The sequence below is a fragment of the Astatotilapia calliptera genome, chromosome 15, assembly GCF_900246225.1.
Source record: "Astatotilapia calliptera chromosome 15, fAstCal1.2, whole genome shotgun sequence".
Taxonomy (NCBI): Eukaryota; Metazoa; Chordata; class Actinopteri; order Cichliformes; family Cichlidae; genus Astatotilapia; species Astatotilapia calliptera.
The window spans coordinates 40,096,784-40,168,077 of NC_039316.1; the positions used below are offsets into that span (position 1 = coordinate 40,096,784).

Consider the following 71,294-nt stretch of genomic DNA (forward strand, 5'->3'; position numbering starts at 1 on the left):
GGAGTCAGTTATTGAGGAAATATGTAATCAGATTACAGTAACTTTAGTATTTATCATCAGAGCTCGTGTGAGCTCCAGAGACAGGAGTTAGAATCAGGCCATTTTATCGGGGTGGCTGTAGCTCAAGAGGTAGCACCGGTCATCTATTACTCGACAGGTTGGTGGTTCAATCCCTGGCTGTTTAAGCACTCTGAGATAAGATGTAAGAACCAGTGTATTTAATATTTACTTTATTAATCCCAGAGTAAACAATGTGCTGACAGATGCTCAGAGACAGTAAAAACAGTAAGGGGTTACGGTTAGACCCAGTGCAGGACGCTCTGAGGCCGTCCTAGTAAGGAAATCAAACATCTGAACTTCACCTGTGTAAATGTTACAGCAGAGATTCTTAAAGTCAGGGCTGTGGCCCTCTGGTGGGTGGTAAAAGTACGGCCCGAGACATCATTTATAATAAATCTACAGATCCTATTTAAATTATTCTAGGAGTGGCTCCAAAATCAAACAGATTTCTCTGTTCAAACTTTCTTTGACTACATTTTTGTCATTCATTTAAATAATTAATGATAACATGTGCATTTCAAAAAGAGTATGAACTGAAAACACAACAAGGCCGAGTGTCATGGGCCTGGGTCTGAAGGACCCAGGGTTTTTGAATAAGTATTGACTGTGTATTTTTGGTGCTGCTGTCCTTTGTTTCCACGTGTTTGTGTATAGGTGGGTGTGTGTGGGTGTGACAGAGCACCGGTTCTTCTGGCCTGGTGGGTGTGTTAGCCAGGAGCCTGGCCACACTTGCAGAGGAGAATCACACACACCTGGAGCTGATCAAGCCTCGTCGGGGAGCTATTTAACAGTGTGGCTGAGTGCTCCTTGATGGGGGATTGTTGTGTAAGACTCCACGGCAGTGTCTTAGCGTAAGTTAAAATCAGCTAGCGTATAACGGCGAGAGCGTGTGTCTTGATGGCTGCCTCTGGTATTTTTCCAGTCAAGAGAAACAAGGGAGTCAAGGAAACACACAGGGATTTGTCATTTTCTGCACTGTAAATAAACGCTCTGTTCACTACACAGAGTCCAGCGTTTGGGTCCTCCTTCCCCACGGTCTGCCACTCAGACCGTGACACGGACGGCTTTAAAAACTACTGACTCTGTCAGATGATCTCATCGCTGTTTAAAAATGAATTAAAAAAAAAACCAAGTGCTGAATCATTCATTAATACAGACTATTAGAGTAACAGGTGTGTAGCATCGCTAACTAGCTAGCAACAAACCTCCAACATAGTGCGTATGCAAGCGGTTAATCTAGCGAACAAATTCACAACAGAGTGATTTTAGAACTATAAGCTATTAACTATTAACTATAAGCACTTTGCACTTTGCAATAAACTAGAGATCTCAGACCTACCATTTATCAGCTCAAACATCCAACGACATGAATGCTTTAAAAGCATCAACATCAGCGCTTCTCTGACAGCATGGTGGGAGTTTCTAAAATTGACAGCGTCTTCATTAATCCCATGCAAACGTACACCTATCTGGAACAACCCTGACATATTACAAAACAATAATATGATAAACTTTTCAGATTGGAGTGGTAAAGGAATCAAATATTTAGAACATGTACTAGAAGGAACAGAATTTATTTCATTTGACAGACTAGTTACACAATATGGGATCAACAAGAAAAGATTTTTAGAATATCAACAAATTAAATCTATAGTAAAAAAGAAATTTAAACCGGGTCAAGTTGAACTACAAACACCACCAAGTGTGGTTCAATTTCTTACTCTTAAACCCCCCAAATTACTATCCAAAATATACAGAATGCTTTCTAAAACAGATGAATCAATATCACTTCCTATTGCAAAATGGGAAGCGGATTTATCAGTTAACTTAGACCTAAACTTCTGGTCTCAGATTTGCTTAAAAACCTTTCATCTAATTAGAAATCCCAGTCTTCAATTAATTCAATACAAAATATTACATAGAGTGCACTATACAGGTCATCGGATGTTCAAGATGGGCTTTACGTCTACCAACAACTGCTCACACTGCCAAACCAATTCACCGGACAATTATATCCATGCTCTTTGGTTCTGTCCACCAGTTCAGAAGTTTTGGCGCGAGATATGTGAAGACTTATCGAAGTGTCTGAAATGTAACATTCCAACTTCCCCCTTAGTGTGTTTGTTGGGCAGCTTAGATAATGTTACTTCAGAAAAGAATATAGCCCATATGGTTTTCACTGCCCTATGCATAGCCAAGAAAACAGTCCTCATGAACTGGAAAAATAAAAATAATCTTAATTCTAACCAATATAGAAATTATCTATTAGATTACATTAGTCTTGATACAGCCTCTGCCACCACATCAGATCAATTGCTCTGGGCTCCTTTGATCAGCTCCATCACCTAGTGGGGGTGGGGGGTCATAGTTTGGTCCCACCTTCACTGTTGTGATTGGTGTGGGGGTAGGGACAGGCTTAGGGCGTCGGGGGGTTCCCCGGAGGCATTCTCCTTGGGGGGCTCAACCCGGGGTAGCGGTCATGTCCGGTTAGGGGCTCTGTTGGCTCTCAGGTGACTTGTTTCCTCGCGGCTGCGTGCAGCGGGACTAGGGGAGGGTCTGTGCTGACGGGCGTGGGTTACTGACCTGGTAGCCTGGCTGTCCCTGGGTGGGTCCAGGGTATGCGTGAGGTTCTGGGGGCGCTCCGTCTCTGGGCTGGGGCCCGGGCCGGGCCTCGGGGGCTTGGGTCCTGGTTGGTGTGTTGCTGGGGTTGTGGGCGGGTGGGTGCATGGGGGCCCAGCCCTGGAGCAGGGTGCCGCCGGTGCATCGAGCCACCTGGGGGGCTCTTCAACTGGTGGGGAAGATTGTCACATCTTGCAGGAGCTTTCCTCTCCTCAGGGGCTCTCTCTACAGGAGGGGGAGATACAGGAGAGGTGGAGGAAGATCTCAGCCTGGGTGTTTATTGTCTTATGTAGTCTGGAAGAAGAGTGGATGGTGGGGTGGGTGCAGTTTTCTCTGTGGTGGGGTTGGGTGGACTGTCCTGGGCTCTGTGGGGCCGGGAGGCGCTGCTGCGCTGAGCCCCGGTCTGAATGGGCCTGGGCCCCCTTTCCCTGGTGGGTCGCGGAGTATGGGGGTGCCTACTGGGGTCAGCGGGGGAGCTGGCCCCAGGGAGGGGTCACTTGCCCCTCCCTTCCTTCCCTCCCCATCTCCAGCTGCCTCCCTCTTCCCGCTCCATCACAACCACCCACACATGCAGGACCTTGGAGTAGGGGTATGTCACTGCAACTCCCCCTGGCTTCTGCTCCGCGGCTGCTGAGTGAGCCCTCATCTGGGACTCTCCTCAGCTCTTTCTGGGACAGTGGCGCGGCTGCCCCTCTGTTGGTCTTCCTTGGTCTCTTGTGTTCTGGGGGCCTCTGGATGTCTGGAGTTTTGATCTCCTCCATACCTGCTTCATGCCCTGGAGGACGGGGCTGTGGCCCCCCCACACCCTCTAGCAGATCATTACATGAAGGAACCTTTTAAAAAACAAAAAACAAGCGCGTCCATGCTCACAGGTGTTCACACCCACAAACTACACCCTTTTTGGCTCCTACCTCAAAGCACACTGTGTTCTGTTGATCTTATGTGCTGCACAATAATGTTTAACATTTAGTATTTACTGTCATATTCCCATATATCATTGTGATGTTGTTTATTCTATTACTCTTGTTCTCTTCTGCTTGTGTTCTTTTTTCTTTCTCAGCAGGTGACCCAGGTGATTGATAGATGCATTTTTTTTTCTTTTTTTCTTCTTTTTTTTTCTTTTTCTGCTCATTCTGTTGGTTTTTGGTTTTTGCCCTTCTCCCCCGTCCCTCTTCTCAGCTGTTTCTCTTTCCCTCTTTCTTTCTCCCCTTCTTTCCCCCAGTCAAGTCTGTCCCATGTTCAGTAAGTGAAAATAAAATAAACAATAAAAGGTGAATCAAATGGACCATTATGGCAAGGCTGGGATGGTCAATTTGGTAAAGTAAATCCGTTGGGCATCTTTCTTTGCCTTTAGACAACAATTCTGATGGCAAAAGAGCCAAACGGGACAGACAAAAAAAAAAAAAAAAACTATAAGCTGATAAGCTGTGTTTTGTTTTTTTTATAACAGTGACATGGTTGTATTTACCTTAATTAAACGAGTCGTCAGTTGCAGTAAACCAGCAAAAAACTCGGGCTACGTAAAAAGTGTAGAGGGGCGTGTTTGCGGTCACGTCCAGCAGGTGTGTGGGCGGGAGCGTTACACAGTCGCTCCACCTCAACTCACTACGCAGACTCTGGCTCCTAATTTGCAAGATGGCAGCCTCCACAAGCGGGATATTTTGGCTTCATTTTTGCACAATGGGAGGAGGCGGTGTCGTGTCGTCCATCTTTTATACAGTCATTGGTCGAAAGCATCGGAGCGGCTACAACCATCATCATCTGCAAATTATGCCGGGCGACAGTCGTAGCAAGGAGATGAAGCACTGTTGAAATATGGGGAAAGCCAAAAACTGCGCTTCCTCCACTTCTGTAACATTGATTCCTTAATGTTGAATTCTCTCGCAGCTGTTCTGTTCCCATGTTGTTGCAGTATATTAATAACTAACCTCGTATTGTGGATGAATAATCTCAGTTGTTCTCCTGACTGAAGTTTGCCCCGTGTATAGCATCCTGCTATGCAATTGCATTTGTCCCTGACCACCAGAATCCCTCACGTTAACTTTTATAAAGTGGAAAAAAAGTTGGTGTTCATCCTCCAGCTTCACTGTGCTAATGTTATGCTAACATAGCTGTGTTGCTAGCAATAACGTAGCACAACATTATATAGCCCAACTTCAGTAACCCTGCAAACGTCACTGCTGTTTAGTTTTCTGTCTTCATTTACGTTGGAAGTGATAGCAGAGCTGTACGTTTTAAATTGTTTCCAAAACCCCGCAGTCAGGACATGCTATATTGTATTTAGATAGAAGATAGTGAGCTAACTTCCTGCTAACTTCTAACTCCGTTAAATGTCATAAATTCCGTTTTCATGGATGCCTGGATGTTAAACTCAATTGTTACACCTGGTAGAGCAGAACACTGATCATTTATTAAAGATGAAAGACTTTAGACAGTTTTTCAACTCTCAGTAATGCCATAGTGATCATTTGATATATGGATCTGCAGCGGAGTTAAGTCCCAGACATGGCTAGTGACGTCAGACTTAAGAACCGGATACCTTTCTAATGTGACGTTGTTGTCCCTGGCTCTCTTTCTCTGTCTCTCCCTCCCGCTCTGTTCCTGTGCTACTGAGAGTGTAACTACCAGGGTTGCCAACTCCTCAGTAAGGAAAATCGCTATTGGCTATTGACGTCATCGCCTAATTTGCATACTTGGTCATGCTAATATAATTGTAACCTACGTTGTTGGAGAGAGAAATAACATCGTGGAAGAAACATAAAGTGAGTAAAAAACGTCCTAAATGCATTTAGAATTTATTTAGAACTACGAATTAAATTTATTTTAGCAATTATTGTTTTTTGTAATGTCACAATTGCAACCCTGCTCCTTTATCTGGGCTTGGACCGGCAAAAGTGACCTGAAATAGGCACTCTGGTGGAGTTACTTTGTGTGTGTGTGTGTTTATAAGTAGTTTTAAACCTGATCCACAAAACAGCATAACAGTAAAAGAAGAACTGACTGCGTTACAGTCAGTGCGGGAGCAGCGGCTTCGCTCATGTGCGATTCGTTTGCAGTTCGGATGCACAGGTGTGAACATCTCCTGCCCTGATAGCAGCTGGGGGAGGACTATCCTCCGCCTGTGAGCGCTTTGGCACGGGCGAGGTGCCCACGGCAGCACCCGCTGCTTGTTGAGAGTAAGAGCGATACGTGCTTTCACGTCAAAAAGATGTCATAAATAAGTCTCCAATAACACCAGAAAAAGTCGCCAGATTTGTCGCTAGTCGCTTATTAGAAAAAAAGTCGCTAAGGGGGTCTGAAAAGTCGCTAAATATAGCGACAAAGTCTCTAAGCTGGCAACACTGGTAACTACTGTCCCTCCCCCCTCTTCCCAGCGCAAAGCACAAGGCTAGCATGTGGAGTGAAGCGGAAAAAAAGTGGAGAGAGGGTGAGAGAAAGGAAAAAAAACAAAACATGGCTTGCGATAAGGAGCCGGCTTGTGTCGTTCACGAGCCATTTCGTTTGCGATCGACACATCACTACTAGTGATGGTAAATTTGATTCTTGTTACTGAATCGGATTTAATGAGTCACTCACCAAAGTGAATCGGGTTTTTGAGTCCATTGATTCACTGAGTCAGTTGACCAGAGAGTGCAAAAAATTTACATTTTCACTCAAACTTAATTTCTTTCTCTTTTCATGTAAATCCTACTGCTAAGATGAATGATTCTAAAAAAAAAAAAAACAACTATTTTATAGAGCAAAAAAGAGCAAAAACATTTCTAAAATTAAGCAATTTCCTATTAAAATTGCTTAATAAACATTTCTTTTGTTAATGGTAAATGGTAAATGGCCTGTATTTATATAGCGCTTTACTAGTCCCTAAGGACCCCAAAGCACTTTACATATCCAGTCATCCACCCATTCACACACACATTCACACACTGGTGATGGCAGCTACATTGTAGCCACAGCCACCCTGGGGCGCACTGACAGAGGCGACAGAGGTTTATTTTTATTTTATTAGCATTTTCCTTAAATGTGTTAAATATATATTTTCTCATCTAAATGTCCACTGAGCTGTGAGCCAGAGGGCGGTAATGCGCCTTAACATTGGTTGCCAACCAAGAAGAAGAAGAAGCTGTGAGCCAGGAGGGAGGGGGTTAGTGAGTCCTGAGTGATTCGCTTACGCTTATGATTCAGCACAGGAAGGGAGGGGGTAAGTAGCTCAAATGTGCTGTTAGCATGTTAGCAGAGCGATGCTACTGTGAACCGAGAAGCTATTTTCTTGATGTGAGCTTCTACTCAGGGTTTTTTCTTCCAGTTCAGAGCAGATTTTTTTTTGTTAAGATACTGGATGTTGTGTTTTTCTCCACAATTTTAATTATAAGCTAGATACATTGCTGCTAACAGCAACAGGGATGAGTCAGTGAGTCAGTTGGGCCTGTGAATCATGATTCATGAGTCAGTAAAGTGATTCTCGAGTATTGAACGATTTGTTCATGATTCGCGCATCACTAATCACTACTGTCCAGTCTCTGAGGTGACAGCACTGCTGTGGCTCCTACAGCTTCATGCACAGCCTGCAGAGCTGATGGAGTCTGCTCTCAGCTGCACAGCAGTGAACACCAGCAGCACCACCCGTTAGCTCACAGTGCTCCCTCTGCTAACAAAGGACTGTGGGCTTCCTGTACCAACTGACAGGATCCAGCTCTGCAGACAGATGGTAACACATCACCGCAGCACAAATAGCACAGGTCTAATATATGCACGCACGACTCGGTGTGAATGTGACCTTTAACCCTGATGACCGCAGTGTGCGGGTTGGTGTATTTCACAGTCAGTGGCTAACGTTTGGTCCTGCATGCTAACTGATAACCTTCCTGGAAGCTGAACAGCGTTTGTTTAATTCACCCTCAGCGTGACTGAAGGCTCCCACTGAACATGCTCTTTGTTCCCAGTGACCACATGTTCACCCACGTGGCGCACACACTCTTCTTTTACATGACCTCAGTCACATGTTTGTGTTTGCCTCTTACTTTGTAAAACACACAGGTTGCAGCTGTCTCACTGTCGACTTACTTTGTACTGATTCATTAAAGATTCATCCAAGCTCTGTGGTTTCTAATAATTCTGGAAAGGTTATTGTTTGATCTGTGTTTCTGTCCTGATTATTACGAGGTTCAGTAAGTTCTCAACCAGTGTCGGTGTTGATGTTGGTGCTGTTCTCCTGAGGCGCTGTAACACTGAGTCATTGGTCCAAGCTGTTAGAGCTGAGGGTGTGTAATGTTGGTGAAACATGGAGTTTTATTGTGGTGATCTTGCTGTTTGCATGCTTGTTGTTCAATGTCTGTCCAGGGCTGAGTTTGCTCTGTGGGGCCGATAGGTTGGTCAGGAAGTAGCTCTAAGGTCCTTTAAGACTTTGTGGGATTTTGTAGTGTTTTCAATTTCATTTGTGGCAGGAAAACATAATTTTTATTAATCAACCCAGAGAATTAAACCATGTTGATGTTGGACGAGCTGGGATATTTGAAATAGGCAATTATAACTCATAATTATATTTTAATAATAGGCATTTGTTACGTAATGTGATTTATCTGATTATGTTTGTGTGTCTGAGGATGTTGGGATGACTTATAGTTTCCATTTTGTTTTTAGATTTGCTACAGAGCTGATTTTTTTTTCTATTTATGTCAGTGCGCCTCAGGGTGGCTGTGGCTACAATGTAGCTTGCCATCACCAGTGTGTGAATATGTGTGTGAATGGGTGGATGACTGGATATGTAAAGCGCTTTGGGGTCCTTAGGGACTAGTAAAGCGCTATATAAATACAGGCCATTTACCAGTTTACCATAAATAGAACCTGTTTACAAGGTTCACGATTCCTGGCATTCCCTCTTCAAGTGTGGAAACAATATAATTGCACATAAGATAAAGTGTCAGGAGTGAGCAGCAGTACAGATTTGAGCAGTACAAGATTAAAAGTGGCAGTTAGTACAGTACAGTACGGAGAATGAGGTTTTGTTTTTTTTTGTGATTACTGATAAAGTGAGTGACCAGTGCAGAATGTAGAATGTACTTGAGCAACTTTAGGACAGCTTCTGTGTGCATCCTGTGGTGTGTAGTGTGTGAGATGTGGTTCAGGTGTCGTATGGCTTGGTGGTAAAAACAGTTTTTAAGTCTTGTAGTCTAAGCAGACAGACTCCTGTAACGTCTGCCAGATGGTAACAAGGAGAACTGCTGATGTGCTGGGTGGCTGTGGTCCTTGATGATGCTGTGTGCTTTATGGTGGCACCGCTGGAGATAAATGTCCTGAATGCAGGGCTCGCAAAATTTCAAAATCCCTGGTAGCCCTTCGGGCAGGGACTCTTCAGTTTTTGGTAGCCCAAAATAAATTTAAGTAGCCCGAATAAAAAAGGTAGCAATTTTTTGATTGATGTTTTGTTTCCCGTTTTGTTTCCTTTACAATATTATACATTAAAGTATAAGATTGTAAAGGAAACAAAACATTAATCAAAACAATTGTTGAAACACAAATTACAACATTGTATAAAAATTACAATCATCAACTTAAATACTTGGTTCTAATTGAATAGACATTTCTATGAACTTGTAAAAACTGTGTAGGACATGAATCAGTCTCTGTCAGATCCTGAATTTGAAATTTCCACTGAAGTCACGGGTAAGAGGCAAGTGGAACCAAGATCGAGGACGTTTGCTTTTTGAAGTTTGCAAAGACTGCTAAATTTTCCCAGTGGTAGTTCACTCTTTGCAACATAGTACGCTGTTCCTTTTGCAATTGGTGTTTGTTCTGGGAAAGATATTGCAGACTGAGCAATAATGCATTTCTTGCATTTCTCATGGGTTCTAATGGGGGCCTTTCTTAAAATGACTGGTCCCAGTAACAAAGGCGCTTGTCGACTCAGAAATCGAGGGAAAACCAACAACACATCCGGCAGAACATTATGTTATTTACACGGGTGCACATAAGTGGTCCGCATGTGCGCATTCACTGTCAAAATAAAAGACGCGCACCAGATAAGAAGTTGCAACGTGCGTTTGCGTCCATATAAAAGGCAGTGTTTTTGTCCGCTAGAGTGGGATTTTCACGGCACATCCTGCACCACGTCTCTGTGCGTTCATCATTTGTTTGAAGCCAGCTCACCTCCTGCAACTACTTGTCCGAGAATACGTGCTTCTTTTGTGGTTCGGACTCCTTCTGACATTTCTTTGGAGGTGGAGGAACATCACAGTAATTGCTTAAAGGAGCTTCTTCGGCATCTTTAAGAGTTCTAAACAAATGTCTGTCCTCCAGAAAATCTTACAGTGGGGCAAAAAAGTATTTAGTCAGCCACCGATTGTGCAAGTTCCCCCACTTAAAATGATGACAGAGGTCAGTAATTTGCACCAGAGGTACACTTCAACTGTGAGAGACAGAATGTGAAAAAAAAAATACATGAATTCACATGGTCGGATTTGTAAAGAATTTATTTGTAAATTAGGGTGGAAAATAAGTATTTGGTCACCTCAAACAAGGAAAATCTCTGGCTCTCACAGACCTGTAACGTCTTCTGTAAGAAGCTTTTCTGTCCCCCACTCGTTACCTGTATGAATGGCACCTGTTTGAACTCATCATCTGTATAAAAGACACCTGTCCACAGCCTCAAACAGTCAGACTCCAAACTCCGCCATGGCCAAGACCAAAGAGCTTTCGAAGGACACCAGGAAAAGTATTGTAGACCTGCACCAGACTGGGAAGAGTGAATCTACAATAGGCAAGCAGCTTGGTGTGAAAAAATCAACTGTGGGAGCAATCATCAGAAAATGGAAGACATACAAGACCACTGATAATCTCCCTCGATCTGGGGCTCCACGCAAGATCTCATCCCGTGGGGTCAAAATGATCATGAGAACGGTGAGCAAAGATCCCAGAACCACACGGGGGGACCTGGTGAATGACGTGCAGAGAGCTGGGACCAAAGTAACAAAGGTCACCATCAGTAACACACTACAACGGCAGGGAATCAAATCCCGCAGAAAAAAAACAAAAAAACAAACAAAAAAAACCAATCGTAAGTACTCAAACAATAGTATGTACAATATATACAGGATAGCAGCATTAATATAATGCTGCTATGATCACTCACCAATCAGTGCTGTCGCTCTCTATACACAGTTCTATACACAGTTCTATACACAGTTCGCGCGATTGCAAAGTGAAAGCAAAAAACAAGCGCAAATTCAAACGCGATTTCAATATGTCACATATTGACAGTGGCTCACCGATGCCAATGACATAATTACCCAGCTACATTTCCGAAAGAATGCAAAAGCATTGACATATATTTTTCCTTCCTACGATAGGCCGATGGGCAGGGCAGAGATAGATTTTGGTAGCCCGACTGGAAAAATCGCTAGCCCCGGGATGTTGGGCTAGCGATTTTGCGAGCCCTGCCTGAATGGCAGGAAGCCTCATGCCAGTGATGTGCTCTGCTGCCTTCACCACCCTCTGTAGTGATTTTCAGAAAGTAGAGTCGCTTGTGAGCTTTCCTGATAGCAATGTCTGTGTGAAGGGTCCAGGAGAGATCCTCAGTGATGTAGACTCCAAGGAATTTAAAGTTGGTGACACTTTCGACCTCGACACTGTTGATGTTGATGGACTGGTGTTCCCTGACTGGTCGTTTCTGGTAGTCCACTATCATTTCCCTTGTTTTGCTGATGTTGAGAGTCAGGTTATTTTCCAGACACCACTTGTACAGCGCTATCACCTCCTCTCGATAGGCCATCTCATCGTTGCCTGTGATGAGGCCTGGTTGTGTCATCCGCAACCTTGATAATGGTGTTGGACTTATGTTTAGCAACGCAATCGTGTGTGTGAACAGGGAATAAAGGAGGGAGCTAAGCACACATCCCTGTGGCATTCCTGTGTTTAGGATGTGATGAGGAGGTGTGCTTACCTGCTCTCACGACCTGGGGCCTGTTCGTGAGGAAGTTCAGAATCCATCTGCAGATGGGTGTTCCCAGCCCAAGGTCGACGAGCTTCGAGGCAAGTTTTGAGGGGATGATGGTGTTAAAAGCCGAGCTGTAGTCGATGAAGAGCATTCTTGAACATGTTTTTTTTTTTCCAGGTGAGTGAGGTTGGTGTGCGTTGTTAGGGCGATGGCATCCTCTGTAGTTAGGCGAACTGAAGAGGGTCCAGCCTGTCAGGGAGGGAGAAGCAGATGTGACCTTTGACTAGCCGCTCGAGGGACTTCATAATGACAATGTCAGTGCAACAGGGCGGTAGTCATTCAGACAGGAGACCGCTGATTTCTTTGGGACAAGAATGACAGTGGATGTTTTGAAGGATGTGAGGACCACTGACTGTCTCAGGGAGAGGTTGAAGATGTTGGTGAACACCCCTGCCAGCTGGTCGGCGCACGCCCTGAGAACCCAGCCTGGGATGCAGTTATAGCCTCACTGTCCTCCTGAGGGTAGAGGATCTGCTCCTTGTTGTCTTTATATGCGTCAGGATTCCCTGAGGTAAAGACAGAGGTTCACGCCTTGACCTTAGTATGATTGTCTTTAATTACCTAGACTTTCTGATTTGTATATTTGCAGACGGTGGTTTTGGTGATGATATCGTCTATAGATTTATCAATATATCCAATGACAGAGTCTGTGAGTTCATTGATGTTGCTATGAGCGGCATTCTCAAATATCTGCCAGTCAGTTGTCTCAAAGCAGTCCTGGGGAGGGAAACAGTCTGTGATATAATGTGAGCCACCTTCATCTCAGCTGACCTCAGAGAGTTGATTCTGTTCATCTGGACATTTTCCGTGGGAGAAACATTTCGGACACACAGGTCACGCTGATGTCTGACTTTAAAAATGTATGATTTCATAAAACAGTTGTACTGAGTAAATTACTGAGAAAGTGTTCCTCTAACTGGTTTAAAGCGGATTGTGCTAAAATGACATGAAGACATGAAATGAAATAACCTTTGCCTTAGTTCAACCGGGATGAAAGGTTGGAGATGGTAAATGGTAAATGGATTGGTTCTTATATAGTGCTTTTCTACTCTATCTGAGCACTCAAAGCGAGATGGAGTGGATGATAAGGTGTAGCTAGATATCGCTGGATCTCATGTGAACAGAGAGATTGGATTAGGGCTGCAACGATTCATTGAGTACTTCGAATAAGTGGAGTACAAAAATTCTCCACAGAAATTCTTTGATGCTTCATTTAACAAACTGGACTGGACTCATAACTCAGACGCCCTCTACAGGAAAGGGCAGAGCAGGCTGTACCTGCTGTGGAGACTCAGGTCGTTTGGAGTAGAGGGCCCACACCTGAAGACCTTCTATGACTCTGTGATGGCCTCAGCCATCTTCTATGGTGTGGTCTGCTGGGGCAGCAGCATCTCTGCTGGGGACAGGAAGAGACTGAACAGGCTGATCAGAAGGGCCAGCTCTGTTCTAGGATGCCCTCTGGACCCAGTGGAGGTGGTGAGTGACAGGAGAAAGGTGGCTAAGCTGTCATCCCTGTTGGACAACATCTCCCACCCCATGCAGGAGACTCTGACAGCACTGAGCAGCTCCTTCAGTGGGAGACTGCGGCACCCACGGTGTGGGACGGAGAGATTTCACAGGTCTTTCCTCCCCACTGCTGTCAGACTCCACAATAACGACTTTTGCAGCTGATCAAACCCTCACATGTGCAATAAGACTACTATATGTGCAATTCTTCTTCTGACGAAGTTGTATTTTTGTATTTTCCCACTCAGTTGTATATAGTATTTGTATTTATATTTTATTCCATTGTATTTTATTGCATTCCAGTGTTTTCTAATTTCTGCTACATAACTTTGCACTTTTTCTGTAACAAAACAAATTTCCCACCTGTGGGACTAATAAAGGTAATCTTATCTTATCTTAATGGATGGCTCTGTAGCATTAAATGATGTAAACGTGTTTCACCCACATGTGCGACTACAAACAGACCTGCAATAGAAATGCATTTAGGAGTAGCGTGTGAATATAAAGTGTAACCACATCAGGCCCACGCAGCCCGCAGTTTTAAACAAAAACAATGATAACACAACAGCACTCGACTGGGCATACATTGGAGCTCCTCGAGGCATTTTGGGTCGGTTCATTTTGATTTTGCTGTACCTGTCATGGTCCTGGGTTGGTGACCAGTGTTTAGTGTTGTTCTCTGGATACGTCCACGTCGGATTAGGCCAGCACATCCTCGTCCATCCGCCAAATCACACCGATTTTGGCCATCCACCAAACTACATTGATGCCCACAATCCTCCAAACCACACCAACGATGGCTGCCATCCAAGTCACCTGAAGCTCTTTGTCTCCGTCATCTTCTTCATTGGGTTCCAAGAAAGGCCCTCCTTTGCCATCGTCGTACTCAGGATCTATTGGCCAAGGATCTTCGCCATCAAAGGTGGCCTCCTGAACTGTAGCGTTGTCGCCTCTTCCCACGTGGTCGACCTCCGGAGCTGCTTCCAGTACGCCGCCGCTGCTTTCCGCAAGGTTGGCCTCCAGACCCACTTCGCCTTCGCCCCTACCACTTTCCACGCGGTCGGCCCCTGAACTGTATCTGCACTGCCGCGGCTTTCTGGACTATTTGTTTTTCTTTCTGGTTCCGTTCCTGTGTTTTCATCTGTCTGTCTGTCGCATCGCACCATCATGTTCCCTCATAGTGCTGTGTGTTTCCTCCATGCATCTTGTGATTCCCAGTTCGAGTTTCCCAGTTTCTGCTGTAGTTCATTGTTTCTAGTTTTTGGTCAGTTTTCTCGTGTTAATGTTCGGGTTTCGTACAGCCACTAAAGCTGCCTCCCTTAGTTACTCCTTGGGCCATGTGCACACTAATGCCTTTTCGTTTGAAAACGTGTCTTTTCTCTCCATTTTGGCCTTCCATCTACACTGAGACAGTGTTTTTGGTCAAGGAAAACTGACCTTTTTGAAAACGCTTTCCAAAGTGGATACATTTGAAAACGCTGGTTTTGCATCGCAGTGTGCCCTGCGAAAACGCAGGCCTTTTGAAAACGATGACGAATTTTAGTCATGTGATGCATTCATGTGACCAATTCAACCAAGATGGCGGACGGCATTGTACAGCAGTTATTTTGTTTGCTCTCAATTTTGACAGCCATATCAAAGATTAATATCAGTTCGGACATCCTCCAGATAGCTTTTCCTCAAATTCTTTAATTCTCACTCACTTTTGCAACTTTGTACTTTTGTGTTACTTGCAGCAACTCCACCTCATTGTTAGTCCATTTAAAAAACTTGATGCTTTTCCTAGACATTTCAAAGAGCCGGAAAGTAAATAAACGGCAGACAGAAATAACGCAGGTCGAATCATCTTACGTTTCACGCATGCGCAGTACAGCAAAGTAATTGTTTTTAGTCGTTTTAGTGTGGATGCACAACTGTTCAAAACTGATTGAAAACAATAGTGTGGACGTTTTCAGTTTTCAAATTTGTCCAGATTAGTGTAGACGTAGCCTTGGTTTCCCGTGAGTCCTGCATTTGGGTCTTTCATCCTTCCTCCCACACAGTTTATCAACACCTGCCAAATGACTGAACCAGACTTGTTGCTGGCCCTGGAGATCAACACACCACTGCCTAACAACAGGCTTGCTGATATGCAAATTGACAATTGATCAATACCAATGAGTAATGCATCCATATTAAATAAAAATATGCAGCTTCAGAGTTCAATATCTTTATGGTCTAAAGGTAACTGCCAGCAAGTGTTTGGATTGTGTTTGATTATCAATGATGATCTTTTCCATCCCAACAGGAGGAGATGGAGGAGCAAAGGAAGAGTTTAGAAATTGATTCTCCACAAGCGGTGAGGAGACAGGTTCATACACATGCTAACATGAATTCAGTGACATTGTCTCAGGACTGCAGGTTCACAGATTAGTTTCTGTCACTACAGGAACAAAGAGGAAAAAATGGCCAGAGACCTCAGCACTGCAGTGGGCCTGACAAAGCTCACCCACCAGCCGCAAAGGGAAACAGAGTGCATCGTTGTGTCGTCTGTGGAAAGGCTTTCGCCAAGATGGACCACCTCAGAAGACACCAACGCATCCACAGTGGGGACAGACCCTTCATCTGTGAGCAGTGTGGAAAGGGTTTTACTCAGTCGAGTGATTTAAAAAAGCACCAGCTCATCCACAGTGGGGTTAAACCATTCAGCTGTGAGCAGTGTGGGAGGTGTTTTATTCGGAAGAGTGATTTAAAACAGCATCACTTCGTCCACAGTGGGGTTAAGCCATTCAGCTGTGACCACTGTGGAAGGGGTTTTACCTGCGTTAGTAAGTTACAGAGACACCAGCTCATCCACAGTGGGGTTAAACCATTCTGCTGTGGTCAGTGTGGAAGGAGTTTTAATGAGATGAGTGATTTAAACAGTCATCAGCTCACTCACAGTGGAGTTAAACCATACATCTGTGATCAGTGTGGAAAGGCGTTCACTTGCATTAGTAAATTAAAACGACACCAGGTCACCCACAGTGGAATTAAAGCATTTGTCTGCGGCGAGTGTGGAAAGGCTTTTACAGAGAAGGGTGATTTGAAAAGACACCAGTTTGTCCACAGTGGGGTTAAACCATTCACCTGTGAGCAGTGTGGAAAGTCTTTTACTTGCCCGAGTAAATTAAAAACACATAAGCTCATCCACAGTGGAATTACAGCATTCACCTGTGAGCAGTGTGGAAAGGGTTTTGCTTTCAGTGGGATCTTAAAGAAACACCAGCTGATCCACAGTGGGGTTAAACCATTCAAGTGTGATCAGTGTGGAAAGTGTTTCACTCGCAGGGATGATTTAAAAACACACCAGTTCACCCACAGTGATGTTAAGCCTTTCAGCTGTGAGGAGTGTGGAAAAGGTTTTGTTAGCCACAGGAGCTTAAAAAGACATCAGCTCATCCACAGTGGGGTTAAAGCATTCATCTGTGGGGAGTGTGGAAAGGCCTTTACTGAGATGGGTGAATTGAAAAGACACCAGTTTACCCACAGTGGGGTTAAACCATTCAGCTGCGATCAGTGTGGAAAGTGTTTTAGTCAGAAAGGTGATTTAAAAAATCACCAGCTCCTCCACAGTGGAATTAAACCATTCAGCTGTGGTCAGTGTGGAAAGGCCTTTACGCTGATTACTAACCTACGGAGACATCAGCTCACCCACAGTGGGGTTAAACAGTTCAGCTGTGGTCAGTGTGGAAAGGGCTTTACTCATAAAAGATACTTAATAAACCATCTGCAAACCCACTCTGGACATAAGCAGTAAATGTGTGACGTCTGTGGAGAAGCAGCCTAAAACCAAAGCATGGACACTCCACAGTGGCATCCATCGTCTGCCTTTTATCCAAATTATTGGAGTTCTGAAGTAACACTGTAACCAGAGAGACCCTCAAATCCCTCTCTATGGTAATAACATCATCGTATCATTTTAAAATCTTTTGATTCATAAAATGTTATTAAAGAATGAACAGTGGGGTGCTGGGATCGCCACTCCTTGCTTTGTACACTATTCTTACTGCTTTCTTTTAAACATACTGAGTTTGTCATTGTTTTATGTTAATCCCCCCCTGTTGACCCAGTAGAGCAAGTATGGAGCTACATACAAACAGTACAGTTTTTAAAGACAATCCATATTTACAAGTCCTCTTTGTGTAATAAAGTTTTTTTCTTAGAAAAAAAACTGTTAAGATGTGTTTCATGGGGTGGGGGTGGGGGGCAACTTCATTTACAATCTAACAATACACCTATGAACTTTAGTTTTGGATCCATCATCAGTTTCAACATTGTTTATGCTGAATTTACTATTATGATTTATTGGTTGATTTCCAAATGGATAGTGGATGTTCTTAAATTTTATAATAACCCATTTATAAGAAACAGTTTTTATACCTTTACAGTACCCAGGAGCTGATCCAGGATTTCCTCACTGACAAACACAGTGGTATTTAAATCAAGACATTCTAATTAGTGTCATGGTCCTGGGCCATGTGGGCCCAGTATTCTTAGTTTTCATGTATTTTTGTATTTTGTTCTTTATTTAGGCCATGCTTCCTGGGTTGATCTGTTACGTTGTTCCTTATGTGTTTTCCCTTCGTGACTCTTACCCCCTGTGTGCCCCTCTGTGTATTTATGAGCCCTCGTCTCTCTTTGTGCTTTATTCTATGTTTTCCCCAGCCCGTTATGTCTGCGTTCTCCCCGTGCTCTCTCTCCTCCTGTTTGAACCTCTGTGTACTTCCTGCTTTACTTTGCCCATCTCCCATCAGTGTTACGTCCACTCCTGCCGTGTCTTGTTATGATTATCAGTGTCACCTGTGTTCCCCGTGTGCATCCACTTCCCCTGATCTTCCCTCATGTGTATTTAGTCTCTGTGTTTCGTACAGTCTGTGTCGCGTCGTCTGTGTTCCCACCCTCCGTGTTTCCATGCCCGGTCTATTATATTCCAAGCCATAGCCTTACCTTAGTTTATTCCCAGTTTAGGTTTCTGTTTAGTTATTGCTCTTGTGCTGCCCTTATTCTGGTTTGCTTCTGTTGTATTCATCAGCCACAATAAAAGGCTCGCTTTTGTTTAAGTCCACTTCCTTATCACTCGTGTCTGCACCTGAGTCCTCCACGCACTTTCCACTCGGTCCGTCACAGCGGACCGTGACAATTAGTTTAAATACAGTATAAAAAGTAAAGGACTAAGTACTGAACCTTGTGGTGGGTTATAAGAAGGAAGGAGGCCAAGGACTAGTGAGTGTCAGAGCCACTAACCAGGACGAAACAACAAATATCCAATGTGTACCTTGAGAAGATAGCCACAACTAATCACGTTAAGGAGCAGATTTACAGATTCCCATAGGTTCACACAGAACCAGTGTGGAGCACGCTCACTTCTTCTGAAGTGTTGCTGTAATGCACACTTACACACCTCCTACTGTCATCAGTCATCAGCCCAACTGTTTCTCGTCGATCAGTCGTGTAGTTTTAACAAACTTCACAGGAAAAAAGATGGAAATGTTTAACCCAGAAAAGCCTGATGTAACACTAGCCCTACATTTTATTATTGTGTAGTAAACAGAGGCTCCCTCCATCAGGAGCAAATGACCCCCCCCCCCCCCCCCCCCCCTTTCTTCCACAGGACCCCTATGACAGTGGGAAGGAAAAGCTCCCTTTTAACAGGATTGTGGGATTCCTCTGTATTATTGCAGGGCCTCTACCTTACAATGTAAAGGGACTGTTGTTGTGATTTGGTGCTACATAGGTAAAATGTAATAAATTTAATCCTGTTTTTGTGTGTGGGTTTTTTGACCACTCAAAGCTTTTTCCAAAACCCAGAATGCCCAGTAAACCCAAAGCACTCGTGCTGGTTCCAAGGTGGTCCCAGTGCTGTGGGTTTCCTGTACCAGTCCATCAGATGTGCTGACCCTCTGATAGACTGTTTTCAGGTGAGATGGTGCCTTCGATGAGCCTCAGGCTATGTCCACACTAGCCCAGATAGATTTGAAAATGGCGTTTTTGTCGGAAAATGCTCCGCGTCCACACTAGCATTTTCAGTCGTTTTCACAGAGTTGTGCGTCCACATTGAAACGGCCGAAAATGCTTACATTCCAGTCCTGTGCATGCGCAAAAGCGAGTGAGAACTCGCTGGCTCCTTCCACCCAGTGTGTACGTCTTGCCTGATCCAGTCTGTCCGTAACAAAAAACGGTTGCATTTTCGCTGTTGACCAAACGCTCCACCAGGAGATGGACGCAGGACTCGTACGCCTCATCCTGGCAGGGGCGGATCTAGAGAAAAATTTTTGGGGTGGCATGGAGATCAGATAGGGTGGCAAAGTCGAAGCCATTTCTTTACACATTTGCAGGTGCTACGTTTTCTAATACATGCCATATATAGTCAAAATACATCAATTTTTGTTTAATATGGCATAGTCTAACATTCTTTTTGGCATTAGCCGAAATAACTAAATATTTCAGTTCATAGCCTATACAACAAATAAGCATATATCCCAATAAGTACAAAATCCAGAAACCTACACAATACAAGGTGGATTAAGTTGGACTTGTATTTTTAATTAAGTTTCAAACTCTTTTTATGTTGGAAATACATTCAAAAGTGTATTACATCCTTACATTTACACCAAAAGGTCAGAAATCTGCACTTAACAGAAAACACTGAACAAAATATATGAAAAAAACAGTTTTCACCATCAGGATTCACTAGTCAAGTACTTAAATTTGAAAATGGCGTTTTTGTCGGAAAATGCTCCGCGTCCACAGAGTTGCAGTCTTACATGCCTCTCTGCAGCTTCTCTCCTCCTGCTACCCCCCCCCCCCAAAAAAAACCCCACATCTCCATAGAGACTGTGTCAGCTCCCAAACAGACAAAAAACAAACTAAAAACCAGCAATAAACAACTTAAACATAAGATAAGATAGAACTTTATTATAAACTTTATTATAACATAAACAATTACAAAGAAAGAACAATAAAGTATCCACATCTGAACCAAAGAGTAAAACAGTGAAATGTGGATTATTAAATATTAGGTCTCTCTCCTCCAAGTCTCTGTTAGTACATGACTTAATAATTGATCAACAAATCGATTTACTCTGCCTTACAGAAACCTGGTTGCAGCAGGATGATTATGTTAGTTTAAATGAATCAACACCCCCGAGTCATTCTAACTACCAGAAACCTCGAAGCACAGGCCGAGGGGGCGGTGTGGCAGCAATTTTTCACACCAGCTGTTAGGTATTTTAGTACCATGGGAGCATTTACTGGATATTGTTTTATAGTGACATCATGCAGGAAAACTCTGTCATTCAATAAGGCCCCTTTGTTTCAGTGTTTTTCTCTTTGACCCAAGAATTGATGTGTGAGAATCACAGGCTGGTACAAGGTTGAAATACCACAGAGATCACTCCCTCAGCTACATTAGTTTCTTAATCTTTTAGACGCCTGTTGAAGGCCAAATGGTTTGTTTCAGATTTCACTAATGTACGAACTCTTCGTTTTGTGCCTTGAAAATATGTCGCTGAGATAATCACAATTGTAGCTGAACTAATAAACTACACAAAGGATGCTTCTTCACCCAAGGGCAGGAAGACGCTGCCTTATCTTGGTCTGTACTGGTTTAAACTGATAATCTGCTGTCTCATGAATTTTACCCTCTATATAAACTGTTGTACTTGTGAATAAAGTGGAGTCACTTTGGGAAGACAATCTAAAGCAGTCTCTGTTTTCTTGTTCTCCCAAGCTGCTCCCGAGCTCGTACTAACACGCTGAATGGCATGCTTGAATATTACTTGAGAATATATTTGACTGTGTTACAGACTAAGGGACATTCTCTGCTGATAGGTGAAGGTACATTCTCTGCTGATAGACGTCCACGCCTCGGAGGAAGCCGATCCACGGAGTAGGCCCTGGAAACAGTTTCCTTCACCAGCCTATTAATTAATGAAAGACCAAGACAGACTTTTAATTCATTTGAAAGCCTGATGCTTAACATTGTCCACCCCAGCTGTAAAACTCAGAAACCAGTCTTACTTGTTATCATCTATCGTCCACCTGGGCCTTACACAGAGTTTCTGTCTGATTTCTCAGACTTTATATCTAATTTAGTTCTGAGCTCAGATAAAATAATTATTTTGGGTGATTTTAACATCCATGTAGATGCTAAAAATGACAGCCTCAACATGGCATTTAATCTGTTATTAGACTCAATTGGTTTCTCTCAAAATGTAAAAGAACCCACCCACCACTTTAATCACACTCTAGATCATGTTTTAACATATGGCATAGAAACTGAACTTTTAACAGTGTTTCCTGAAAACCCTCTCCTGTCTGATCATTTCCTGATAACATTTACATTTACAATAATTGATTACACAGCGGTGGAGAGTAGACTTTATCAAAGTAGATGTCTTTCTGAAAGCGCTGTAACTAAGTTTAAGAATATAATCCACCCACTGTTATCATCTTCAATGCCCTGTACCAACATAGAGCAGAGCAGCTATCTGAACGCTACCCCAACAGAGGTCGATTATCTTGTTAATAATTTCACCTCCTCACTACGTACGACTCTGGATACTGTAGCTCCTGTGAAAACTAAGGTCTCAAATCAGAAGTACCTGACTCCGTGGTATAATTCTCAAACACGTAGCCTAAAGCAGATGACTCGTAATCTGGAGAGGAAATGGCGTGTCACAAATTTAGAGGATCATCATTTAGCCTGGAGAAATAGTTTGCTGCTTTATAAGAAAGCCCTCCGCAAAGCCAGAACATCTTACTATTCATCACTGATTGAAGAATAAGAACAACCCCAGGTTTTTCTTCAGCACTGTAGCCAGGCTGACAAACAGTCAGAGCTCTTGTGAGCCAACAATCCCTTTAACGTTAACTAGTAATGACTTCATGAACTTCTTCACAAATAAAATTTTAATCATTAGAGAAAAAATTACCAATAATCATCCCACAGATGTAATATTATCTACAGCTACTCTTAGTACCATTGATGTTAAGTTAGACTCTTTTTCTCCAATTGATCTTTGTGAGTTAACTTCAATAATTACTTCCTCCAAACCATCAACGTGTCTTTTAGACCCCATTCCTACAAAACTGCTCAAAGAAGTCCTGCCATTAATTAATTCTTCGATCTTAAATATGATCAACCTATCTCTAATGATCGGCTATGTACCACAGGCCTTCAAGCTGGCTGTAGTTAAACCTTTACTCAAAAAGCATCTTTAAACCCAGCAGTCTCAGCTAATTATAGGCCAATCTCCAACCTTCCTTTCATATCAAACATCCTTGAAAGAGTAGTTGTCAAACAGCTAACAGATCATCTGCAGAGGAATGGTTTATTTGAAGAGTTTCAGTCAGGTTTCAGAGCTCATCACAGCACAGAAACAGCTTTAGTGAAGGTTACAAATGATCTTCTTATGGCCTCTGACAGTGGACTCATCTCTGTGCTTGTCCTGCTAGACCTCAGTGCAGCATTCGATACTGTCGACCATAATATCCTATTAGAGCGATTAGAACATGCTGTAGGTAATACAGGTACTGCACTGCAGTGGTTTGTATCATATCTATCTAATAGACTCCAGTTTGTGCATGTAAATGGAGAGTCCTCTTCACACACTGAGGTTAATTATGGAGTTCCACAGGGTTCAGTGCTAGGACCAATTCTGTTTACATTATACATGCTTCCCTTAGGCAGTATCATTAGAAGACATAGCATACATTTTCACTGCTATGCAGATGACACCCAGCTCTATCTGTCCATGAAGCCAGATAACACACACCAATGATTTAAACTGCAGGAATGTCTTAAAGACATAAAGACCTGGATGGCCGCTAACTTTCTGCTTCTTAATTCAGATCAAACTGAGGTTATTGTACCCGGCCCTGAAAAGCCTAGAAATATGGTATCTAACCAGATTCTTACTCTGGATGGCATTACCTTGGCCTCCAGTAACGCTGTGAGGAACCTTGGAGTCATTTTTGACCAGGACATGTCCTTCAACGCACATATTAAACAAATATGTAAGACTGCGTTCTTCCATTTGCGCAACATCTCTAAAATTAGAAATATCCTGTCTCAGAGTGAAGCTGAAAAACTAGTTCATGCATTTATTACTTCCAGGCTGGACGACTGTAATTCATTATTATCAGGATGTCCTAAAAACTCCCTGAAAGCCTTCAGCTAATCCAAAATGCTGCAGCAAGAGTCCTGACAGGGACTAGAAAGAGAGAGCATATTTCTCCCTTTTTGGCTTCCCTTCATTGGCTTCCTGTTAAATCCAGAATTGAATTCAAAATCCTGCTCCTCACATACAAGGTCTTAAATAATCAGGCCCCATCTTATCTTAATGACCTTGTAGTACCATATCACCCTATTAGAGCACTTCGCTCTCGCTCTGCAGGCCTACTTGTTGTTCCTAGAGTATTTAAAAGTAGAATGGGAGGCAGAGCCTTCAGTTTTCAGGCCCCTCTTCTGTGGAACCAGCTTCCAGTTTGGATTCAGGAGACAGACACTATCTCTACTTTCAAGATTAGGCTTCAAACTTTCCTTTTTGCTAAAGCATATAGTTAGGGCTGGACCAGGTGACCCTGAATCCTCCCTTAGTTATGCTGCAATAGACGTAGGCTGCTGGGGATTCCCATGATGCATTGAGTTTTTCCTTTCCAGTCACCTTTCTCACTCACTATGTATTAACAGACCTCTCTGCATTGAATCATATCTGTTATTAACCTCTGTCCCTCTTCCACAGCATGTCTTTTATCCTGTCTTCCTTCTCTCACCCCAACCGGTTGCAGCAGATGGCCCCGCCCCTCCCTGAGCCTGGTTCTGGAGGTTTCTTCCTGTTAAAAGGGAGTTTTCCCTTCCCACTGTTGCCAAAGTGCTTGCTCATAGGGGGTCATATGATTGTTGGGTTTTTCTCTGTATCTATGAAGCGCCTTGAGGCAATTTATGTTGTGATTTGGCGCTATATAAATAAAATTGAATTGAATTGAATTGAATTGAATTAAAGTTTATTTTTCATTACATTAGGCCACGTTGAAGAATACTGTGTCTACAACAACTGAATGCGGCGATTTCCATGTTGATTAGCAAACCGTCTGACAAACTCATCCAAATCCAATGCTTTTGTGTGTTTGGATTCAATACTGAGTATAGACAGATTGGACAGTGTTTCCTCTGTCATAGTTGATCGTAAATAGTTTTTAATTATCCTCAAAGCAGAGAAAAGTCCTTTCACAAGATGCACTGCTGACAGGCTACACTACAGCTATTTTGCACAGCCGGAACAGTTCAAAAAACACATCATTATACGACTCCAAGAAACTCACAAACTGTAGGAGAGTGGTAGGAACTGTTTCATCACTCTTTGCAAGTCTTTCTAAGACTCGCCTAATCTGAGGTACTTCATGCTTCAGATCGTCAGTATTGGAGTCATAAGCACGGGCAAGAAGTAGTACATCCTCCTCTCTCAAAAATGTGCCACTTGATGGATTTAATGCCTGAACACCTTTCATAATATTACAGTTCAGCCTAGAAAAGCGTCTTTCCATTTCTCCCATCATACAATCTATAACTGGGTAGAATACTTGGATTCTGAACATTTGTTTGCTGTCTGGGTCTGCATGCTGTCCAAGGGTAGAATTAACGAGAGAATCATGAAGTTTTCTTGCTTTCTGTATTGATCGTTTTGGGATGTGTTGGGTTGAAATGCCACTTTTTTCACGTTTCTACAATATCAGTCCACAGGTCATCAAAAAAGGATTCAGTTCGGTAATAAACCATAATAGAATCACTCAATACTTTTCTGAAGAGTGCAAGGCAACCAACAAAATTCAGATCCATTTGAACCAGAATGCCCTTTGCTTCTACAGCTCTCTGTGCATTGTTCTCTGATGAGATCTCTTCTAGTACACGCAAAATTGCAGGCAACCTGTTCACGATATTGCGACATGCTATATGTCTAGAAGACCAACGTGTCTCACTAAGGCACTGCAGTTCTCTTGGTACCCCATGAAACATTTCCTGCTGCACTGTCAGCCATTTCTGATGGACGTAAGATCCAGATATGAATGTGTATAATCGTTCGAGCAAAGAAAAGAAATTTCCTGCATCAGGCACACTTTGGACTGCATCTACTATGACAAGGTTTAAGCAGTGGGCACTACAGTGAATGTAGAAAGCATACTTTGCCACCTCCTTTATCCTAGCTTGTACACCAGAATGTGACCAACTCATCACAGATGCTCCATCATACCCTTGGCCAACAAGGTTCTGTCTGTAGTCCAGCCCATGTTTTTCTAAACAGCCAATAATCTTGCTGGTCAGCCCAGCAGCATCCAGTCTGACTGCCTCTTGAAACCCTAAGACAGCGGTCCCCAACCTTTTTTGCGCCACGGACCGGTTTATGCCCGACAATATTGTCACGGACCGGCCTTTAAGGTGTCGCGGATAAATACATCAAAATAAAACTAGTACCGGTACCGAAAAAAAGAAGATTTATTCATAACACACGTGAAAAAACCCGGGAAAACCGAGTTAAGGATAAAAACGATAACAAAATAACGCTGAAACTGTCACGGTGAGTGAGGTGAGCCGTGTGGAGGAAATGAAGGAGGATCCAAATGCAGGCAGTCGTGAAGGTGTAAAGGTGGTTTATTGAACATGAAAGTAAATACAAACGGCAAATGGAGCTAGAACTAAACTATACTGGGATCAACTAAACTACAGAGCACAAACCTTAACGAGAATGACCAGAAGAGACTAACGGCGGACAGCAGGGAGAACACACGGGTGAGACATGGTAGAAACGCAGATGAGGCAGGGTGGAATACACAGACGGACCAGCAACAACAATGACGGAAGACATGACTTAAATACACAGAGAACCACAGGGGAATTACACACAGGTGGTGGACACAGCTGGGAATAATCAACAAGACGAGACAAAGGTAAAACTGAACACACTCACATGAGACGCAGACCTTCACAATAAAACAGGAAACAAAACACACTTTACTAAGACACAGACTAGACAGAGACAGACTTGAAATGACATATGAAACTAAACCCACATCTTAAACCCAGATAAACAGAAACATGGAACTCTAATAATAGACATAAACATTACCATAACACGACAAGAGAACAAGAACACAATCCCTGATGCAAACTTAAATCAAAACACAATAAACTCAAAATACTGGGTCCAACGGACCCAGAACCGTGACAGAAAAACCGATAAAAACCGTGAAAACCATACATTTCACACCTGAGCCTTAACTCTCGCGGCCCGGTACCAAACGACTCACGGACCGGTACCGGTCTGGGGGTTGGGGACCGCTGCTTTAAAACACATCTTTGATCCTAAGGCCAAAAAATGGCCACGCCCCAAAAAGTGCTAAAAAAATTTATATATTAATATTTAATATATTTTCCACCTTAAATGAGTCAGTCTTTTAAAACTAGTTCTGCCTAAAATATTCATATCAAGTATTAATTATATTTTCAGTGTTTTAACCCTTTAAATCCCAGTTTCTTTACATGAGCGCACTGTTTTTTTAGCCGAAAAAAACAAAAAACTTATATATTTTCCATAAAATACATTTGAAGTAATATTTGGGTGCTATTATAATTAGAACTTTAGATGGGCCAAAGATTGGCACCAACATTCATTTTGATCCGCCATTATTTTTTTTGCATGAGCACAGTAAATATAATGTAATGGTATTCAAATCAATTCAATTCAATTCAATTTTATTTCTACAGCGCCAAATTACAACAAAAGTCGCCTCAAGGCGCTAAATATTGTACAGTAGATCGCACAATAATAAATACAGAGAAAAACCCAACAATCATATGACCCCCTATGAGCAAGCACTTTGGCAACAGTGGGAAGGGAAAACTCCCTTTTAACAGGAAGAAACCTCCAGCAGAACCAGGCTCAGGGAGGGGCGGGGCCATCTGCTGTGATTGGTTGGGGTGAGAGAAGGAAGACAGGAAAAAGACATGCTGTGGAAGAGAGACAGAGGTTAATAACAGATATGATTCAATGCAGAGAGGTCTGTTAATACATAGTGAGTGAGAAAGGTGACTTGAAAGGAAAAACTCAATGCATCATGGGAATCCCCCGGCAGCCTACGTCTATTGCAGCATAACTAAGGGAGGATTCAGGGTCACCTGGTCCAGCCCTAACTATATGCTTTAGCAAAAAGGAAAGTTTGAAGCCTAATCTTGAAAGTAGAGATAGTGTCTGTCTCCTGAATCCAAACTGGAAGCTGGTTCCACAGAAGAGGGGCCTGAAAACTGAAGGCTCTGCCTCCCATTCTACTTTTAAATACTCTAGGAACAACAAGTAGGCCTGCAGAGCGAGAGCGAAGTGCTCTAATAGGGTGATATGGTACTACAAGGTCATTAAGATAAGATGGGGCCTGATTATTTAAGACCTTGTATGTGAGGAGCAGGATTTTGAATTCTGGATTTAACAGGAAGCCAATGAAGGGAAGCCAAAACAGGAGAAATATGCTCTCTCTTTCTAATCCCTGTCAGGACTCTTGCTGCAGCATTTTGGATTAGCTGAAGGCTTTTCAGGGAGTTTTTAGGACTTCCTGATAATAATGAATTACAGTCGTCCAGCCTGGAAGTAATAAATGCATGAACTAGTTTTTCAGCGTCACTCTGAGACAGGATATTTCTAATTTTAGAGATGTTGCACAAATGGAAGAATGCAGTCTTACATATTTGTTTAATATGTGCGTTGAAGGACATGTCCTGGTCAAAAATGACTCCAAGGTTCCTCACAGCGTTACTGGAGGCCAAGGTAACGCCATCCAGAGTAAGAATCTGCTAAGATACCATATTTCTAAGCTTTTCAGGGCCGAGTACAATAACCTCAGTTTGATCTGAATTAAGAAGCAGAAAGTTAGCGGCCATCCAGGTCTTTATGTCTTTAAGACATTCCTGCAGTTTAACTCATTGGTGTGTGTTATCTGGCTTCATGGACAGATAGAGCTGGGTGCCATCTGCGTAGCAGTGAAAATGTATGCTATGTCTTCTAATGATACTGCCTAAGGGAAGCATGTATAATGTAAACAGAATTGGTCCTAGCACTGAACCCTGTGGAACTTCATAATTAACCTCAGTGGGTGAAGAGGACTCTCCATTTACATGCACAAATTGGAGTCTGTTAGATAGATATGATACAAACCACTGCAGTGCAGTACCTGTAATACCTACAGCATGTTCTAATCGCTCTAATAGGATATTATGGTCAACAGTATCGAACGCTGCACTGAGGTCTAGCAGGACAAGCACAGAGATGAGTCCACTGTCAGAGGCCATAAGAAGATCATTTGTAACCTTCACTAAAGCTGTTTCTGTGCTGTGATGAGCTCTGAAACCTGACTGAAACTCTTCAAATAAGCCTCTGCAGATGATCTGTTAGCTGTTTGACAACTACTCTTTCAAGGATGTTTGATATAAAGGAAGGTTGGAGATTGGCCTATAATTAGCTAAGACTGCTGGGTCTAGAGATGCTTTTTGAGTAAAGCTTTAACTACAGCCAGCTTGAAGGCCTGTGATAGCCGATTATTAGAGATAGGTTGATCATATTTAAGATCGAAGAATTAATTAATGGCAGGACTTCTTTGAGCAGTTTTGTGGGAATGGGGTCTAAAAGATATGACATCCATGGAGGACTTTTACCTGTGAGCAGGTACTTCTCTCTGTTTGTGTCTGTGCTGGCGGAAATCAATCAATTAATAGTCAATTGATTTTCTTTATAATAACTAAAGCTTCATAAACTGAAATCTGTGTCTATGTTCATCCGATCATTAATCAGTCATTAAATCAGAAGCAGAGGCAGTTGTGTGGTTTCACAGGTTTTATTGATTATATGGAGGATTAGATAATTAATTGAAAAAGGAAATCAGTTCTTTGGCAGCACAAAGTTTGTGGTAAAATAAAAACAAGCAAAACAGAAATGCTACACCTGAAAGCAACAAACTGATCAATAAGTCTGATTAGGTCTGCTGAGGAGGTTAACACCCTGGTCACAAATACTTCTGTATGGTTAATAAGCAGGAAATGGCAGGTTATTGAAAAGCTGAGTCCCTCAGAGAGGACAAAAGATATTGATTGAATAAGAAAACATTAGATAAAAATTCATGTTTAGTAAATCAACACAGCAACTGGAACAGGCAGGAACATCAGGAGAACCTCAGCAGAATGTAAAGAAAACAACAGGGGAACATTAGGAGAACATATCAGTGGAATGTAGAGTCATGTCAGGGCAACCTTTCAGGAAATATTTGGAATATCTTTGGGAGAGCTTAAGAAGACACTGGGGAATGTTTAACTTCAAGTGAAGCAAGTTCCAAATGTAAAAATCTTGTAGAAAAGCTTCAGTGTAACCAACAGTTGATCTTTGGAAACCTTTAAAAAAACTTAGTGGAACATCAGAGCAGTCAAAGATGAGAATTTTCTGGAGAACCAGACTGAATCTTTTGGGACAAAAAGAGTCTAAGAGAATCAAAACCAACCAGTTTAACCAAATAAAAACTCAACATAAACACCAGAGGAACATTTTAGACAACACGTGGTTAGAATTGAGATTGTTACCAGAATACTACAGAAACCCTGGAGATCATGCTGGGAATGTCAGTAGAACCTTGACAGAATGCTTTGGGGATCCTCAAGGGGTCATTAGGGTACTACCAGGTTAACAATATCTAGGGATCTCTTGGGAACCTTAGTGGAACACTGGTATAATGTTCTAATAACCTGAAGGATCAAATTAGGTGAATGCTTGTAGAACATTTTGTAAACCTTGTGGGGGCTGTTTAGCACCATGTTAACCTTGTGTTCCCTGAGATCTGGATGATTGACAGGTGAGGGTTTAGAACATCACTGGGTTCAACTGGGTGAATGTTTTATGTTTCGGATCAGGCCGATCATCACAGTTACATCAGTCAGCTGCTTAAAAAGAACGCATATCAGCAATAAAAGAAGGAACATAAAAATCATCCCATTCCTGTAGAAACCCCATATCTCCAGGTTCTAGCTTTAGGTTTCAGATCAGTGGAGGAACTAAAGTTCTTGCCGTCATGCATACTTCAACCTAAAACACTAAGGAGTGTAACATATACGTGGTTTACAGGATCACATGTAACACTGGACTGGACTGTTTGTGGGGGTTTATCAATACTCAGAAATATATATAAAACAAACCTGAGCTCCGAACTTTAAAGGAACATTTCAACATTTTTGGGTCTGTAAATATGAAACTACAGCAAACAGCTACTAAGACTAGCTTGGCATAAAGACCAGGAACATGGAGATGCCCCGGAGGGCTTGTAGAGGAACTTCAGCAAGCCGTTTATTGAGTGAACTTTGGAAGGATGCCTGGGGTTCTTACAATGACCTTTGGGAATCTTTAAGGAATTAACTGGGGAATTGAAGGAGAACCTAGGAAGAACCTCTGTGGAAGGAAAGCCTAAAAAGAACCCAGGCACACTGAAATGTTAATTTAAGAAGATGAGGACTTTCTGATTGATCGTAGCTCAGGTTTGTTTTGTCACTAATGAAACTCCATTACCAGAGGAGTGTTTAGGATTCATCCACCTTCTCCTCCTCTCCTTTCCCCTCCTTAGGGAGGGTGGAGGATAGAGCATACTCCTCTCCAACTCCCTCCGAAACCACCGACACATCAGCCTCCACCACAACTGACGTCTGCTGCTCTTTCACCACCTCTGTCTCCTCTTCCTTCTCCTCTTGTTTCTCCTCTTCCTTCTCCTCCTCTTTCACTTCCTCCTCCTGCTGCTGCTCGGTTGGGGCCAGCTGGGCATGAACTTCTGTGAAGGAGACCTCCTGCTCAGTGCTGCCCAGTGGGGAGAGCTGGATGTTAGCCTCAGTAGTAAGTGTCTCCCCAGTTGGAGCAGAGGCCTCTGGAAGCTGAGATTCAGAGTTGCTGCGAGGCTGTAAACACAAAATCAAAGATTTGAAATCCAGAGAAACCCAAGGGGAACCTCAGTGGAACACTCGGACATTGTTCAGAAGACTTTGGTGGAACATTCCATGTGGACTGGGTAACTTTAGGGTAACTTTAGGGTAACGTTGTGAGGGGAACATACTGGGACCTAATGGGTACATTGGTGGCGTCTCTGGAAAATAGTAAGAGGAATAACTCTGTACCTTCCTCATGTGGAAGCTCAAAGGTGAAACCTTCAGGCTGGCAGTCTTTTGCTTGATCTTCTCTCTTTGTTCGGCAGAAACGATCTTCGTTCCGATCCTTGTCATCTTCTTCTCGATGTTCTGCCTGGAGAACGCCTTCTTTAGACTGTCCACCTGTAGACAAGGACATGATTACCTGTCTGTGTGACTACTCTCACCTGTCTCACTGTCTTTATTTCTCACCTTCTTCAGGCTGGATCGTTTCAGTTTCTCAGCTCTGGACTTCTCCATGTTCTCCAAATCTTGAGGCCATGCCTCCTCGTCTTCTACCTCTGCCTCCAGCCCAACGTCCTCATCAGATGATAGGTCGATAGTCTGGAGCCCGCCCTCCTGGGAACGGTTGCCATCCAAGCTGCCCGGCTCCACTTCCTCACCTTCCTCCAAAATCTCATCCCGAGGGTATGGAGGAGGATCCTTCACAAAAACACTGGAGGGGATCTCGTTCTCCTCCTAAAGTGGAACACAGGAGAGCATGAGGAGGCTGTCCGGTGATCTGTGGAGGAACCAGAGACCTCTCCTCTGACTCCAGGGGGATCTTGGTGGAACAAAAGGAGAACTTCAAGGTTTTGATAAACCAGGAAAAAAGCAACTGTGCCCAGTGAGGAGAACTTTTTTTTTGTTTCACCTCTAGTGGAACCACAGAGACCAGAACCAGAACCAACAAGAACCTGAAGAACCCCAGTAATGAGTGTGCGCAGTGCTGTCCACATAAACACAACAGGGGAGGGCTTACAGAAGAACCACACACAGTAACACACTCTGACTCACACACACATGTTAAAACTCATGAGGAATGCTGGGTATTTAGGGAGGATGGGAGTGTTTACTGTCAGTGAGAGAAGACAGTGCTGACTTTAAGTATACTGACTGTAGTACTAACTGTAGTATTGACTACAGCGGAGTCCTCCTCACACCTCATAGGTACACACTGATACTGCAGTACTACAGCTTTACTGCACACCGCGTCAGCTGATATCAGCCCCGAGGACAAGCTATGGAAATAAAAACTGACCTCATGACTCTGCTGACTGTCACTATGATAACCAGATCACATGATCACTGTCCATTTTTCCAGTTCAGTTCCCGTAGCAGCTGGTGGCCAAATAAGGCGACCGGCTGAGAGCCAGCTGGACCCTAACAGACCTCCTTTGTTCATAACTACAACTCCCAGCATGCCTCAGAGCTTCTGGTCCAGGTGTGACTCACAAATGACGTTGGGGTGGGAGGATCTTTGTAGCAGGTTGAACTCACCTGCATTCATGCAAAAAAGCACAGCAGAAAACAGGAAATCCTGGATATTCCCGAAGAGGCTCAGAGCAGCTGATGGAGTGCCTGACCTCTGACCTTTGACCCACCTGTACAGGGGTATCACTAACCTGGAAGATGAGGACTTTGAAGTTGTTCCTGTTGATCAAGTGGGCGTGGTTGGCCTCCAGCTTCTTCACCTGCATGCCCTGACGCTCCATCTTATCACGAATCTGCATCAATGCACAAGTGAGAGGGTTAGGGACAGGTGTGCTGTAAATCAGTGCTGTGTACTGACACGTGTCCCGCATACCTGTGCTGGGTTCACTGACCTCTTTCATAGTGACGGACAGCTTGCGGCTTTTGTCCAGCAGTTTGCTGACTGTGTTTGACGTGAAACTTTGACTTTTGGACAGTTTGGTCATGTCAGCCTGGATTCCCTTGACGACGCCCTCCATCTCCACCTGGTGCACCTGAGACACAACCAGCCAATAACCTTGGTTCAATAGTTCATCGGTAACAAAATCTGAGAGGATCCCAGAGATTAGACATTTGAATTCTGGACATTATGCACCATACACATGGTGTGCTTTATTTGCTGTATATTACCGGCTGCTTAGCACTGATTTGAACTTTTTTATTTCATCCTTGTTCTTTTCTGTTTCCCTGTATATGCCGCTCTCTGCACTCTGAATCCCCCTGTAGGGATAAATAAAGTGACTGAAAATCAGGAAACATGTCCCAAGCATTGTTACTGATCCGGAAAAACAAACCCAGGCTGTAGTGCGAGCCTGCGACCTAATCTGCAGTCTGTAGTAAACGTCTGTCAGTGACAAACATGACAAGAATCCACAATTACACCAGAGCTCAACATGTGGCAGCTGCCTCACGTTGGTGTGAGAGCCAGAAAGCGAGCGGTCACAGAGAAAGGAGAATAAGGGTTTTAAAAGGAAATTTGGAGTTTTTGACTGGAGTTTGGTCTGGACTATGACTGAACATAGCTGTCTTTGATCCTGGAAACACCAGCAAGTCTTCCTGTTTCTATTCCAGGATAAACTGGACTAATGTTGAACACTGACTTAAATCTGCAGTTTTTTGTCTGGAGTTTGGTGAGAGCTTCAGGACCCTGTGTCAGAGCTGGAGCCCCCAGGTGTGGCCCTGCAACCTCACCTCCATCTTGTGCTGGTTCTCCTGCACGGCATCCAGCATGTTGACCAGCTTATCCAGCAGCGTGAGGACTGTGATGGCGTTGACGGGACCCTGACTCATCTTCTCCGGGTCCAGTCCCGCCATGAGAGAAGAGGGCGAGGCCGGGTCCTCCTGCTGGTTCTCGGGGTCTACCTGGTCCTGGTCCTGAGAGGGGACCAGCAGGTCCTGGCACTGGTGGGTTTCCGTGGTTACCATGATGGCAGCGTCAAAGCAGAAACTCCAAAATGTCCGAAATGTCCCTGCTGCAGGAAAAGTGTGGAGCTGCTTCCTGAATGCTTGCTCTCAGTGTGTGTGTGTGTCCTGGGCTCTGATTGGCTGTCTCTGAGGAAAACTTTCCGTCTAACTTTCCAACAGTGGAAGCGTCCACACCTTTAACTGCTTCACTGCCACAGCCTGACACAGACTCAGGAAACCTTCACACAGAGACGGGCTTTTAATGTGGAAGGTTCACGTTAGTGTGTCACTTCTTGTCAGGTGTTGTCAGGTGTCTGCTCCTGTCAGAAAGCATTCAATCATTCACAAACTGACCTGAGCAACACGTTCGTGGAGCTGAAGGGTTAACTCTGCAGCCTTGGGGTCTGCCACGCCCACAGCGGAGAGGGCTGTTGCCGTGACAACAGGGCAAGAAGGGCTGTTTGTGTTTGGAGACAGAGAGAAAGGGAGGGAGGGAGTCGTGTCTCTCACTCATGTTTTTAAGGTGAAGTCATCTGGAAGGAAACACTCCCTCTCTCTCCGTCTGTGTGAAGCTCTCTCGCCCACCGCTCACGTCAGACAGGTTCTGTTTGTCGCTCTAACGTCGTTTTCATAAAGTTTAATTCAGCTTTATTTATACTCTGCAAACTCACAACAACAGTCAATTCAATGATACTGTGAGGAAAGCCCCTGCAGTATCAGAGAGGAAACCCTGACAGTCAGACAGCACCTGGCAATGGTGGACAGGAAGAACTCTCTTTTAACAGGAAGTAACCGTCTGCCATGTGCTGTGGTCACAGCAGTCTAAGATCATCACAGGTGTACCCTCAGAGCCCTCCCCAGTCCACAGATGGTCTTTACTTCCTGTCCAGGATGTGCAGAGTTCTCACCTGCTGTCATGTGACTGCTCAGGTAATATGGAGGAAAAATGTTTCCTAAAGAAAAACAGATATCCGAACTAAACATGATGGAGGCGTCCAAGTGAATATAATGAATGTAACGTTGTTTGTATGTGTAACCAGCGCCACCTGGAGGAGGAACTGTGGAAAGGTTGTGGGTGCTTGAGGTCAGCGCTCTCCTGTGACGATGATTAATTTAAACAGTTTAATGAAATGTTTTTATGGTGTAAGGTTTTCACTGATAATCTTCCCTCTGTTGTCCTTTTTTGTTCTTTTGATTCAAACATCATTTTGTCTTGGTGAGTCCGTCCAGCCGTGAAGGACGAAGGGCGGACTCACCTCTTTGTTGTTTCCTTTGTTTGTTTGAGCCACTTCCCTTTACAAACCCTGGTTACAGGTCACACACGGCGCTGATTCTCAGACCCAAACTGTTTGTGGCCCACAGGTGACGATTTGCAGTGCAGGGCCATATGCCTGCACCTTTGGTTTGATATGTGCAGCTGAGACATTAGTAAAATGTGAACGATGGAATAAATAAATTAATCTCTTCTGGGCATTTTGTTCTACGTCTCAGTGCTCAGTCACATATGTGACGTCGTGATGTTCTTTCTATGTCATTGTGGTTCTGTAGCTGGTCTAATTGATTATTTCTGTTCTAAACTCAGTTTTAATTTCACTAAAAACCAGTTTGTCTCTAATCGAAGACATAACTGAGCTACAGTAACGATGTTCACACGTACGGAGATTCACTCAGACTGTCTTTAATATTCACACAAACCAACCTGAAACCCCCTGTTGGTACTGGTGCTGTAATCACTTGATGATGATGATGATGATTATGTGTGTTGTGGTCAGTTTGATCTGCCCATTGCCATCATCACAGGTGACCTGAAGCCTGGTCAGAGCTGGAGAACCACAGAGGAAGAACTTGGAGTTCAGCTCACAAAGACAGGAAACAGGAAGACGCTGAGTGTGTTAGAGAGAGGAAACATCTGAATATCTGACGTCAGCTCATTAAAACACATTCACTGTGTCACCATGGTAACACAGGGAGGAGTGTCAGCTTTTATTAAAGTCAGTGTTTGTAGTCCATCAGTGAGGAAGAGGAGGGTGAAAGAGGAAGGAGAGACCACAGCTTCCTCTGACCTGCAGACTAGTGATGTATCGGTCACGAACGAAACAGCTCTTACAGTCGTCTCTTTGAAGTGAACGACGCGAGCCAGCTCCTTATTGGGAGCCGTGGAGTTTTTTGTCTTTCTCTCACCCTCTCTCGCACTTTTTTTCCGCTTCACTCCACACGTGAGCCTTGTGCTTTGCGCTGGGCAGAGGGGGGAGGGGCAGTAGTTACACTCAGTAGCACAGGAACAGAGCGGGAGGGAGAGAGAGAGAAAGAGAGCCAGGGACAACAACGTCACATTAGAAAGGTATAGTAATCATCCACAACTATTTTTAGTTGCAGATGATAAAGGATTCAGAAAGTGTATTCATGCAGGCCCATATGACAGAGAATATGCATCTTCTTTTTGTTTTCATATTTTAATTTATATTTAATTGTGTTGTGGTTTGCAGTGTTTTGTGTTGTTTTACTTTAAATTAGTTGAAAAGGAAAAAGCTGAAAATTTAAATAGTTAAAAGTTGAAATGTGAATAGTTGATTTTTGTATTATATGATTTATTTATTACATTTTATGTGAATTAATGAAAGTATATTTACGGTGGCCCCTAGAGACAAAGCACGTACAAACTCCAAAATACGTACGAACTCCAAAACATGTAAAAACTCCGAAGCACGTACAAACTCCAAAACGTACAAAACACAACAGAAGTGCTCCAGGATGCTAGGGGCAGTGTTTTGTTACCTAGTGGCTACACAAGCCAGGAAGTACCAGCGACCGGATTTGGTGTGTGGTATTAACAGGTAAATGAACTTTTTTTTTTTTAATTATTTGAATATATATGAGTGCTTGTGTATAAATACACAAACAATACACATATGCTTTCAATTGTGTAATTTAAGTGATCTAGGTAGCTCTGTTTTGGAAGTTCAGTTAACGCTAGAAATGTGTTTTGGAGTTTGTACATGCTTTGGAGTTTGTACGTGTTTTGTCACTAGGGGCCACCGTATATATTTATTCATAAGCATATATTAATATAATCAAGTTTCTTTTTACATTAGTAATTCCTTTTGTGCATAATTGTATATTGTTGTTAATAATAAATTAATTACAGCAACAAAACAACCTGAAGAGTCGGTTTGGAGCCGAAAGAGCCGGCTGTTTTTAGTGAGCCGAGCCGAAAGAGCCGGTTCTCTAAAAAGAGCCGGAAAATCCCATCACTACTGCAGGCTCAGCTGGGGGGCGGGCAAGATGGCGGACTGAGCAGTCGCATCCATCTGAACTCCTCACTAAATTCCCGATGTTTTAATCTTGAAGTTATAAAATCCACTCCTTTGAGCTATATTGACGACGTTTCAGCCCGAACATGAAGAAAACCAACAACACGAAACCTCCGGCAGTGAAAAACCTCCCTTTTACAACCCAGAGAAACAGCGAGCATGACTACCCAGCTCCAATGGAAACTGCTAATTCCAGCAGCAACAAGAGGGACAGACTGTTAACAACCCCTGATAATACTCCTGAGAAACCACATATGGAGAAAAAAGCAAAAGGTACGGCTAGTGATAATGACTCCAACACATCCACTGACACTATACTGAAAGCTATTGAGAGTCTTGGAAAACGTGTTGATGACCGCATGGACGAAGTTAGCAAACAAATTCAACAACATAGCGCCATGCTGGCTTCCATCGCTAAATCGGTGCAATTTAATTCAGAGGAGCTGCAAGAATGCAAAAAGAAAATAAAACACCTGGAAAAAGAGATGGAATCAATCAAAAAAGATAATGACGATATTAAGGATCGTGTATTGAGCCAGGAAAGATACAAAAGAAGATGGTGTCTTCGTATCAAAGGGAAAAAGGAGAAAACAAATGAAAATATCAGAGAAGAAGTGGTGGAACTTCTAGGAAGGATTGCTCCGGACCTAAAGATGAAGATGGAAGAAGCAGTTGATGTTGTCCACAGAGTGGGAAGAGCGGTGGAGAATAAGCATCGACAAATCATTATTCTGTTTATGAGACGTGCCGTGAGAGATGACATTTGGAGGCGAACAAAGGCTTCTCCCGTGTGCAAAGAAGAAGGCATCCGCTTTGCTGAAGACCTGACCCCAGAGGACTGGAGATCCAGACAAGCGTTGTGGCCAAAAATCGACCAGGCACGGAAGGAAGGCAAGGCTGCAGGCTTCAGGGGCCCTTTTGGTTTCATAGAAGGCAAACGTATCAGGGTAGAGACTCCAGGTACGGGCTGACATCTGACTACGAAAGGAATATACAGTGGAACATTTCGGATGATGGGACTTTTACCTCAAGATTTTCCTACTCCATCTCCTAAACTTCCTCTTTAAAGCTGTTCATGTGTTCCGTGTTCCAATTAAAAACGAATATTTCTTTTTTTTTTCCTTTAACACAAGGGGACTTAAAGACTCAATTAAGCGCAAAGCTGTTTTTCTGTTCTGCAAGGGGCAACAGGCAAATTGTTTTTTTCTCCAGGAAACTCATTCTGAGGAATCTGATGTGAAATTTTGGTCACAACAATGGGGAGATAAAAAATTTTTTAGTCATGGTACAAACAGGTCGGCTGGGGTTGCTATTTGTTTCAACAGATGTCGTGGTAGGTTTTTGTGCAACATGGCAGACAAAAATGGACATTGGGTTGCCTGTGTGTTAAATATTGATAATACTCTGATTATTTTGGTTAATGTTTATGGATACAACAATGATCAAGAGAATAAGAACCTGCTGCATCAAATTTCTACAGTTATAAAGGAACTTTATACCAAATTCCCTACTGATTATATAGTAGTTGGAGGTGATTTCAATGTGACTCCTGATGAATGGTTGGATAGATGGCCTTCAAAGTTTTCAAGAGAGCATAAAAACCCAATATTTGAAAAATTCGCTAATGATACTAAATTAATAGATGTATGGAGAGTGTTAAACGAAGATGTAAAACAATTCACCTGGCACAAACCTAATGGTCAAAGCAGGTCACGTATTGATTATTGGTTGGTATCCAACTCAATTTTACAATATGTCAAGGAAACAGTCATCTCTAACAGTCCCTTAAGTGACCATTGCGCCATTATTCTGAGACTACAAAGCAAAGACCAAAACAACACATTTAAGGATTATTGGAAATTTAATTGTCAGATGCTGAGAAATGAGGAGTATTGTAATTCTATTAAAAAATTAATTTTAGATATTCAGAATGATGAAGCCATCAATACACCGATACTCAAATGGGAATATCTTAAATTTAGAATCAGAAAAACCTCAATTGCATTCGGTAAAAAGTTAAACAGACAAAGACAAGAAGAGGAATCAAATGTAGTAAAAGAACTTATGAATCTGTATGGCAAATTGAATTGGACTGAGGAAGAAAAAGGAAAAATTAATAATTTACAATCTAAATTGGACGAAATGTACCTTTATAGAGCCATGGCTGCTTATTTGCGATCCAAAGCCAAGTGGATAGAAGAGGGTGAAAAGAACACTGCCTATTTTTGCAATCTAGAAAAACGTAGACAAGAATATAACTCAATATGTAACCTAATAATCGACGGAGAGGAATGTACAGACCCTAAACGCATTTCAAATGAAGTATTTACTTTTTACAGTAACCTTTATAAGTCTTCATACTCAGAACAAAATGTCACCTCCTTCTTTGACAAAATCAGTAATTGGATTCCAGTAATTGATGATAATTTTAGAGAAATTTGTGATGAAGACCTAACTATAGAAGAATTTGATTTTGCTATTAAGAGCATGGCATCTGATCGCTCACCGGGACCAGATGGTATAACAACTAATTTCTATAAGCACTTTTGGGAAGACCTAAAATTACTATTATTCAGTGCGATAAATGAATGTATAAATCAAAAGGAGCTTATGACAACAATGAAACAGGGAGTTATAAAATTAATTCCAAAACCGGGGAAAGATAAGAAAAAACCAAGTAATCTAAGACCTATAACACTTTTAAATACAGACTACAAAGTTTTTACAAAAGTTTTAGCAACAAGACTAAAAACAGGTATTTCTGAAATAATTAGCCCAACACAATCAGGATTTCTCAAAGGACGGTTGATCCAAAATAATATCCGCTTGGTTTTGGACCTCATCGATTACAATTACCTAATTAAGGATGATGGTTTTATGTTGTTCTTGGACTTCCATAAAGCATTTGATTCTATTGAATACACTTTTATTATTAAGACATTTAAACATTTTGGGTTTGGTGATGCATTTCTGGATATGATCACTATGTTATACACTGATATTAATAGTTGTGTTTCTCTTTCAGAAGGCACATGTCCCAGGTTCAGGGTGGAGAGAGGTATCAGGCAGGGCTGCAGCATCTCACCTCTTTTATTCATTGTAGCCACTGAATTACTTGCTATTACTGTCATAAACTCAAACATCAAAGGATTAGACATAAATAATCACAAATTAATAATAAGTCAGCTTGCCGATGATACAACAGTCTTTCTAAAAAAATAAAGAACAAATTCCATTGGCCTTAGATACAATAAAGATCTTTTCTGATGCTTCTGGACTACGCCTGAACCTGGACAAATGTGAACTCATGAGTATCCACAATTGTTCTCACTCTTCTTTGTATGATATACCTGTCAAAAATGAAATCAAATATCTTGGAATCTGGATAACTAAATGCATGGCTGATAGTGAAGAAAAGAATATTCAGAATACAACTGACAAATGCAAAAAAACTCTGAACCATTGGCTACAGAGAGATTTAACGTTGTTCGGCAGGATAATGTTGACCAAGGTTGAATCTTTGTCCAGATTAATCTATCCAGCTTATTCCCTAGCCATCCCACCAAGAATTATAAAAGACATCAATAAGGTGAATTTTAATTTCATATGGAAAAATAAACATCATTATGTTAGTAACAGGGACTTGATAAAAGATTATGAAGAGGGGGGTTTAAAAGCAATCGATTTTGAAATAATGAATGGCATTTTAAAGATTAATTGGCTACGATCTTTCTTGAAAAATGATAATGAGATCTGGTTCTTGATACCATCTCTTATTTTCAACAAAGTTGGGGGGATCCAATTCCTTTTAGTATGTGATTTTGAAATTTCTAAACTACCCATAAAACTTTCCAAATTTCATCAACAAGTTTTGTTAAATTGGAAATTAATGTTTAAACATAACTTTAGTCCCCACAATGTTCCATTGTGGAATAATAGGGTGATATTGAATCGGGGGAAATCTATGTTTGTGGAAGAATGGATGACAAAACAAATTTGGTCTGTGACACATATAATGGATGAAAATGGAGATATACTTGAATTAAACAGGCTTAATGAGAAATATGACATGAGTTGCTCGTTCGAGCTCTATAAAAAGGTTTCACAAAATATCCCAACAGTCCTTGTAAATACGGTAAAGAACAATTTTTCAAATATACAGACTCCAAATTTGCATAAAGTTAAACTAGATGGTCTTGAATTGGTCAATGGAAAATGCAATAATCAGTTTTTGAGGAGGTATTTGGTTAACACCTTATATCCAGGTAGGACAAAACATTCACTCGTCTTTAAAGATTATAACAAATCTGAGATCTCGTTGATCAGAACCAAATATTTAAAATTTCCAATTCCCCCCAAATTTAAAGAAGTCCATTTTAGAACTACAAAAAATATTTACCCCTCCAATGAATTTATGAGAGAAAGATTTAAATTTGTGTTAGACAACTGTTATAGTTGTAAAATAACTTCGGAAACAACAGAGCACATGTTCTATGGATGTGTGACAATCCAGAATTTATGGAAATCTCTCCATGTCCTAATATTGTCCCAGTATGGATATATTGATTTTTGGTCTTTTCAAAATATTCAAATTGGAGTAATCCTTAAGGACAAAAATAGTGAGTTTTTAATTAACAATCTCATTATTATAACAAAGTATTACATACATAAATGCCGATATGCTAAATCCCCCCCTTCATGGCCTGCTCTTAAAAACGACCTCTCCCTGTTCCGTAAATCTCTTAAGCTAATAAATAAGCCCCAAGCAATCAAATTGCATAGATTTTTAGAAGAGTTTGATTTTTCTTAGCCCCTTATTTAAGTTATGAGTCTTGTTTATGGAACCTCACTTTTAGAGATTTTATGATCCCCCTTGTCTTCTTTATTTCTGTTCCTTGTTTTTCATTCTTTTTTTTTTTATTCTTATTTATGTTTGTATTGGTTATTCATCTTTTTATATTATTATTATGTAGATGTGTGAATATGGATGTGTATGTATGCATATGTACATGTATATATATGTGTGTGTATGTATGTATGTTTACTTTCAGTTACTGTCGATTTCATTGTGGTGTATAGGAGATGTGATTCTGTTCTGATTGATTTATTATGTCGCTTGTCTCTTTGAGATTGTCATTGTTATTGTTCTAAATAAAGTTCATATTAAAAAAAAAAAAAATACTGCAGGCTCAGCTGTAAACACAGAAGTGCCGTAGAGGGCAGCAGAGCGCCCGCGGCGTCTGCCTGAATAACTACCGAAGAAGAAGAAGAACTAGGCTGCAGTCAGCTGACCGGGCAGAGCGAGAGCTAAAGCTAACGCTACGTCCGGCCGGTGCACCGGGACTTCCTCCGGTTTGTTCCCCGGGGTACCCCCTCCTGAGAAGCGGATCATGGCGTTCATCACAGCCAGCTGGAACCCGCTGGGAGACGCCTTTTACCGGTCAGTGAGCGCCCACTGTGTCGGTCTTTCAGCTGCTAGCAGCGAGGCTAATGTTTGCTGACAGTCAGCTGACCGCAGCTCCATCCGTGTTATATACACCTGTGTTTTCTGCAGTTGTGTGATTGAGCTGTTTAAACAGAGAAATCAGCCTGTAACCTGCGCCTCTGCTTGTCATTTGACCCTGCTAAAGCTGGCTTCAGAAGCTTTTTCCCTTTAATGACGTTTCCTGAACACACACGTCACGTGAGAGGACTGACGTCCATGACGAAGTGAGCAGGAGGTTGTAGCCCATCAGAGTCAGGGTTTACTCAGGTCGGCAGGTGACATTTGTGTGCAAGTGACAGGTGAGCTTAAAGTGAGCAGAAAGTGACCGGAGGCTGGAATAGTGTTAGGCAGATAGGGGGAGGAGCCTGCGGGGGACCATGGGGAGGGGTTTGTTTACATTAATGTGTACTTTCCTGTGTACTACTGCAGTAAGACGGATCTGTATGAGATGAGCTGGAGTCTGCGTGATGGACTCAGAGACAGTCTGGTGGCTGCAGCTCCATACGGAGGCCCCATCGGTACAAACTAAATAAAACTTTATGAAACGCTGCAGTGAGATAGTTTTTTATAGTCAGATTTAAGGCTTTGACCCCTGACCTCTGTCTGACCCCTCAGCCCTGCTCAGAGAACCTCAGCGGCGTTCTCCGAGTTCTCGTCCTCAGCTGGAGATCTACTCTGCGTCAGGAGGCACCGTTGCCAGCTTCCCCGTGAGTAGCACCTGACCACACCCGAAGACAGGTTGGGTCTCTCTCTGACCCGTCTCTCTCTCTCTGTCTCCGTCTCAGTGGAAAAGTGGTCCAGTGGTCCAGCTCGGGTGGACGGTCTCTGACGAGCTACTGTGTATCCAGGAGGACGGCACGGTCCTGATCTATGACCTGTTTGGATCCTTTAAGAGACACTTCAGTATGGGACAGGTCAGCACACCTGAGTTTGTTCCTCTGAATAAATGAAGCTGCTCAGACGATGTCACTGATCAGGTGACCTCTATCTTTAAACAGGAAGTGGTCCAGAGTCAGGTGATGGAGGCCAAGGTGTTCCACTCCCCTTATGGAACAGGTATTGCCATAGTAACAAGCTCCTCCCGTTTCACCTTGGCCACCAACATCGATGACCTGAAGCTCCGGAGGTTACCTGAAGTCCCAGGTAACACCTGACTCACCTGAGATGGTGTTTTCACTGCCACAGTTAAGCCTTTCCACCCTTACCTGTCTGTCCACCTGTCTGTCCCTCAGGTCTGCAGGGAAAGCCATCCTGCTGGGTAGTCCTCACTCAGGACAGACAGACTAAAGTCCTGCTGTCCAACGGACCAGAACTCTTCATCCTGGACAACACGTCCTGCACTGTGGTGGTGAGACATGTAGAGACAGGTGAAGTCAGTAATGCTCAGTTTAAGATCGTTCTAACCAAAACCAGTCTGAGACGACGTTTGTCTGACAGTCTTCGATGGTGATGCTAATCCACAGCCAGTAATCTTCACACTCAGATTTGTCCTCATCTTTCTTTTACCTGTCTCACTGCCTACCTTTGTGTCTCTCTTCAGTGTCCTCCAGGCCTCAGTCCTCAGGACGGCAACATTGTCCACATGTCTGTGTCTTTCAGCTATAAATACCTGGCTCTCCTCACTGACAGTGGACACCTGTGGACAGGCTTGTCCACCCTACAGGTGAGCAGCTGTTCTGGCCAATCAGCTTTTCAGATATCTGTGAAGCATCACCTGTGGAATGACTCACAGGTGATGCTTCTGTATGCAGGAGAAACTGAGTGACGTCGACACCAAGAAGACCATGGCGCCCAAGCAGATGTTGTGGTATGTGTGACCTCTCGTTTACCTGTGCTCTTATTTATTCAGCTGCTCACCCGTCGAAGCTCTTCTTTTACACCCGTTTAACCTGGAGTTTACCTGTTTGCCCAGGTGTCGCAGACCAAAGAGCCAACAGCCATCTGTGGTGTTGATGTGGGACAGACTGCTCCTGGTGGTCGGGGTGTGTAATGAGACCATCCAGTATCCTTCAAACTTCACATCTGAACATGTTCAAATACACTTCAGGTGTGTTAAGGTTCTCCTTGGAGTTGTGCAAAGCAGCCGGTATTTGTATCTGTTAAGGGGGGAAAAGTATTTGTGTTTGTATTTGAGTAAAATTCAAAATAGGTTGAAAAATCAATTTTTTTCTTGTTTATGCTTCTGATTTACGTTACAGTGTAAGTATTCTTTAATTATATCCATTATAATAAATATGGATATGCAATATTGGTTGGTATTTTTCCATAAATACAGCAATGAACATTTAACAAGGAACGTCATTGAAAAGAAAATAACAAAACAGCCATTACCTCATCCATGGTTAAACCAACAATTAATAAAATATCATTGTGAACATTATGAACAGACAGAATTAAAAACAAATAATACTTCAAAGAACTGTTCTTCTGAGAGAACATCTTTCTAATGCACAGAACTAAACTTTATCAACCCCTGACTGGGAGATGTGGCAGAACAAAAGTTGTATTCTATATAATACTGTTAAACCAAAAGATGCAGCCCTGCTGTTGTCAACTGTCTGCCTAAAAACAGACACAAAGGGTTTTTTTGTGTTTTATGTTGACCATAACTCAACCATATTTCACTTTGAAGAAGATGTCTTCTGCCAACATACTCTCAGTTAAGTTTCTCCATGTAGTATTTTGTGATCACAAGCTTGTCCACATGTGAGGGCAGCAGTCTGGAGCGTTGTGGGGACAAGATACCTCTGCTTGTTGGGGCAGGTGCGATATTTCATTGCCACATGAGCCAGGGCTGCAGGGTCTGAGGTCAGTGATTCAGTGCTGTCCTCAGCTAAGTAGCTCTCAACTATCTTGCGGAGGTCATAGCACCAGATGAGGCAGATTTGGCTTTTTTGCCCGCTGGCCTCACTCTCAACTGAGGATGAGCTGGGTGCTTCAGGTACCCCAGAAATAGGGCTGTTCGATATAACGATATATATCGAATGGAGATTTATATATATGTCTATCGTTTCCTATTACGCTATTGTTTGTTTCGTGTTGTCGTAAAATAAACTGTTTACAGAAATATTTTTTCATCGTTTTGATGGTCACTGTAGTGGCTATATTATTTTCTTAAAGTTCTCTCTTTCTCTTTTATTTAATATAACCACACTACGGACGGACAAGCGCCTGTTTTTATGCGTTGTCATTAGCAACAACGTCGGTAAAACCATCACGTGCCCTCTTGTTTATTTTCTACATAAACTTTTCACAATAAAGCTCAAGATCCTCTTGAGACTTTTCAAAATAAACTGAATCACGTGAAACAGTATGCAGAGAGTTTACGGATGAGAAGCAAAAACGGCCCGTCAGGTGCTCATGCATCAGTTAAAACACTCGACTCCAGCTACACGACGCCCAGCTGGAAACACTTCACGCAAGTTGAGCTGCCCGAGATTCACAGAATTTATAGAAAATGTTACATTTTTGTGATTTATATCGTTATCGGACGATAGTGTCTTATATCGGGATATGAGATTTTGGTCATATCACACAGCCCTACCCAGAAACATCATCCGCTTGGAGTTCTGCATCCACCTCTGCAGACACATCTGCCTTGAGCCTGTCAAACTCGGATGACATGGGCAAGCTCTTAAATTGGGGATCCAGTAGGTTGGCTTTAAAGTAATGACCCAAGGAGTCATCAAAGACAGCCTGGAAGCGCTGAGCCAACTCAGACTGCAATATGGTCACCATTTTAAGTGCCTCGGTACATCCACATCCACCTTTAGGTTTTGAGAGCCTGCGCACAAGGGATGACAGAGACAGAGAACCCACATCCTCACACACAGTACCTCCCAGATCCATCTCTGCACTCATGGTAGTCAGTGGTCGTCTCTGCTCCAACAGTCACTGGAGCATGTGAAAGGAGGACTTCCACCTGGTTGACACATCATGCACCAATGTGTTCTTGGGAAGGCCAAGCTCTTTCTGGAATGCCAACGAGCTTGGTAGTTGGTATGGAGGTGCAACCACTTCGCGAAGCTTGCAAAAAACTTTTATTCTCCACTACTAAGTTGGGCATCAGGTCAAGGCAAATAATTTCTCCCACTGTGTTTGTTATTTGTAGTGGGTGGATGGGTGTATAAGCCTGTTTTGCATTAAATGCATCTAATATAGGTGATTGAAACTGACTTGCAGGGGCAGAACATGGCTGTGATGATGATTTGGTGCTGTTGGAGAGGTTGGCACACAGTACCAGGAGAGGATGCTTTAAGTGCATGTGATTATGCATAACAGATGTTGACAGATGTTTGATATCTCTGCCTTTGATGTGACTTTTGCACACATTACTTGTAACTTTGGTTTTATCTGCAGCACTGACTGTAAAATGTTTCCACACAGAACTTGAGCAAGGTTTTTGGCTACTGGAGGACACTGTGTGTCACTCACCTCTTTACACGTTACTCACTCACTCGTGCCCTGCGTTCTCATGAGGAAACGCAGCTTTTTGATATAAAGTTTTTCTCGTTCCCAAATACAAATATTTTTAAGTATTTGTTCAAAATAAGTATTCGTGAAAAACATGTTATTTGTGCCTTTCTGAATACCGTATTTGGGTTCGGCTCCACCCCTAGTTCTCCTGGAGCTCGCTCAAAAAAGTTCTCTTAGAGCTCATTTAGGTTCCGCTGGAGCTCCTTCTGGGTTTCTTGTTATAGCTGGTCATTTATAAACAAAGAATCATGTTCCGTGTTCGAGGATGTCCTCGTGAGTCATTCTCTGGTGGTTTGACCCTTGACCCCGGCCTTCAGGTATCCCATTGAGGATCCATGTGTTTTGGTGGGAGAGATGGATGGAGTTCGAATAATCAGCTCGTCCAATCAGGAGCTGCTGCAGGAGGTTCCTCTGGTCTGTCAGGACATCTTCAAGATCGCCTCCATGGCGCCTGGAGCTCTGCTGTTGGAGGCCCACCGGGAGTACGAGGTACATCATTCAGTACCACATTAGTACTACAATACTGTCCCATTAACACTGTAATACTGCCACAGTACAACATCAGTACTTGTAAGTCCACTTCATTACATCACCTTAATACTGTCATTCACTGATGTCCATGTACACATGTAGTACGGGTACACATGTAGTACGGGTACACATGTAGCACGGGTACAGGTCTGTCAGGCCTGACATGTGTTTTTCTGTCTTTGCAGAAATCGAGTCAGAAGGCGGACGAGTACCTGCGGGAGATCAAGGAGCAGAGCATGCTGGGAGAAGCAGTCAGACAGTGCGTGGAGGCGGCAGGTCACGAGTATGACACCAACACCCAGAAATCCTTGATGAGGGTGAGAGCGTCCGTATGATCTGTTTTAGCATGTCAGGGTAATGCGACCTGCCCTGTACTATGACCTGTCCCTGTAATGTGGCGTGTCTCCCTCCAGGCGGCGTCCTTTGGGAAGTGCTTCCTCACAGACTTCAGTCCGGATCAGTTTGTGACGACCTGCAGGGAGCTGCGAGTGCTGAACGCCGTCAGAGACAGCAGCGTAGGGCTGCCACTCACGCACACTCAGTATCCTCTCAGTCTGCACAGGTGCATCATGGGAGATGCAGTGTGTGGTAACGTCTCACTTTGTTCAGAGTCAGGGGCTGCATCCCTCGTCACGCCGCTGTGACCCATTCTTAGCTTTAGGATTCAGCTCAGACGGGTGTGTTACCATGGTGATGAATTCCTTGACCTCTGACCTCAGATTCAAACAGCTGACTCTACAGGTGCTGATTGACAGGTGAGTGAACTCATCGAAATGTCTCTGAGATCTCATGTTACCCCTCCACCTCTCACTCACCTGTCTTTCTCTCTCTTAGGTTGGTGTATCGGCAGTTTTACCCATTAGCCATCGAAGTCTGTCGTTACCTGAAGATCCCTGATTATCAGGGAGTCAGCCGAGTCCTCAAACACTGGGCGTCATGCAAGGTAACTGTCTCACACCTCGCCCACCTGAGACTGTTTTCACATGACTGATTGGTGTGACGTGTTTGCATACGTGTCCAGGTGCAGCAGAAGGACCTAACAGACGATGCCATAGCACGAGCAGTGTGTATGAAAGTGGGAGACTCACCTGGGGTTTCGTACTCGGACATCGCAGCTAAAGCTTATGAATGTGGACGAGCAGAGCTCGCCATCAAGGTGAATTCTACAGAGGTTTGGAGGGTTAATTTCCATAGTATGTTTCAGTGGTTCAGGCCGGAGTCTTTCTGTGTGGAGTTTGCATTTTCCCCCCCTGTTTGCGTGGGTTCCCTCCGGGTACTCCGGCTTCCTCCCACCGTCCAAAGACATGCAACTTGTGGGGATAGGTTAATTGGATAATCCAAATTGCCCATAGGTGTGAATGTGATCGCGAATGGTTGTCTGTCCCTGTGTGTTAGCCCTGCGACAGACTGGCGACCTGTCCAGGGTGGACCCCGCCTCTCGCCCTATGAGAGCTGGGATAGGCTCCAGCGCCCCACGCGATCCTGAAAAGGATAAGTAGATGGATGGATGGTTCAGTGGTTTTTGGACAGATTTGGAGCCAGGTTTCAGCTGGATGGTCACTGCCCATCTGCTATATTCAGCAGGGATATTGATATTGAGTGTGGTCGAGTGTTTTTCAGTATTTGTCCCTGTGTGTCTCTATGAAGCTCCTGGACTTCGAGGCTCGGTCTGGAGAGCAGGTTCCTCTGCTGCTGAAGATGAAGAGGAGTCAGCTGGCTCTCAGTAAAGCTGTAGAGAGCGGAGATACCGACTTGGGTGAGTGTTTCAGCCCCACACCTTATGTGTTTGCCAGATGGATGATGTCACACTGACAGTTGGCTGTGTGTGTTGTCAGTGTACACAGTGGTGTCGTACCTGAAGAACGAGATGAACAGAGGAGATTTCTTCATGACTCTGAGGAACCAGCCGGTCGCTCTCAGCCTTTACAGACAGGTGCACCCAACTTCACCACTACCGCTCTCCTCCTCCTGGTTTACATTTGGTAATGTGTGTCTTTGTTTCCATTTGTTTGCTGTCAGTTCTGTAAGCTGCAGGAGCAGGAAACTCTGAAGGACCTGTATAACCAGGACGATGACCACCAGGAACTGGCCAACTATTACGTCACTGCAAGCTACAGGGAAAAGGTAAGGACTGCTAACCGTCACGCCCAGCAGAGATTAGACTCGTCCATCATCACTGTAATCACCTGTCTGCTGTTCACCTGTCCATCTGCAGAGGTTGGAGGGCCGGCTGTCTCTTCTGCAGAGTGCTGTCGATGAGTACAACAAGGCCAAGAATGAGTTTGCAGTAAAGGTAACAAACGAACAATAAGACGTGTTTGCAGGTGTGTGTTTGTACCTGATGCTCAGGTGTGTTTCACTGATTGGTCTGCAGACCACAGAGGACGAGATGCGTCTGCTCCGTTTTCAGCGCAAACTGGACGATGAGAAAGGGGCGGGGCTTCTTGGACTGTCCCTACAGGTAACTACAAGGGGCGGGGCTCCCTGGCCAGCTGACGTTTCCCTCTACCAGTTACCTCCACCTGCATGCTCTGTGTTCTCAGTCTCCATCACCTGGCAGTACTCCAGGTTACTTTAAAGAGGCCAGTGTGGTCGCTCCGCTTTAAAGTGCTCCTCCTCAGATCATTACAGACCCAGACTTCCTCCATGTAACTTCTAAGTTCTGGGACAGCCAATCAGATTGGCCAAATCCGCGGTTTGATTTAAGCAACTGATGAAAACTTGTTTCTGCTGATTGTGACCATAGTTACATCTGCTGTGTGTGTGTGTGCTGTGATGTCACTTGCTGTTTGCAGGTGACCATGGAGACGCTGTTGTCATTAGGACTCCACAAACAGGCAGAGCAGCTTTACAAAGACTTCAGAGTACCTGACAAAAGGTGTGTCACTGAGGCTGCGCTGTTATTGGCTCTGTCTTTTACTACAGTCTTTCCTGTCTGTCCCTCTCGCCTGTTTGCCTCTCTCGCCTGTTTGCCTCTCTCGCCTGTTTGCCTCTCTCACCTGTTTGCCTCTCTCACCTGTTTGCCTCTCTCACCTGTGCAGGTATTGGTGGTTGAAGTTGAAGTCTCTGGCGGAGAAGGAGGAGTGGGATGAGTTAGAGAAGTTCTCAAAGAGTAAGAAGTCTCCCATTGGCTACCTGGTAAGGAGAAGCCCCACCCCCTCTGTTATGTTGCATTAACTACAGGGTGGGCCATTTATATGGATACACCGTAATAACATGGGAATGGTTGGTGATATGAAAGTCATGTTTGTGGTACATTAGTATATGTGAGGGGGCAAACTCCTCAAGATGGGTGGTGACCATGGTGACCGTTTAGAAGTCGGCCATCTTGGATACAACTTGTTTTTTCAATAGGAAGAGGGCCATGTGACACATCAAACTTATTGGTCACAAGAAAAACAATGGTGTGCTTGGTTTCAACGTAACTTTGTTCTTTCATGAGTTATTTACAAGTTTCTGACCACTTATAAAATGTGTTCAATGGTGCTGCCCATTGTGTTGGATTGTCAATGCAACCCTCTTCTCCCACTCTTCACACACTGATAGCAACACCGCAGGAGAAATGCACGACCAATCCACTTTCCAGGAAACTGTTCATCTAGGAATGCTCGGACCTGGCACCCATAATGTGGTGGTGCACCATCTTGCTGGAAAAGCTCAGGGAACGTGCCAGCTTCAGTGCATAAAGAGAGAAACACATAATCATGTAGCAATTTCAAATATCCAGTGGCCTTGAGGTTTCCATTGATGAAGAATGGACCCACTGTCGTTGTACCCCATTGTTACGTTTCGGTGTTGTCAGTGTGTTGTTTTTGGCGTGACTGTTATGTGTTTCCTGTTTTACTTTGAAAGTCTGTGTTATCTTAGTCTTTTCATTTTACGTTTCCCTGTCTCGTCAGTTCTGAGTTGCCCCAGCTGTGTTTCCCTCTTGTTGTCCATTTTCCTGATTGCTCCCTCTAGGTATTTAAACCCTGTGTTTCAGTGTGTCATGGTCGCGATCTCCCCCGTGTTGTAAATAGTTTGGTGTTTTGTTGTAAATAAATAGTTTGTTGTAAATAGATTTGTCGATACTTTCGTTTCGGGATTTTGGTGGTGAGCTTTAGTGGGGTTTTTTTTGTGTGTGTGTTTTTTTTTCTTTATTTTTACTTTTTTCGTGTTGCACTCCGGTTGCCTAGGCCGGGGTGTAACATGTGGGGGCTCGTCCGGGATTGCCTTCGCTGGGGGGTCCGGGGACCGCCCCAGCCTTTGTCGTCGCTGGAGGGTCCGTGGGACCGCTCCAGCCTTCATCCGCCTTCGCTGGAGGGTCCGTGGGACTGCTCCAGCCTTCATCCGCCTTCGCTGGAGGGTCCGAGGGACCGCTCCAGCCTTCGTCGTCTGCTGGAGGGTCAGTGGGACCGCTCCAGCCTTCATCATCTTCGTCTGCCTTCGCTTCAGCTGTCCGTCTCCGCTGGAGGGTCCGAGGGACCGCTCCAGCCTTCATCAGCTTCGTCTGCCTTCGCTGAGGGGAGGGTCCGTGGGACCGCCCCAGCCTTTGTCGTCGCTGGAGGGTCCGTGGGACCGCTCCAGCCTTCATCCGCCTTCACTGGAGGGTCCGTGGGACCGCTCCAGCCTTCATCCGCCTTCGCTGGAGGGTCCGAGGGACCGCTCCAGCCTTCGTCGTCTGCTGGAGGGTCAGTGGGACCGCTCCAGCCTTCATCAGCTTCGTCTGCCTTCGCTGAGGGGAGGGTCCGTGGGACCGCCCCAGCCTTTGTCGTCGCTGGAGGGTCCGTGGTACCACACCAAACCATCACTTTTGTTGGTCCAGCAGTCTTGGAGGGATCCATCCAATGTGGGTTAGTGTCAGACCAATAGCGGTGGTTTTGTTTGTTAACTTCACCATTCACATAAAAGTGAATAGAAAGAGTGAAAATCTTTTGCATGAACTGAGGGTCCTGTTCCAATTTTTGTTTTGCCCATTCTGCAAATTCTGTGCGCCGATCTGGGTCATCCTCGCTGAGATGCTGCAGTAGCTGGAGTTTGTAAGGGTGCCATTTGTGAGTAGCTAATATCCGCCGAAGGGATGTTCGACTAATGCCACTCTCCAGTGACATGCGGCGAGTGCTACGCTGTGGGCTCTTGCTGAATGAAGCTAGGACAGCCACTGATGTTTCTTCATTAGTGACAGTTTTCTTGCGTCCACATTTTGGCAAATTCAACACTGAACCAGTTTCACGAAACTTAGCAAGCAGTTTGCTAACTTTAGCATGGGAGATGGGTGGTCTCGTAGGGTGTCTTGCGTTGAAATCTGCTGCAATGACCTGGTTACTGCGTTCATCAGATATTAACACAATTTCGATCCACTCCTCACGTGTTAACCTCTTCGACATGTCAATGGCTGTGAACAAAGAGAAACTTGTAAATACTGTAACTCATGAAAGAATAAAGTTACATTGAAACCAAGCACACCATTGTTATACTTGTGACATTACCAATAGGGCTGCCATGACTAATCGACTAGTCACGATTACGTCGACTATCAAAATCGTCGACGACTGATTTGTAGTCGACGTGTCGTATGAAGCTTTGTAAGATCCCAACAGATGCAGGAATAAGTAGTAGGATTTAAGAGTGTAATAACGGACTGAAACAGAAGATGGCAGCACTTCATGTACAAGGATGCCAGCTGCCGTTAAACCCCGAAGAAGAAGAAGAAGAAGCTCTGTCCCAGAATTTATTTATAGCTTAGTTTCCAACAATGGCGGCAGCTAGAGGGCATCCACACTATTGAGTTCCTGTTTCTCTTTAAACTTTATTCTTATAGTTGCTCCACGTTTTTCGGCACTTAACTACTCCCTCAGTTTTCAGCCGATTTTCTCCGTTCAAACGCTAAACTGTTCTGCTATTTCTGCTAATTCCAGCTATATCTTTTGGTGTTTATTGCTATTATACTTTTTAAAATATTCCCATTTTTTCCTTTTTTTTGTCCCATTGAAATGAATGGAAAACTTCCACAATTCTGCTAAAACTTGCTTGTTTTTCAAACTTAACTACTTCCTCATACTTTCACCTAGAAACTCCATTCAAACTTTAAAACGTTCTCAAATGATTGGGCTTTTTGTGTGTGATTCAGCTTTTTCATATCTGTTACCTTTTTCATTTAATGCCTCTTTAAGTTTTCAGTTGCAGCTTTGTGATTTTTCAGAAAATATACAGTGGGGCAAAAAAAGTATTTAGTCAGCCACCGACTGTGCAAGTTCCCCCACCTAAAATGATGACAGAGGTCAGTAATTTGCACCAGAGGCACACTTCAACTGTGAGAGACAGAATGTGAAAAAAAAATGCATGAATCCACATGGTAGGATTTGTAAAGAATTTATTCGTAAATCAGGGTGGAAAATAAGTATTTGGTCAATAACAAAAATACAACTCAATACTTTGTAACATAACCTTTGTTGGCAATAACAGAGGTCAAACGTTTACTATAGGTCTTTACCAGGTTTGCACACACAGTAGCTGATATTTTGGCCCATTCCTCCATGCAGATCTTCTCGAGAGCAGTGATGTTTTGGGGCTGTCGCCGAGCAACACGGACTTTCAACTCCCGCCACAGATTTTCTATGGGGTTGAGGTCTGGAGACTGGCTAGGCCACTCCAGGACTTTCAAATGCTTCTTACGGAGCCACTCCTTTGTTGCCCGGGCGGTGTGTTTTGGATCATTGTCATGTTGGAAGACCCAGCCTCGTTTCATCTTCAAAGTTCTCACTGATGGAAGGAGGTTTTGGCTCAAAATCTCACGATACATGGCCCCATTCATTCTGTCCTTAACACGGATCAGTCGTCCTGTCCCCTTGGCAGAAAAACAGCCCCATAGCATGATGTTTCCACCCCCATGCTTCACAGTAGGTATGGTGTTCTTGGGATGCAACTCTGTATTCTTCTTCCTCCAAACACGACGAGTTGAGTTTATACCAAAAAGTTCTACTTTGGTTTCATCTGACCACATGACATTCTCCCAGTCCTCTGCTGTATCATCCATGTGCTCTCTGGCAAACTTCAGACGGGCCTGGACATGCACTGGCTTCAGCAGCGGAACACGTCTGGCACTGCGGGATTTGATTCCCTGCCGTTGTAGTGTGTTACTGATGGTGACCTTTGTTACTTTGGTCCCAGCTCTCTGCAGGTCATTCACCAGGTCCCCCTGTGTGGTTCTGGGATCTTTGCTCACCGTTCTCATGATCATTTTGACCCCACGGGATGAGATCTTGCGTGGAGCCCCAGATCGAGGGAGATTATCAGTGGTCTTGTATGTCTTCCATTTTCTGATGATTGCTCCCACAGTTGGTTTTTTCACACCAAGCTGCTTGCCTATTGTAGATTCACTCTTCCCAGTCTGGTGCAGGTCTACAATACTTTTCCTGGTGTCCTTCGAAAGCTCTTTGGTCTTGGCCATGGCGGAGTTTGGAGTCTGACTGTTTGAGGCTGTGGACAGGTGTCTTTTATACAGATGATGAGTTCAAACAGGTGCCATTCATACAGGTAACGAGTGAGGGACAGAAAAGCTTCTTACAGAAGACGTTACAGGTCTGTGAGAGCCAGAGATTTTCCTTGTTTGAGGTGACCAAATACTTATTTTCCACCCTAATTTACGAATAAATTCTTTACAAATCCGACCATGTGAATTCATGGATTTTTTTTTTCACATTCTGTCTCTCACAGTTGAAGTGCACCTCTGGTGCAAATTACTGAGCTCTGTCATCATTTTAAGTGGGGGAACTTGCACAATCGGTGGCTGACTAAATACTTTTTTGCCCCACTGTATGCGTTGTTATGGTTGCTATGCAATTAACTCAGAGTGAGAGCTGGTGCTTTCTGAAGTTTCTCTTCATGTCCAAACAACTTCTTGCTACTCGCTCAATTTCCACTCAACTTCCACAAATTATACATCAAAACGTAGGTATTTTTGCTGGCTTTAAGACAGTGTCACTATAATTATCGTGCGAGTTACGGTTTTTTCACAATTTGCCTCGAAGTGACACAAGATCTAAAAACTCCCCATTCAAAGTCTATGGGAAGGTTGTGAAACTCAGAGCTCAAATACTGAAACTGAAGGCATTTTCAAATCATCATATCTCCTTAATGAAGCGAAATTAAGACATGAGGCTTGTCCCCGTATATCTTCAGACACTCCTGACGCTCACAATTCAAGAATTATTTTCTCACCTCTTACCGTTCTGATGAGTTAGACTTGTTTGAGGGTAGGAAATCTGTCCTCCTCTCAGTTTTCCAACTCCGAAAATGAAGCCATTTCTTCTCTCGTCATATCTTCCCGACGGAGTTACAAAGAGCTATGAAAATCGCAGTCAAAGTTCACCAAAGTCCGCTGATTCACCCAGTGCAAGAATTTTGCTTCTATCCCACCTAGTTTTTGAGTTACACGACGTTTTGTAACTCCAAAAAACTGCGTTTTTCGCCTCTGAGCGCGATCTAATTCTGGCTGCTCATCACCCTGTTTTCCAGGCGCCCGCTCTCTTTCCCAGTGGCGCAGTTGGTAATAAAACGGATCTGAAGATCAAAGGTCGTGGGTTCAATTCCACCTTGTCCACATGTTTTCTTCCACTACAAATTAATACAGTATCACAGACCAGTAACTCATATTGATAATTTATTACAATTAAGCAAAGTTTTATGATTTTAGCAGCTTTTCTAATATGGACCTTAGATTCTTGTTAACAGTCCATGGCAGAAATGCATACAAGTACACAGCCTGCTGAAGCACACAGAAGCAGTACCTCTGATTGGTGGACTGAAATTGAGCAGAACCAGGTTGTTGTGCCTCTTTTCACCAGAAAGTTCAATGTTTTCTCAGCCTCTTCTGCTGTTTTTAATAAGAATTTTAAGCTTTTTCACCTGTTTTCAGTTATATGAGAACCAGTTTGGCTCAGTGAGATGAGTATGAGATGAAATTCTGCTGATTTACCTCTTTTCTGCCAAATCTTCAATCATTTCACCTCTTATCAGCATAATTCTCAGCAGCTTCTGCTCTTTTCAGCAGAATTCTGATCATTCACCTCTTTTCAGCAGAATTTTCACCTCTTTTCTGCCCAAATTCTGCTCATTCACCTCTTCTGCAAAATTTTCAGCCTTTTCACCTCTTATTATCACAAATCTCAGCTGTCTTCAGAAAAAAATTCTTTTGAGCAGAAATTCTGCTGATTCATCTCTTTTCAGCGCAACTTTCTGCTTCTTTACCTCTTATCAGCAGAAATTCTGCTGATTCACCTCTTTTCTGCAAAATTTTCAGCCTTTTCACCTCTTATCAGCACAATTCGCAGCAGCGTCTGCTCATTTCAGCAGAATTGTCAGTCTCTCCAACTATTCTTTGCAAGAATGAGTTTGGCTCAGTGAGCTAAATAGCTGCCCTTAGACCACAAGGGCCAGGTTCAAATCCTGCTCAGGGCAACGTTTTTTTTTCTTCAACTTTATACTTTTTCAGCTTTTTTCAGCAGACATCTTCAGCGTTAAGGCATCCACACAGCATTTTCGCAGGAAATGCAAATTTTTCTAGTATTACTCTTTTATTTTGTGACCCAGAAAGAATAATAAGTTTTACATATTTTCAGGTGAGAATGTAGCTGTGTAAACCTCAAATATCTGCTCAGTTTATCAAGACACCACATATTTTCAAAAGTGCTCTGACGTTTTCGGAGACGTCTGTTTCCCACCCGCACGATAGCTAGCCGGGGGCAAGGCTCACTAGAGCCGGTGAGAACACCGGACTCCCGGCAAATCGTTTTCAAACCCACCGCCGTCTTTCGCTACTCAGGTTAAACATGATATATAAGTTACTTAGATAACTTAAAAATGTTATTGTTTGTTTTTTTCAGTATTGTATTGTTCCTGAGTAAATCGGTTTGGCTGAGATTAAAGTTATAGTTTTTACACAACTGAATAAACGTCAAGCAGACAGCTGATTATCAGAAGTGTGAGATGCTCGAGAATTTACTCCGGTGTCCTGTTGTATTTTAGATGGCAAGTTTATTAAACTTCACTGAAACAATCTCCAAATTTCATTAAACTTTAATAAACTATCATCTTGTCTTTATTTTTAGTTAGCACATACCTTAAACACTTAAAGCTGTAAGCTAGTGATAGTTATATAAGAGCAGATGCATGCTGGTGCAATAAGCTGTACGTTGTACGTCCAATGGATGATGATCTGATTAGTCGACTAATCGCAAAAATAATCGGTGACTAGTCGACTATCAAAATAATCATTTGTGGCAGCCCTAATTACCAATAAGTTTGATGTGTCACATGGCCCTCTTCCTATTAAAAAAAACAAGTTGTATCCAAGATGGACAACTTCTAAATGGCCACCATGGTCACCACCAATCTTGAGGAGTTTGCCCCTCACATATACTAATGTGCCACAAACACGACTTTAATATCACCAACCATTCCCATGTTATTACGGTGTATCCATATAAATGGCCCACCCTGTACATTTCCCATGAGTCTTAGCGGGATCTCTTCTTCAGGCGTTTGTTGAAGTTTGCATCAAGTGTAACAACAAGTACGAGGCCAAGAAGTACGTTTCCAAGGTGACGCCTGAGCAGAAGGTGAAGGCCCACCTGGCCGTCGGGTAAGACACCTCTGTGACATCATCACACAGCACAGGTGGGAGCACTCATGTAACTCCTCCTCTATTCCCGACAGTGACCTGGAGGGGGCTGCGGATGCTGCCATTGAGCGCAGGAATGAAGCTGAGATTGGGGCAGTCCTCTCCAGATGCTCCGCCTCCAACAGCCTGGTGATCGAGCGGCTGAACCGAGCTCGGGCCGCCATTGCCAAAAAGTGAGCTTCCACTCTTGAGCATGACGTTGGTGGGAGCCAGCTGCTGTTACTGATCAGAGACTGTGATTGATTACTGATCAACTGATGCTTTCTTCTTCCCTTCAATTAAAAGCTTTGACTCTATTCACACTCGAGCGCCACACCTGGACAGAAGCACTTCCTGCTGCTGTCCCTTCACAATAAAAGCTTCAGTGTGTAGCATGGCCGGTGTTATATTGTGAAAGAGGACAGTAAGTGTCCAAGCTGACCGCATGTGTCACTTTGTATGATTTTAAATGTTGTTAGTCGATCAATAAACATGAAAATCACAGGGTGCAGTTCTCAGTCTGACCACCGGGAGGTGACAGAAATATAAAAAGCCTCTTTGTTCTGTAAATAAAATCCTTTTCTATTAGTGCCCACTTGGATCAACTCTCCATGGTTTTCAGGATTTTCCATTAGATCATAGTACTTGGTAGCCGTGTTGTACCAAGTGTTCCTGAGTCTGAAGAAAAGCCACAGACCGAGCTGCAGGTATGTTGTTTCCTCCACGTCCACTTTTGTGGTAGTGTTCGTTTCGCATGCTACATACATTATGAGATACTGGACTGTAATGAAAACCAGTCGACCCGAGTATATATCAATGGGAAAAGGGACTTAAAAACAAGTTTGTAAACGAGTTGATTCTGTTCGTCTGGACGCAGCCTTTTCAGAAATGTCTGCCAACCTCACAGCACCTTGGTCATTCAGTGGGCTCTGTCGTGTTGGCGCCGTGCAGCCCCATGCATGGGGTGATTCGCGCTAACTCGCTAATGGAGATTTGCCGCTTTAATGCGGTTACGGCGTTAACGTCATATTAACGAAGACAGCACGTGTGTGTGTGTGTGTGTGTGTGTGTGTGTGTGTGTGTGTGTATATGTACAGTATTAGATTTCATTTTTCTACTACTGTAACTGTGGCTTAGCAAGCTTTCTTAGTGTTCTTTTAAACTCTGTCATAACAATTAGTTATACTGAAAACTATTTTAAAATTAGGCTAATAGGGAAACCACATGGTATTGTTTAAGTCAGTGGTTCCTAAACTTTTTTTGCTAGGCCCCCCTTTGTTTTACAAGAAAAATGTTCCCCCCCCCCCCCTGCACAAACACATCCTCCAACCACACACGCCCATATTTTGTTTTCAAACTCCATTGCGGTTTATTTCACACCTCAAACCTTTAGTAAACAATTAAACAAGTAACAGTAATCTGCAATAAATTAAAGGTAGTAATAAAATACATTACTAACTCTCTTACGCCATGTCCACACCTACACGGGTATTTTTGAAAACTCAGCTGTTTCTATGCGTTGGGCATTTCGTTCACACGTAAACTGCGTTTCGAATCACCTCCAAATGAAGATTTTTTTAAAAACTCCTTTCTTGCGTTTACGTGTTGAAGAGGAAGTTCATAATGCAACGTCAAAGGTATGTGCCTTTTTTCACGTCACGTTGTGCGCCATGTTATTGTTTATGAGATGAATTGCAGAATGGCAGATAGAGACGAAATACTGTTAATCTGACTGTCTTCAGGTTTTACACACTTGCATATACACACGCAGTTACTGCCCCTCCATTTAGAAATGCAGAGGCGTCATGGTGTGATTATTTTACATGTAGCTGGGGTTTTTTTTTCCTGTGAAATAATATTCAACATTGCTATCAATAAATTTTTCAAAAAATGCCTCTCTGAACTTCCGGGTAGGCTATGAGAGGGTGAAGACGCGTGTGTCAGTGGCTCTTCCACCTGACTTGTTGAAATTGTGATAATCATCAAAGTAACACATCTTTTTCTTAAAAAGCAATATAGGGAGTGCAGAATTATTAGGCAAGTTGTATTTTTGAGGAATAATTTTATTATTGAACAACAACCATGTTCTCAATGAACCCAAAAAACTCATTAATATCAAAGCTGAATGTTTTTGGAAGTAGTTTTTAGTTTGTTTTTAGTTTTAGCTATTTTAGGGGGATATCTGTGTGTGCAGGTGACTATTACTGTGCATAATTATTAGGCAACTTAACAAAAAACAAATATATACCCATTTCAATTATTTATTTTTACCAGTGACACCAATATAACATCTCCACATTCACAAATACACATTTCTGACATTCCAAAACAAAAACAAATCAGCGACCAATATAGCCACCTTTCTTTGCAAGGACACTCAAAAGCCTGCCATCCATGGATTCTGTCAGTGTTTTGATCTGTTCACCATCAACATTGCGTGCAGCAGCAATCACAGCCTCCCAGACACTGTTCAGAGAGGTGTACTGTTTTCCCTCCTTGTAAATCTCACATTTGATGATGGACCACATGTTCTCAATGGGGTTCAGGTCAGGTGAACAAGGAGGCCATGTCATTAGTTTTTCTTCTTTTATACCCTTTCTTGCAGCCACGCTGTGGAGTACTTGGACGCGTGTGATGGAGCATTGTCCTGCATGAAAATCATGTTTTTCTTGAAGGATGCAGACTTCTTCCTGTACCACTGCTTGAAGAAGGTGTCTTCCAGAAACTGGCAGTAGGACTGGGAGTTGAGCTTGACTCCATCCTCAACCCGAAAAGGCCCCACAAGCTCATCTTTGATGATACCAGCCCAAACCAGTACTCCACCTCCACCTTGCTGGCGTCTGAGTCGGACTGGAGCTCTCAGCCCTTTACCAATCCAGCCACGGGCCCATCCATCTGGCCCATCAAGACTCACTCTCATTTCATCAGTCCATAAAACCTTAGAAAAACCAGTCTTGAGATATTTCTTGGCCCAGTCTTGACGTTTCAGCTTGTGTGTCTTGTTCAGTGGTGGTCGTCTTTCAGCCTTTCTTACCTTGGCCATGTCTCTGAGTTTTGCACACCTTGTGCTTTTGGGCACTCCAGTGATGTTGCAGCTCTGAAATATGGCCAAACTGGTGGCAAGTGGCATCTTGGCAGCTGCACGCTTGACTTTTCTCAGTTCATGGGCAGTTATTTTGCGCCTTGGTTTTCCCACACGCTTCATGCGACCCTGTTGACTATTTTGAATGAAACGCTTGATTGTTCGATGATCACGCTTCAGAAGCTTTGCAATTTTGAGACTGCTGCATCCCTCTGCAAGATATCTCACTATTTTTGACTTTTCTGAGCCTGTCAAGTCCTTCTTTTGACCCATTTTGCCAAAGGAAAGGACATTGCCTAATAATTATGCACACCTGATATAGGGTGTTGATGTCATTAGACCACACCCCTTCTCATTACAGAGTTGCACATCACCTAATATGCTTAATTGCTAGTAGGCTTTCGAGCCTATACAGCTTGGAGTAAGACAACATGCATGAAGAGGATGATGTGGACAAAATACTCATTTGCCTAATAATTCTGCACTCCCTGTACAGTGGTTGTGAAGAGTGCATTCTTTTTCGAAATGCCACCAAAAAGGACAAACCCGAAGCAAGTGGCGACTGAAACGACCGACCTTGGCGAGGCCTCGTCTGAAAATGACGGCGCTAAAGCTTACGCGCCCGCTAGTTCTGCACACGAGGAGTACACACAAGGCAATAAACAAGTGCTGTCTGCAATTGTTACTTTGGACGCCAAGATAACTCAAATGAAAGTGGACATTTGTGATACTCTGCGCGGGGAAATTGCAACGCTGAGGGCTGAAAATGATGAGGCCATTTCAGCTTTGAGAACTGTGATGGAAAACGACAATGTCCAGCTGAAGGATTTATCAGAATCGGCTACAAGCACTTCCAACTCCGTGGTGAAATTAGAAGAAAAAGTTAAACAACTTTCTAGCAAAGTGGAACAACTGACTGAAAAATGCATTGATCTGGAAGGGCGTTCAAAGAGAATGTCATGTGACCCAGTATTCTGAGTTTCTTGGTGTTTTTTGTTATTCTTTTCAGTCTAGTTTCATTTCAGTTTATCTAGTTACTAGGGGTGCAATGATACTCGTATCGATATTGAACCGTTCGATACAGTGCTTTCGGTTCGGTACGCATACAGTATGTATCGAACAATACAAAATTTTTAATTTATTTTATCTTTCCTTCTGACGATGCTGTCTGTGTTGAGCGCGGTAGCTCGTCAACGGAGATTTGCCGTGTTGTGGCGTTAACATCATTTCAGATTAACGCTGACAGCACTACTGGGAACACAACGAATATGACTGCACATTTACTCCGACATCATCCTAGTGCAAAGACACGTGGAAGCAGACAAAAACAACAAGCACGCATGCTACAAACCATTTCTCTGTAATAAACTCTCTTTTCCAAAGATGAGTGATTCCTCAATCAGATACAGGGCTCGCAAAATCGCTAGCCCGACGTCCCGGGGCTAGCAATTTTTCCAGTCGGGCTACCAAAATCTATCTCTACCCTGCTTGTCGGGCTATCGTAGGAAGGAAAAATATATGTCAATGCTTTTGCATTCTTTCGGAAATGTAGCTGGGTAATTATGTCATTGGCATCGGTGAGCCACTGACAATATGTGACATATTGAAATCGCGTTTGAATTTGCGCTTGTTTTTTGCTTTCACTTTGCAATCGCGCGAACTGTGTATAGAGAGCGACAGCACTGATTGGTGAGTGACGATAATTTGCGCACCAATTCCTCTGACATCGTCTTATCAATCGTTAGCTTACTATGCAAACATGACAAGTGAAATCTCCCGCAGCTTAAACATGTGAGAGGTTGATCGTGCAGAGAATCGCTGAGCGTTATGTGAGTCCGTGTGTAAAAGCAGCAGGATATTTTAGTTCTGCTGAGCCAAATAAGACAGGTCAGGGTGAAGAAGTGACAGCCAAAGAAAAGCTTACCACAAAACGGAAAAGTTATGACAAATCAGACTATAAGGCAAAAAGAAAGTGCAGCTTTATGGTTTCATGGACAAAATAATTTCTCTGGCTGCAATATGATGAGCTAAATAACCAGGGCTGCACATAATTATATTTGTTTTTTGTTAAGTTGCCTAATAATTATGCACAGTAATAGTCACCTGCACACACGGATATCCCCCTAAAATAGCTAAAACTAAAAACAAACTAAAAACTACTTCCAAAAACATTCAGCTTTGATATTAATGAGTTTTTTGGGTTCATTGAGAACATGGTTGTTGTTCAATAATAAAATTATTCCTCAAAAATACAACTTGCCTAATAATTCTGCACTCCCTGTATTTAGTCTGTGTGTTTCCGCTGACTCAGTGTCAGGTTGTCTGTTTTTGTTTTTTTTGTTTTTTTTCCCAGATCGTCTGTTAACCTCACCACAGTTTTCATAGGGTTACCTCATTGTTTCACTGTGTTTCCTAGTTTACTCAGTGTTTATAGTTTTGTCATAGTTTTTTCACTGAGTGTCACATCCTTCTGTTAACACAGTGTTCATAGTCCCCTTAGTTTCCCTAGTTTCATGTTTTTCTTCTGCAATCAGCCACAGTGGCTCGCTTTATTTTTGAAACTACGTTTTGTCTCCACCATCTCTGCATCTGGGTCTACCTCATTCGTCACACCCGCGCACCCGCCGTGACAGTACGATCTGACCATGTCAGACCCAGCGGACAGTCTGGACGAGATTGGGGAGGAGCTGCAGTGGACCAGCCGGCTCATGATGCGCATCTGTGGGTGCACGGACCCCAGAGTGGTGTCCACTGGGTTGGCGGCCATAGACGCCATCCTTCAGAAGGCGCCGCAGCTCCGGCAGTTTCTCCAGCTTTTTGAGGCGTTTGACTCACTGGTCCCCCTGAAGGAGGAGCTTCGCGCCCGCGCGCTGGCTCAGAGTGTTGAACGCCGCCTCAGCACCTACGACTCCGACCCGTAAACGGTTGTCGTTGTCATCGCTGCTGCCTCGTGAGCCGGAGGCAGTCACAGTCCGGTCGTTCAGTCTGACGTCACTAGCCGTATCTGGGCCTAAACTCCGCTGCAGGTCCATATATCAAACGATCACTATGGCATTACTGAGAGTTGAAAAACTGTCTAAAGTCTTTCATCTTTAATAAAATGATCAGCGTTCTGCTCTACCAGGTGTAACAATTGAGTTTAACATCCAGGCATCCATGAAAACGGAATTTATGACATTTAACAGAGTTAGAAGTTAGCAGGAAGTTAGCTCGCTAGCTTCTATCTAAATACAATATAGTATGTCCTGACTGCGGGGTTTTGGAAACAAATTAAAACGTACAGCTCTGTTATCACTTCCAGCGTAAATGAAGACAGAAAACTAAACAGCAGTGACGTTTGTAGGGTTACTGAAGTTTGGCTAGCTTTACCCTACCGCCTACTGGTGTTGGCCAGAGGGGCTGATGGCGCAATATGGCAGCCTCGCTTCTGTCAGTCTGCCCCAGGGCAGCTGTGGCTACAACCGTAGCTTGCCTCCACCAGTGTATGAATGCGAGAGTGAATGAATAGTGGCATTGTAAAGCGCTATAATAAATCCATTATTATTATTATTATTTTTAGGGGCTTTTTGAAATTAAATAGAAGAAGATACAAAACATTAAACATGTTAACAACACAAAAGCCATATTAAACGCAGACTACTTTGGCCCGGAAGCAGGATTTGTCACGTCATCACTTAAAGACCGGATTAAACTTTCTCCGGGTGTGGGTGTCACTACCCAATCCGTACCGGAAACCCGATCGGTACCACACATGCGCAAATCTTACGTCCCTTCCTCTATTTGCCAACATTGCGACAGTTAATGTATTTGAGTGACACGGTTAGCACCCAGTTAGCTCCTAGCATTTCTCAACAGCTCTGCCTGCCCGGGACATTTAAACAATGGATAATCCGTTTACAAACATATTCATGTTTTTCTCCTCAGCAGAGAGCCTCCCCCGATTTAACAACAGCGCCGTAAAATAAGAAGAATAGCGCCTAATTACAGACTTAATAATACTAACTTAAATTAGTATATAGCAATATGTCACATGAAGATTCATCAGCCAGATTAAGTGTTTACTGACAATTGGCAGTGATAGTGGACATCTTCGCACAGACAAGCATAAACACACTTGACTATCACTAAATCAAATTAAACATGCATTTGTCATTCAGTTTACTTCAGTTTACAATACGGTTCATTCGCTCGGTCAGCAGGTGGCGGTATCCTCGTGCACTGAGGAGTAAACTGCTGTTAAATGAAACAGAAGAAGAAAAAATCTCCACATGCGCAGTAAGGATCGGGGAGTCCTGATCCGTAACTATCTTTTTATTTTTCGTTTTTGTCTACATTATATTGAAATGCTTGATTATTGCAAACATTTTAAGAGATACTTATTATTCTTAACATCTTAACAGATACTCTGACCTGTAACTATCGTAAAACGCTACTAAATAATGATTATAAAATATTAGCTCTATTGCTAGCTAGAAGAATTAAATATATTTTGGATGATATTGCAGTTGAGACACAGTCTGGATTTATGACAAACAGGCACATCTCCAATAGACTCGTCTTGGATATTCTGGACTACTCAGCATTAATATCTGATGACTCATTTATCCTAATCCTAGACTTCTATAAAGCCTTTGACTCAATTGAGCATGAATTTGTATTTCTTACACTTCAGAAATTTGGTTTTGGTGATATCTTCTGCAAAGCTATCAAAACTCTGTATTCCAATGCAAATAGTTCTATTAGAATGAAAAAGGGCACCACTTCTCGTTTTAGTCTTAATCAAGGGGTACGCCAGGGATGCCCGATTAGCCCTTATATTTTTTTTCTTTGCACCCAAATTCTTGCCTCTCATATTTCGAATAGCACTGTGAAAGGTATAAATATAGCAGACAGAGAGATTGTCATCAGTCAATTGGCAGATGATACCACAATTTTTCTTAAATATGCCAGCCAAGTGCCAATTGCTTTACATGTAATAGAGGATTTCTCAAAAGGGTCTGGATTGATGTTAAACTTAAATGTCAATTATTACCTGTCAAAGAGTGTAATGTTCAGAGTCTTTGTAATATAACAGTTAAAAATGAAGCAACATATTTAGGTCTGATTATCTGCAAAGATCAAAAAGACAGAATTTCACAAAATTTTCCCCCAATTATTAAAAAATCTCAAACCAAATTAAATCAGTGGTTGTAGAGACATTTAAGTTTAAGAGGAAGGGTATCTGAAAAGCAGAAGGTCTGTCTCGACTGACTTGTGCAGCAATTTCTCTGCATGTGGACGGCAAAACTTGTAAGGACCGAATGCTCTTCAACTTCCTCTGGAAAAATGGGACACATTACATCAGAAAAAGTGTATTGATGAATGACTATGAACACGGTGGTCTCAATATTTTGGATTTTACTACTCTAAACAATACATTTAAGATTAATTGGGTTAAACATTTTCTTAAAAATCCGGTATCCATTTGGAATTTTATTCCTCACTACATTTTCTCTAAGTTTGGTGGTCTAAGTTTTATCTTAGGTTGTGATTATAATATAGATAAGCTTCCAGAAAACCTTTCGATGTTTCACAAACAAGTTCTATTAGCTTGGTCCCTTATATATAAACACAACTTTACACCCCATACGTATTTAATTTGGAATAATAGGAACATAGTGCATAAAAATAAATCATTAATTTTTTTCTAGGTGGGTTGAGAAACAGATTGTTTTAGTAAATCAGCTGTTTAATCCTAATGGGCGGCTTATGTCTTATTCAGAATTCTTAAACACTTATAAATTTTCAGCCACACCCAAAGAATATGCCATATGTTCATCTGAACAATAGACTGGACTGGACTCATAACTCAGACGCCCTCTACAGGAAAGGGCAGAGCAGGCTGTACCTGCTGCGGAGACTCAGGTCATTTGGAGTGGAGGGCCCACTCCTGAAGACCTTCTATGACTCTGTTGTGGCTTCTGCTATTTTTTATGGCGTGGTCTGCTGGGGCGGCAGCATCTCTGCTGGGGACAGGAAGAGACTGAACAGGCTGATCCGAAGGGCCAGCTCTGTTCTAGGATGCCCTCTGGACCCAGTGGAGGTGGTGAGTGACAGGAGAACGGCGGCTAAGCTGTCATCCCTGATGGACAACATCTCCCACCCCATGCAGCAGACTGTGACAGCACTGAGCAGCTCCTTCAGTGGGAGACTGCGGCACCCACGGTGTGGGACGGAGAGATTTCGCAGGTCTTTCCTCCCCACTGCTGTCAGACTCCATAATAAAGACTTTAACTGATCAAGCACACACATCCATACATATGCAATAATACTAAGTGCAATAATCCTTTCTGTCATCGTTGTATTTTTACTCAGTTGTATATAGTATTTGTATTTGTATTCTATTTTTATCTTATTGTATATTTATTTTATTTTATTCTACTGTATATAGTATTTTATTTTATTCTATTCTGTACAGTTGTGTACTGTATTTATTCTTATTGTTTTCTAATTTTTGCCTCATAACTTTTGCACTGTCCACTTCCTGCTGTGACAAAACAAATTTCCCACGTGTGGGACTAATAAAGGTTATCTTATCTTATCTTATATTATATTATTTGATGCAATACCTACGGGTATTATAATGCTTTTTAAAGGTATTCAACCTTGTATATCATCTGTTTCTCTCCCCAACCCTGTGGATACACCCATAGGAAGAATCTGTTTAAAAAAACCATAGGACTTCCGGTCAGCATGCGACCAGAGTAGACGCAGGAACAAGCTGCTCCGGTGAACTTAACTCCACTTTGACCAGTTTCACCCCTTCAACTGCCACCTTTAAGTCGCTTACACTCGTAACTGCTTTTCTAGTGTTTTGAACACTTTTGACCCTTTCCAATGGCTGCTAAGAGTGCAAAAGCGAACAAAAAGGAGGACGCTAGCTTAACACTGGAGGCTATCACCACGCTGCTCCAGCAGCACCGAGATGAGTTGGCATCTGAATTTAAGACCTCATTTAATGCCCTCGATTCGAAGCTGGACCAGGTACGACAAGCCCAAGAGGAACAGGCCGAGAGAGTTTCATCCTTGGAGCTTGCAACTGAAGACCTGAGCCAACGTGTCGCTGACCTTGAAAACACGTGTGCCGCTCTTCGCGAAGACAACAACCAGCTAAAGAACAAAGTCACTGACCTGGAGAGCCGTAGCAGGCGTCAGAACATCCGCGTCCTTGGACTGCCTGAAGACACTGAAAGTGGGCGCCCCACTCACTTCTTTTCTAACCTTCTCTGTGAGTTATTGGGCAAAGAAATACTTCAGTCTCCACCGGAGCTCGATAGAGCGCACCGCTCCCTCGCAGCGAAGCCGCCCGTGGGACGCCCACCTTGATCTGCACCGATACCAGATCAAGGACCTCATCATCCGAGAAGCTAGGAGGAGAGGGAAATTCGACTACCGAGGCGTGCCTATCCGAATTGTGGAAGACTACAGCCCCGAGGTCCTCAATCAGCGGACGCAGTACAAGGACATTATGTCGGAGCTCTACGGGCGAGGCCTGAGGCCGGCTCTCCTCTTCCCAGCACGGCTTCGCATAACGCAGGCCAGCGGCGCCAGAAAGTTTTTCAGCTCCGTGGACCAGGCTCAACAGTACATTGAGAGGCTCCCAAAGGCTCCGGAAGCCCCGTGAAGAATTATTACTGATAAAACAATGGCACCAAATGCAGGTACCAAACATTCCATATAGGTATGGAGGCGCAGTCGGGATCCACGTAAGACGTTGCTTCTCCCCTCCGAGTGTAGCGATGTAGTCTGAGTGCTATAGCACTGAAATGCTGATTATTACTTTAATTTAACTCGATAATCTTATTTTGTTTTCTTTGTTAAATAAGGAGACAACCTCATTGACTTCTACCCGTTGGCTAATGACGTAATACCTGTTGCACGGAGACGGGGAGTTCTGTTATCTACTCGTAGCCTTCTGTCTGTTCTTATTCAATAATTCAGTTATACCGGTAGTACTTATTGAACTACATCATCTTTTTGTGTTTGGTTGTTTGTTTACATACTTGGACTCTGCTTTGAAACACTCCAGCAATTACATTTGGACTTGGTGGCTGATACAGTTCAGAAACTTAACAGTATTATACGGGGTTTCAGCTTACTATGCTATGGCCACCGGAGCAGTGGTTCGACTGCTTCAATACCTAGGTTATTGGTATCATAGACAGGAGGAGTAACACTCTAAATATGTTAAGTTTGAAGAGCTCGCTGCTTGTTCTTGTTCTTTTTTTTAGCAGCCATTTTCTGTTGTGGGGAGGGCTTGGGGAGGGTAAGAGTCACTGCTTTGAACCTCATACACTGTTCTTTTTTTTAACCTGTTCTGAACTAATTTCCACCCACTGTAAAGTTATTCTGTTCTTATCATCTAAGGCCAGTGTGCATAGTTTCTTTGCTCTACAAATCAGATGAGTCTGCAATTGAAGTTTCTAAGCTGGAATGTTAAAGGTCTAAATCATCCAGTCAAGAGAAGGAGGGTTTGGTCACATGTTAAACACCATAACACTGACGTGGGTCTCCTGCAGGAAAGCCACGTCAGGGCCTCTGATAATGTCCGTCTCTTCTCCCGTTGGAGGGGCCAGTGTTTTCACTCACTTTTCCAAGCTAGGGCACGTGGGGTCTCTATATTGGTCAGGCAGAACATTCCCTTTGAGGCCCACAATGTCATAGCAGACAAATATGGTAGATATGTCATAGTCAGTGGGAAACTGTATAACAGTCTTGTTGCTCTAGTAAATGTGTATGCTCCTAATACAGATGACGAGAATTTCTTTAAACAACTATTCTCCTCTTTGCCTGACTTAAATGTCTACTCTCTTTTTCTGGGGGGTGACTTTAACTGCTGGTTAGACCCAGCCCTGGATCGCTCATCCACTAAGAGCAATGTTTTAAGCAAATCTGCATCTGTCATTCATGCCTTTCTATCAGAATATGGAGTGTGTGATGTTTGGCGTACTCTAAATCCTCATAAAAGAGATTACTCCTATTTTTCACATGTGCCCCATACATATTCAAGAATTGATTACTTTATCATTGACACTAATTGTCTGCAGCAGGTCCACTCCTGTGCCTACCATAGCATAGTTATTTCAGATCACGCCCCTCTTACTTTGTCTCTGTCTCTTCCACATCCTCCTGTTAAAGCTGCACAATGGCGTTTCAACTCGACCCTCCTGTCGGATGAAAATTTTGTAAAGTTTATCCAGGATGAGATACGTTTTTACTTTGCCACCAACTCTTCCCCAGAGACTTCCCGCCTTGTCGTATGGGATGCCTTTAAGGCGTATATCAGAGGCCAGATTATTGCTTATTCGGCAAGAATCAAAAAACAGTCCATCCATGAAAGGAACAAGTTAATGCAACAAATTAAGGAGACTGATGAACAGTATGCTCTTAAACAGAGTCATGAAATATTTAAAAAGCGTGTAGAACTTAAAACAAGACTTGACCTACTCACAACGTACTCGACTGAACGTTTACTCTTACATGACAAATCCAAATTTTATATGCATGGTGACAAACCTGATAAATTACTGGCGAGCCTTCTAAAAGGTTCTCGGGCAAGGCAAAGTATTCTTAAAATTCGACAACAAGATGGCAACATAGTCACAGATCATGAAAAAATCAATGAAGTGTTCAGGGATTTTTACTCACAGCTTTACACCTCAGAGTCCCAAACTGACTGTAATGC

The 71,294-nt window shown here is 43.1% G+C and overlaps 3 protein-coding genes across 5 annotated transcripts; 2 read left to right on the plus strand and 1 right to left on the minus strand.

Annotated features, from left to right (window-relative positions):
* The first annotated feature begins 831 nt into the window (after window positions 1-831).
* Window positions 832-17,699, plus strand: LOC113006795 (gastrula zinc finger protein XlCGF26.1-like). Of its 3 annotated transcripts, none has more exons than XM_026142979.1 (3): window positions 832-911; window positions 15,462-15,512; window positions 15,603-17,699. In XM_026142979.1, exons 2-3 carry the CDS (start codon window positions 15,468-15,470, stop codon window positions 16,950-16,952), a joined length of 1,395 nt encoding a protein of 464 aa, XP_025998764.1. In that variant the 5' UTR covers window positions 832-911; window positions 15,462-15,467; the 3' UTR covers window positions 16,953-17,699. The 3 variants fall into 3 exon arrangements, with proteins under 3 accessions (XP_025998764.1, XP_025998763.1, XP_025998762.1); XM_026142978.1 differs by lacking the exon at window positions 832-911 and adding an exon at window positions 6,849-6,877; XM_026142977.1 differs by lacking the exon at window positions 832-911 and adding an exon at window positions 7,106-7,384.
* Window positions 17,700-29,055: 11,356 nt separating this feature from the next.
* cavin2b (caveolae associated protein 2b) lies at window positions 29,056-34,282 on the minus strand. The gene is made up of 6 exons (XM_026142931.1): window positions 33,834-34,282; window positions 32,996-33,136; window positions 32,795-32,896; window positions 31,602-31,868; window positions 31,380-31,532; window positions 29,056-31,163 (listed from the first exon to the last, which is right to left on the minus strand). Exons 1-6 carry the CDS (start codon window positions 34,065-34,067, stop codon window positions 30,795-30,797), a joined length of 1,266 nt encoding a protein of 421 aa, XP_025998716.1. The 5' UTR covers window positions 34,068-34,282; the 3' UTR covers window positions 29,056-30,794.
* Window positions 34,283-42,574: 8,292 nt separating this feature from the next.
* On the plus strand, window positions 42,575-59,081 carry vps16 (VPS16 core subunit of CORVET and HOPS complexes). Its single transcript, XM_026142451.1, has 24 exons — window positions 42,575-42,797; window positions 43,272-43,360; window positions 43,458-43,549; window positions 43,628-43,756; window positions 43,841-43,985; window positions 44,075-44,190; window positions 44,383-44,505; window positions 44,594-44,649; window positions 44,755-44,844; window positions 47,636-47,807; window positions 48,035-48,166; window positions 48,263-48,390; window positions 48,569-48,604; window positions 48,684-48,792; window positions 48,871-49,005; window positions 49,497-49,605; window positions 49,685-49,782; window positions 49,869-49,973; window positions 50,065-50,142; window positions 50,224-50,310; window positions 50,645-50,727; window positions 50,891-50,987; window positions 58,367-58,470; window positions 58,545-59,081. The coding sequence occupies exons 1-24, from the start codon at window positions 42,748-42,750 to the stop codon at window positions 58,684-58,686; spliced, it is 2,505 nt and encodes an 834-aa protein (XP_025998236.1). The 5' UTR covers window positions 42,575-42,747; the 3' UTR covers window positions 58,687-59,081.
* Window positions 59,082-71,294: the final 12,213 nt, after the last annotated feature.

What these genes read in the sequence shown, in the direction of transcription:
- vps16 (XM_026142451.1), top strand. Translation starts at nt 42,748, where the DNA reads ATGGCGTTCATCACAGCCAGCTGGAACCCGCTGGGAGACGCCTTTTAC. An exon ending in TCCATACGGAGGCCCCATCG is followed by an intron (nt 43,361 to 43,457) that starts GTACAAACTAAA and finishes CTGACCCCTCAG; the next exon opens with CCCTGCTCAGAGAACCTCAG. An exon ending in ACACGTCCTGCACTGTGGTG is followed by an intron (nt 44,191 to 44,382) that starts GTGAGACATGTA and finishes GTCTCTCTTCAG; the next exon opens with TGTCCTCCAGGCCTCAGTCC.
- cavin2b (XM_026142931.1), bottom strand. Translation starts at nt 34,067, where the DNA reads ATGGTAACCACGGAAACCCACCAGTGCCAGGACCTGCTGGTCCCCTCT. An exon ending in AGAACCAGCACAAGATGGAG is followed by an intron (nt 33,137 to 33,833) that starts GTGAGGTTGCAG and finishes GTTGTGTCTCAG; the next exon opens with GTGCACCAGGTGGAGATGGA. An exon ending in TGTCCGTCACTATGAAAGAG is followed by an intron (nt 32,897 to 32,995) that starts GTCAGTGAACCC and finishes GCATTGATGCAG; the next exon opens with ATTCGTGATAAGATGGAGCG.
- LOC113006795 (XM_026142977.1), top strand. An exon ending in AAATTGATTCTCCACAAGCG is followed by an intron (nt 15,513 to 15,602) that starts GTGAGGAGACAG and finishes CTGTCACTACAG; the next exon opens with GAACAAAGAGGAAAAAATGG.